This window comes from Nicotiana tomentosiformis, chromosome 2 (genome assembly GCF_000390325.3).
Source record: "Nicotiana tomentosiformis chromosome 2, ASM39032v3, whole genome shotgun sequence".
NCBI lineage: Eukaryota > Viridiplantae > Streptophyta > Magnoliopsida > Solanales > Solanaceae > Nicotiana > Nicotiana tomentosiformis.
Window position 1 is genome coordinate 94480684 of NC_090813.1, and position 72089 is coordinate 94552772.

Sequence of the window (72089 nt, forward strand, 5' to 3'; positions counted from 1 at the left end):
TAAGATGCGGTAAGTGAGGCTGAGATAGTTCGAACATGTGAAAAGGAGATGCCCATGCACCCCTCCCCCGTGAGGAATTGTGAGAGGTTGAATATCGTAAGCCTGAGAAGAGGTAGAGGAAGGCCAACGAAGAATTAGGGAGAGGAGATTAGGTAGGATATTACGCATCAGTCGATTGACTGAGGACATTACCCTTGATACTTGATAGGAGATTGTGAAGGTTGAGGATTAGGGTAGAAGGTTAGTAGTAGTAGTAGTAGAGCATACTACCTTCCATTCCGATAGTTGTAGTATTACTCTTATTTTGTCTTTTTCTTAGATTTTTAGTATTATCTGATGTTGCTAATGCTTCGGTCAGTTAGTATCTTATTGTTGCTACTATTTCTTTTCCTATGATTCTACTATTTTTATATTTTAATTTGTTTTATTGCTCTGACTGTGCTTGTTTGAGTTGAAAGTCTCTTGGAAACATGCTCTCTATCTGCACAAGGTCGGGATAAGGTCTGTATACACACTATTCTCTCAAACCCACACATAAAAATATACTGGGTATGTTATTGTTATTGTTGTTTTATACGTGATTAATGTAAGAAATTTCTACACTACTAGGTCATTCAAAGGATATCTATAGCTAATTCTTCCATACAGATACAAAAAAGTGACATATATAATAAAGTAAGGCATGTTATAATTTTTAACTGGACGGTATATATAACTTAAACTATTTTTTTTTCAGACTTGTGAAGTATATAAATTTTAAAACTCTTTCTTTTTCTTTTTCTTTTTCTTTTTTGGCCAAAGGATTTCACTCAAAAAGGAATAAAGGATGACAAAAAATGGTCTGGACTCGGGAGAAAAAGAAAAAGAGATTTTTTCTTTCCTATACAATATTTAAAACTTATTTATCAAAATTATTCTAATTTTATATACTATCTGCCCCAAACAAGGATTACTTAAAAATTATATACATTTCACCTTAAAAGACTTCAAATCCACTATTAGTGCCTTCAATCAAGGGATATAGTTATACCCCTTTCCTTTTTTCTCTCCTCTCTCGATCCCGCAATTGCATTTGAGGCAACATTTCACTTAATCCAACGATTTTAATTATACCCAATTGTTATACGGCCAAAATTTCAAATCCTAACTATCGTTTCTGAAATATAAAAGAAATAAATTCTGCAGAAAGAAGAAGTAATCAAATTGATGTAATAGTCGAAAAGTTCGCTCTGCTCTGAATCATAACCGACAATCAAATGTAACCGTTAGTTCTGCATAGTCTATTTTCCTCTTGGGTCTTGGTTTTATGTTTTGGCGTTTTTTTTAAAATCAAACTGTCTCCTTCTAAAAAAATTGGGCATAGAGTAAAGTTGAAGGGTTAAAGCCCCTAGTTACATTTTGAGAGATTATCAAAGTAATCTCTATCTTCTCTACTTTTCTTTCTTTAATAAATCAACTGAGAAAAAGAACAATAAATGGTACATTAACATACAAATTAAAAATAAATTTTGTACAAATTTAATGCAAAGTTGAATATCTACAACAACATATATAATAAAAATAAATTTCATACAACTAATTATATATTATACAAATTATTTATAACTTATCTACAACATTCATACATTATTTCTAACCAGTTAAATACAACTATAATATCATACAACTTAAATACAATTTTCATATAAATTTTATACAATATGTCTTTTGTATATTTTGTATCTGATTTATACCTTGTAAAAATAAATTTATACAACTAATTATATATTATACAACTTATTTACAACTTATCTACAATTTTCATATATTATTTCTACCAGTTAAATATAACTACAACATCATACAACTTAAATACAAATTTTATATAATATGTCTTTTGTATATTTTGTATCTGGTTTGTATATATATTTTGTATGTGGTGTGTGCTTCTTCCTCTCTAAAATTCCAATAAAAACTTACTCTATTAATACAATTTTGATACATATCAACAACTTTATGTAAAAGGATAGTATTGATAAATTAAATACAAATTTTATGCAACGATTCATACGCTATACAACTATTTTTCAACTTTCATACAACATTCAAATATATATATATATAACCACAACACAATATAATTTACATACAATTATAATACGACTTTACTATAATTTTGTAAGTATATTGTATGTCATGTGTTCTTCTTCTTCTTCTTCTTCTTCTTCTTCTTCTTCTTCTTCTTCTTCTTCTTCTTCTTCTTCGAGTTTTGATGATAGGCTATAATTACGTATTTTAGTCGCTTATTACACTCTAATTTACTGCACTTTAATTGAGTTTGAGCTTTAATCGCTAGTATTTTGCACTAATTGTGTGTTTTATGCTTTGTAGGAGTGATTCCGAACTATGTAGATGTTAGGGAATGAATTCAAGTGATTTGGAGCTTTGAAGTCTAAGTAAAAACCTAAGGAATTAAGCCGGGATTGTGTTCGGGGATCAAATTTGATAGTTAAGAAAGAACGAAGAATCGAGTAGGCATATTGCGTACTGTCTAGTACAATGCACATAACTTTTCTCTCAAAACATAACTTGAGCTCCACAATATATGGTTGGAAATCTAATTCAAAGGGATACAACTTTCATGTTTTACGTTTTTCCAAATTCCAAACCGAACAGGGTAAAACATGCGCGACAAGTGCGCGGCTGCGCACTGGCCGTGGATGTGAGGCAGAAATTGGCCAAAATCCGTGGCCAAATCCGCGGCCGCGGATGTCCTGACCAGGAAAAGTATCCTTTTTCGTGTAGGAGAAGGTATAATTATTTGGGCCCGACCCTACTTGGTATATATACATGGAAAAATAGTATTTTGAGTACTTTTGACATATTTTTGACACAATTTAGACCTAAGGAGGCTAAGGAGACTGGGGTTTCGACCTAAGGAGGCAAGAACACACTAGGAGCAAGGCGGAGAATTCTTCTACAAGTTTCTCACTTCCTTCTTCCTATTTCTATTATTGGTTATGAATTCTAGTATTGTAGTTATGCATACTATTATGAATAGCTAATTTGTTATCTAGGGTTTTGATGGAACCTTTTTTAGGATGAATTCTTGTTATGTTTTAATATAATTTAGCCTTTGAATTTATCTATTTGTTCAACTACGTATTTATTTCAGTTGATTGAATGGCCATCGATTGACTGTGCCTATTTGTTATGTGTTGCTTGAGAAAGGATACATATTTAGGTGGTTGTTGAACAACGTCACTCCTAACGTATGTGAGAAATCAATACAGTGGGTTTAAAGGTAGGTTTAGAAATAACAAAGCCTTGACGTGGTCATAGTGAGCAGTTCGATGAAGCCAACCAGCGTAGTTCGAGAGAATGTGTCTAGTAAATTGTTGTAGTTGCTCGAGAGAGAATTACAACACCTAAAGTGCTCACGATCAGTAGAGAATACATCGGCGAAATTGTTTGGAACATAGCTGGAAGGATTCCGGCAATTAGGAAAATCATAACTCTAGACCTCCTTAATTTAGTCTCCAACCCTTTATCTCGTTAGTTGATAATTTTACCGCTTTCTAGTATTTGCTAGTTAATTCGTTAGAAATATAAATCTCAATCTTTATAATTTAGAAAATTGTTCAAACTTATCTTCTTAGTGATATTAAAAAGCTATAGCTAAGCCTTAGTTCTCAGTTGGATTCGACTCCGGACTTTTAGACCGGATTATATTTGCAGCGACAACTTATCCTTTTTAAGATTAGAGTTGGGCGTGATCAAATTTTGGCACCGTTGCCTGGGAATTAACGGTGTAGCTGTAGGTATACATATTTCTAGGTTGCAAGTTTGAACTTTTATTTTTATTTTCTTGTATCTGATTTTTTTTTTAAAATTTTATTTTTGACTTGAGAGACATGGTATCTTGGAATTATGAGAGTTTTGATGTCGGTAATTATACTTTTGATCTTCCTTATGCGTATTATAGAGGAAGCCACCCATTGCAAAATTATCAAAATATTCCCAAGAGCGAGTTATGTGCACCAACTCAATGTTATGTGTGGAATGTGTGTGATATGTGTGGTGGTCAAGATAGTCACTTTTATGGTTGTGCTTATACTTCTTATCTTCCCCCAACCCCTTACTATGATGGTTTTTCTTTTTCTTGTGAAGTTAATAGGAACAAAGAACCCAGGGATGATGACCTGAAAGAGATCAATGATATTCTAAAGTGCCTTGTGGAGCAAAATAATGAGAAACAACTTCACATAAAAAGGCAAGATGCAGTTATTCGCAACCTGGAGGCACAAGTGCGTCAATTAGTTGAAGCATTTAATGCTTAACCAGCTGATATTGTGGATAGTAGCCAAAAAGAACTTGTATTAGATGCAAAAATTGAGGTGCTAAGGGAGGAGGACAGGGTAGAACACCAACAATCAAGTGAACTAGATTTTGAGGATATCGATGTTGTAGAAGAGATACTAGAGTCAACCAAGGAAGTTGAGGATATAAATTTAGTTGACTCTAGCGTGATTGGTGTTGAGGATGTCAAAAATCTTGTAGTTCATGTATTTGAGCGCGTTGGACCTTATTCCAAACACTTCTCTACATTATATTCAGACGGTGAAATGGTAATGAATCTTTACGAGCATAAAAAGCAGTCCAGGGAAGAGGTAAATGAGCCTTATATTTTGAAATTCTCTAGGCCGTCTAGGCAAGGTGACACTCCTCAGTAGAGAGCCAAAAAGTGGATGAGAATTCATTTAATTTTTGGCTCGCAACAATTTGTATTTCCCCAAGAGCATGATCATAGAGCATAATCAAAACTTGGGGTCCAATTCATAAGTTCAAGGAGGAGACAAAAAGTAGTTTTCGTCGTGCCATGACGTTAAATCAAGCACTTGTTGGGAGGCAACCCAGCTTTATTTTATTTTATTTTTTTTTATTTTTTTTATTTTTATTTTTTTTATTATAGTATTATTTTTGTAGTGTCGATTTTTAATTTTTTAGGAGCATGGAATGCAAAGCCATTGGAAGAATACAACAACAAACCAGATGGTTTGAACTAAGTGTGAGGTACCCGCACGAAAGACCAGGCCTGGGAGAAGTTTGAGTACCCCATGAGATGCTAATGTGTCGGCCTTTGGCCTTCCAGGGAGTTTCTTTTACCCTCTTGTATGTATGGGTGTGCATTGGGGACAATGCACAATTTTAAGTGTGGGGTGAGGAGATTGTTTAGGTGACTTTCCATGCTATTTTAGTTGTGTTAGTTTAATTGAATATTTTTTTTTATTTTTACAAAAATAAAAAAAATTGGACTTTTTTCGACGATGGATCTATTAGATATTTTTCTTGAGGGATTTAAGTCGAAAGGAAAAAGACAAAAAGATTTTTTTGGTAGGTAGTATAGTAATTCCCCCTTGGTTTTTCTTTATGCCGCGGTTCTTTTCCAAGGGTTTTGTTAGAACCGGGTGTAGCTAGTTTTATTTTTTTTAGGAATAAGAGCTATTGTGTTGTGCTTTGAATTGAAGCAATATCTCTTGCCTTTGTTATGCCTTGAGAATAGTGAGTACTTTGGTTGTAACGCTTAGGTTCAAATCTTGACTCTTGTATAAGTGCCTTAAATTATATGATTTTAAATTTGCTTAACTGCTTTGACTAGAGTGTCTTGATGAATCCAATCCTGAGTGAGTTATGTGCCATGTGTGTGTGAGATTTGGGTGTTATTCTGTGTATTACATTTGATACCTAGAACTTGCCCCGGGTGTTTGCAAAGCAAAGTAGTAGTTTTGTTCAGTCTTGGAAGTGATACAGGCGTTTCTTTGTTGAGCTATATATATATTTTACCCGCCTAATTGTTATATATCGCAGTTAACCCATTTGAGTCTGCAATCCTATTTCTTTGGCAACCACATTACAAGCCTTACCTATTTGTTTGAATTAACCATCTATTTGAACCTTTTAACCTCTCATGAGCACTTGAATTATTATGAACTGTGTAAAAGTTAAAGTGTTGGGTGGATGGTTTGGCTTTTGAGTGGAACTAATGAAACAAAAAGAAAGGTGCACTGTTTTGAAAAAGTAAGAGCCACTTGAATTGAAAAAGAAAGAAAAGGAAAAAAAATAGTTGTATTGCTGTGAAAAAAAAAATTATTCCTTTATAAGTGGTGACTCTTGATGTAATTGTGCTTAAAGAAGTATGGGGTAATATACATTGATGTGAATGTGGAGTTTGGTTTGACATAAGTATGGGGTTTGAATGTTAAAGTATATGTATTAAAGTGCTTAGGGAGGTATAGTTACTCTTATATCTAAATATATTCTACCCGTCCCGCAGCCTACATTACAACCAAATAAAGTCCTACTTGATCCTAGACTGAATGAGCTCGATTAGTAGAGTAGTACACTATGGGCAAGCCTATGGTGCATCTTTTGTGGCATATGAATGTTATTTCTGAGAGTGAGTGAATTCTTTCTATCTTGAGTTCCTAAGTGTTCTTAAATTTTATTGTGTGGAATTACTCTCTTTTGTTGCGTGAGGGCACTTAATTCATGAAGGAAAGGTAATGTCAATGACCTCTATGTTAGAGTAAGTGGTGAGTTGTGAATAATGCGTGGTACTTGTAAGTCAAATCTTGAGGTGAAGATGTTACGCTTTTGTGCTTTGTCTATTTTAAGTATTCTTAGTGTGATGAGTTAGAAGAATTATTTAAAAAGGTCGTGTCTATATAAAGTGTAGTTTGATTGCTCGAGAACGAACAATGGTTTAAGTGTGGAGTATTGATGATAGGCTATAATTACGTATTTTAGTCGCTTATTATACTCTAATTTACTGCACTTTAATTGAGTTTGAGCTTTAATCGCTAGTGTTTTTCACTAATTGTGTGTTTTATGCCTTGTAGGAGTGATTCCGAGCTATGCAGATGTTAGGGAATGAATTCAAGTGATTTGGAGCTTTGAAGTCTGAGTAAAAACCCAAGGAATTAAGTCGGGATCGTGTTCGGGGATCAAATTTGATAGTTAGGAACGAACGAAGAATCGAGTAGGCATATTGCGCACTATCTAGTAAAATGCACATAACTTTTCTCTCACAACTTCACTTAAGCTCCACAATATATGGTTAAAAAGCTAATTCAAAGGGCAACAATTTTCACGTTTTACGTTTTTTCAAATTCCAAATAGAACAGGGTGATATATGCGCGACAAGTGTGCAGTCGCGCACTGGCCGCAGATGTGAGGCAGAAACTGGCCAAAATCCGCGGTTGAATCCGCGGCCGCGGACGTCTTGACCTGAAAAAGTATCCTTTTTCGTGTAGGAGAAGGTATAATTATTTGGGCCCGACCCTACTTGGTATATATACATGGAAAAATGGTATTTTGAGTACTTTTGACATATTTTTGACACAATTTAGACCTAAGGAGGCTAAGGAGACTCGGGTTTCGACCTAAGGAGGCAAGAACACACTAGGAGCAAAGCGGAGAATTCTTCTACAAGTTTCTCACTTCCTTCTTCCTATTTCTATTATTGGTTATGAATTCTAGTATTGTAGTTTGCATACTATTATGAATAGCTAATTTGTTATCTAGGGTTTTGATGGAACCTTTTGTAGGATGAATTCTTGTTATGTTTTAATATAATTTAGCCTTTGAATTTATCTATTTATTCAACTACGTATTTATTTCAGTTGATTGAATGGCCATCGATTGACTGTGCCTATTTGTTATGTGTTGCTTGAGAAAGGATACATATTTAGATGGTTGTTGAACAACGTCACTCTTAACGTATGTGAGAAATCAATACAGTGGGTTTAAAGGTAGGTTTAGAAATAACAAAGCCTTGACGTGGTCATAGTGAGCAGTTCGATGAAGCCAACCAGCGTAGTTCGAGAGAATGTGTCTAGTAAATTATTGTAGTTGCTCGAGAGAGAATTACAACACCTAAAGTGCTCACGATCAGTAGAGAATACATCGGCGAAATTGTTGGGAACATAGCTGGAAGGATTCCGGAAATTAGGGAAATCATAACTCTAGACCTCCTTAATTTAGTCTCCAACCCTTTGTCTCGTTAGTTGATAATTTTACCGCTTTCTAGTATTTGCTAGTTAATTCGTTAGAAATATAAATCTCAATCTTTATAATTTAGAAAATTGTTCAAATTTGTCTTCTTAGTGATATTAAAAAGCTATAGCTAAGCCTTAGTTCTCAGTTGGATTCGACTCCGGACTTTTAGACCGGATTATATTTGCAGCGATCACTTATCCTTTTTAGGACTAGAGTTGGGCATGATCAAGTTTCAATCTGAAATCACGTCTAATCTTCACCAAAACACCCTCAAAACTGAGATATAAACTCCAAATAATTTTCCCAATTGTTTGCAACAACACCCAATCCAAACAAATAATGGTTTTTGAAAACCCAAATTCGATTTCAAAGCTTCAAAGCTTTTTAATGGCTATCAATGGTGGAGAGTCAAATACCTTCAAAATTTATTGATTGACAATTTCAATTTGAACACCAATTGTGCAACATGAAAGGAAATTGCTAAGTTAAAACGATTCAAATTCATTGATGAATTCTATTAAAACTATATACAACAAGAAGCATAAAAAAATAGAGAACATCAAATGAAAAAAAAATTGGGAGAAAAAACAGAGAAGGAGAGTAGAGAGACGAAAAGAGAGAGGGAGAGAGAGAGAGTGGGCAAGCATAAATGAATAAGAAAATAACTGATATTCCTTATTCAATTCCTAAGATAAAGGGATACTCATTTAAAACGTATTTGTATATAACTGGTAAATCGTATATGACCATGTAATTAAATTGAAACTTGAGTAGGGAGGGTAATAAGGTTTCAAATAGTGTGTAAAGGGATTTTTACCTTCATATATACTATTTGAAACTTTATTACCCTCCCTACTCACGTTTCAATTTAATTACATATGCATATACAATTTACCAATTATATACATTTTAGGAATTAAATAAGTATCCATTTATATTAGGAATTGAATAAGGAATCAATTATTTCCCATCCTTATTCTCTCTCTCTCTCTCTCTCTCTCTCTCTCTCTCTCTCTCTCTCTCTCTCTCTCTCTCTCCGTCTCTCTATCTCTATCTCTCAATCTCTCATTCTTTGTTCTTTCCCCAAATTTTCTTCCTCTGATGTTCTCTATTTTTTATCCTTTCATGTTGTATATATTTTTAATGAAATTCATCAATGGATTTCAATCGTTTTACTATAGAGTTTTAACTTAGTAATTTTCTTTCATGTTGCACAATTGGTGTTCAAATTGAAGTTGTCAATCAATAAATTTCGAAGGTGTTTGACTCTCCACCATGGACAGCCATTAAAAAACTTTGAATTCAAATTTGGGTTTTCAAAAACTATTATTTGTTTGGATTGAGTGTTGTTGCAAACAATTGGGAATATTATTTGGAGTTTATATCTCAATTTTGAGGGTGTTTGGTGAAGATTAGACTTGATTTTGGCTGAATTTCAGATTGAAACTCGAAGAAGACGAAGAAGAAGAAGAAGAACACATGATATACCATATACTTACGAAATTGTAGTAAAGTTGTAGTATAATTGTATGTCAATTATATTATGTTGTAGTTATATATTTTTTATTATTTGAATATTGTATGAAAATTTAAAAATAGTTGTATAATGTATGAATCGTTGTATAAAATTTATATTTAAGTTATCAATACTATCTTTTTTTACATAAAGTTGTTGATATGTATCAAAATTGTATTAAGAGAGAGTTTTAATTGGAATTTTAGAGAGGAAGAAGCACACACCACATACAAAATATATACAAATCAAATATAAAATATATACCAAATATACAAAAGACATATTGTATAAAATTTGTATGAAATTTGTATTTAAGTTGTATGATGTTGTAGTTGTATTTAACTGGGTAAGACGGATGTATAAAAGTTGTAGATAAATTATAAATAAGTTGTATATTGTATAATTAGTTGTATGAAATATATTTTTATTATGTATGTTGTTGTAGATATATCAAATTTTGTATTAAATTTCTATGAAATTTATTTTTAATTTGTATGATGTTGTACAATGCATTATTCTTTTCTTGAAATAGGATGTGTTGATTAGAGGCATTGATTTTTGTAAACTGGGGCTTGTGTTGTCATGAAAGAAGCCCCCACTTAATAGGTTGTGTTTTAGTTTTCTTTTATTTCTTTTTCTTATTAACCTTGTGCCCACTTTTGCCATAGCTTATAGAAGTCAGTTGATTTCTTTTGTTGGTAAATTAAGAGGGTCCTCCTTTTCTGTCCTGTTTGCCATCAAATATTTTCTTATGAGAAGCATAATATGATATATGTATTTTATTTATGGATAAGTGACAGAAGATATCAAACTATATTCTAATGAGATGGGATTTTCGTCAAAATTATTAGAGAAATTATTTAAATATTTTCAGCTTCACTTATCTACATCTTAACATTGCTACACGATCATTGCACTAGCTGAAGCAGTTTTCTTTCTTCTTTTGTTTCCAAAATTCAGACAATATGCTTGTCTATAAAAAAGATTTTAAAGAAAGAACAATTAAGGTGATATTTGCTTAGAAGTATTGCTTATTTTGTACTCTCCCGTCTGTTTGCTTTCTTTTCTTTTCTTTTTAAAAAAATATAGTTGATGAGGGAAGGGAAAGGTGGTTAACACCATTGTTCCCTTCAGTTATGCCTTTTTCCAAGCAATGAATTTTTTAATTTAAGATACTAATAATGGATTGTGAGTCTTTTAAGGTGGAATGTATATAATTTATAAGTAATCATTGTTTAGGGCGAGTAATACACAAAATTAGGATAATTTTGATAAATAAGTTTCAAATATTATATGGGAAGGAAAAAAAATTCCTAAAAGAAAAGAATCCAAATTGGGCCTGGGCCATACCGTACTCGCACTAGTAAGCCCATTTCAGTATGTACCAATCTCCTCTCTAATTTCCCGCGTTCTTCCATGGATATACAAACTTCCGAACTCCTCGGTTTTCCCCACAGAAATTTCAATGGCGGTGAATGAAGCTTTAATCAAGCACCTTCGCGCTTCACTCCTGAAGAAACACTCCTCATTTGGTTTTCCTTTTCTCTTGATTCGTTTCCTTCATTTTCTAGCCCTAATTGTATTCACCATTCACATTATCACTATATACACAATCATCACTCAGAGGTGGATCCATAATTTAAAATTAATAGGTGCACGCACATCTTGATATGCATCCATTTGTTAATTCTATTTCCCTAAGTTTGTTTAATTTGTTTTTTTCCCCCTCTTTTACAGAGATATTAATTTTTGTGGATTATCTTCCGGAATCCGATAATGATATCGGACTCCGCCATGGAAGATGACTAGAATATTCGAAACGCCGGCGTCTCACCTCCGCCATTTCAAGCAATCGCTGAAGACCAAATCGTTAATCTCCTCTTCAACCGACGAACCTCAATTGATCAACCGCTTATGGCGCCACTGTATTCTCGATCCAAACAGCGACATTGTCAATCGCTGGAACTACGTGTTCCTCATCACGTGTTTAATCTCTCTTTTCATCGATCCTCTTTACTTTTACATCCCTTACGTCAGCGAAAACGCTTGTATGGCCACTGATGACGAAGCGGCCACACAAATTACCATCTATCGTACTCTTACGGATGTTTTTTACTTCCTACATATTATTATGAAGTTTCGAACGGCTTTTGTGGCTCCCAGCTCGAGGGTTTTTGGCCGGGGTGAGCTTGTTATGGATGCCAAAGAAATTGCGATTCGGTACCTCAAGACTGATTTAATTGTTGATTTTACTGCCGCGCTTCCCCTGCCTCAAGTAAGTGTTTATACTTTATTTGACTTGACACAAAATTTAATGCTATAATTTGACTTTATTAAAATAGTGATTGTGGAAGAAAATAGTGAATTAATGTTTAAAATGTCAATTGTATGGGAAAACATCACGTCATGATTAAATCTGAATAAGTTACTCCCTTCGTCCTAATTTTTGCTTATTGTTTAACAAGCACGAAGATTAAGAAAGAAATACTTCTGAAACTTGTCATTTAATACAAGTGATAAGACATTTGTGTCGCGATAGCATGCCACATAAATTGGGATAGAGGAAGTACCAAATTTGAATTTTTGAAAGTTGTAATCAGAATGTCTTTCATAAATTATAAACGCAGCAATGTTTCAGATTTCTTGAGGAGCCATCACAATCTTATCTTTTGAGGCATGGACACAATTATTTGTTTTTTAATTGGAATAATCACCATGAACATTCAATTTTAGTACTGCTATTATTCTTCTTTTCATTTTTTTCTCTTTACCTCTTGCAGATTGTCATTAAATATGTAATACCCGCAGCTAAAAGAAATGGATCTGGTCACTCCAAAAGTACTCTTGCTCTTATCGTTCTCATCCAATACGTGCCAAGGTTGTTCGTTATTTTTCCGTTAAATCAGCAGATTATCAAAACTACAGGTTTTATTGCTAAAACAGCTTGGGCAGGAGCAGCTTACAATCTCCTTCTTTTCATGTTAGCCAGTCATGTAAACATTCATGCCCCTCTCTTTCATTTTGGAATTTGGTATCAGAAGACACAAACTAGAAATCACCTGACTTGCGAGTTGTGTGCGTTTTCTTCTGCTTTCTGAGCAGGTGGCAGGAGCTTCGTGGTATGTGGCATCTATAGGAAGACAGTACTCTTGCTGGTCGAATGAATGTAAGAAGGAACGTGATGCAGTTCCACCGTGCGTGCCTGATTTCTTAGATTGTACAAGTGATACGGATACATATGTACGCGATTATTGGCGAAACAGCACGCAAGTGCTTGTAAAATGTGATGCTATAAATGATGAAGATTCTGGTTTTAAGTTTGGAATTTTCGCTGACGCCTTTACTAATGAAGTGGCTTCATCAACATTCATGGAGAAATATTTATACTGTCTTTGGTGGGGTCTAAGAAATTTGAGGTTTGGTTTCTTAAACTGCAAACTTACTTTTCTTCTTCGCTCCCTTTATGTCTCTTTTGTCTTTTCCTCCTTAGTTTTGCAATTCAATGGTGTTGCTGACTATAATTGAAGGTTGGCTTAGTTTTGCATATTCAATGGTGTTGATGATTATAACTGAAGGTTAGCTTAGTTTTGCATATTCAATGGTCTTGCTGATTATAATTGAAGGTTGGCTTAGTTTTGCATATTCAATGGTGTCGGTGATTATAATTGAAAGCTGGCTTAGTTTTGCATATTCAGTGGTAGTGGTGATTATACTTGAAGTTTGGCTTAGTTTTGCATATTCAATGGTGTTGGTGCTTATAATTGATGGCTAGCTTAGTTTTGCATATTCAGTGGTAGTGGTGATTATACTTGGAGGTTGGCTTCTCAAAGTTGTTCCCCCTTTTTGGCTTGGGTGTAACTTAAGATACATAGTCTTATTCTGATATAGTCCTTCCATTTCATTTATGTGACAGTATTTGACTAGTCAAGAAGTAATTTAAGAAAGAAAGAAAAACTATTTACACATGCTAAATATATGTACAACAACAACAACATACCCAATATTATCCCACACCAAAAATACTGGTATGTAACATACCAAAAATATTTTTATATTTTATGGTCTTAGTGCCTTGTCATTAATTCCTATAATGGTATGGTAATATGGGAGCATTAGAATTAAAGACTTCCATATATCGAAAGGTGTCAATCTTCTTGGAATGGACTAAATTGGAAAGAATGTCATATAAAATGGAACTCGAGGGAGTATATTTTTTCTGTTTAGCTGCTATGTAGTACAGTTTATACAAACTGATTGTATTTATAAACATTAGCCTGACTTTTAAAGGACCCTTTGGGTTTAGGTCTGCATCCTGAATATGCAAGTCACTCTATCTGTTTGGTACCCAGTCTCTTCTGTTTGGCTAGTTCGTCAGGCAGCTCAGAGTTGAACTATGATTTCACAAATATTCACCATTGTCTATCTCGGCTACTTAATTTTGGCAAAAACTTCCAGTGCTATTAATCATTGTAAATTATAAAGTATGTTCCCTGCTACTCCATAGAGATCCTCTAGAGGCTCTGTCTTGGATCTTGTTGACTACTCCGTATTTTGTCAATCACAATGAAGGATTCTATTCATTTTTCATAACTGATTTCATGAAAATGAATTTCTTGTCTCCTTTGTTGCTTAGGATACCATCAAATCTTTTCAGATCTTTTTTCAGGTTAGAGAATCTTATTTTTGTCTTTACAAATGCTGTCTTGCAGTTCATATGGGCAGAATTTGAATACTAGCACTTATATTGGCGAAACATTATTCAGCATTTCCTTATGCATCATTGGCTTAGTTCTCTTTGCACAGCTTATTGGAAACATGCAGGTAAAATTTTGATGATAATATGTCAGAATAGATCATTATTATCACCTTGTGCAGTTAGCTGAAGCCATTTCATCATGGTTTATGTACATCGTTGATTTCGAATACATGTTATGTCAGTCACCTTAACGTTGTTCTGATGATTCACCTCTAGAACAATGTTAAGCATGATAGGACTGTTGAATAAGACATTGTTAATTTGTGATAGTTGATTTATATAATTTCGTGTTAATTATCAGCAACATGAAATATTCACAGAGTTGGAAATTTAGTTCTTTCAAGAGTAACAATGTCTCATTCGACAGTCCTATCATGCTTAATATTGCTCTAGAGGTGATTTATCACAACGTAAAGGTGACTGACATAACTCCAATTTTTCTAGTTCAAGTTAATATGTCTGCTATGTGCCATTACTCAAGATCTGTTTCCTAAAATTCTCATATAATAAGCAGCTTAGGTTCATCGGCATTAGTAGTATAACCAGTAATCAACATTAATTCTGAGTTGAATTGGGTACAGTGATATCTATTCTTAAATTATGCTTAGATTTGTAGGTGATTGGTAAGACTTGCTTAAAATTTGAGCTATCATTTTTCATTTGTTTCATCTAGTATAGTACATGCTTCTTTGTCCTTGATACACTTACGAGTTTCTTCCCTTTCAGACTTATCTGCAATCTATGACCGTAAAAATTGAGGAATGGAGAATTAGAAAAAGAGATATAGAAGAATGGATGAGGCACCGACAGTTGCCTGAAGACTTGCAAGAACGTGTTCGCCGTTTTGATCAATGTAAATGGCTTGCTACAAGAGGAGTTAATGAAGAAGACATCTTGCAATCTTTGCCTTTGGATCTTCGTCGTCAAATCCAAAGACACCTATGCCTTAAACTTGTTCGACGAGTATGTCTTTCTTGCACTATCATAGATCATTGTTTTGCTAGACTCGTGCATTATATTGGAGTATCATGACAAGTTGGCCATGCCATTACGATCTTTATATATATGTTATGACCTGATCATCCGATATATGGTGTTTGCGCTATTTAACTTCTCTTGGCATTGAAACACTTTCAGGAGGCAAACATAAAGGAAAAGAGCTGTAGACAGAAAACATTTGGCCACAAGTTAAACAAATATAAACGAATTGAGCAAAAGAAATGCATTTGTACTAATGAATGTTACCTATAAAAAACATTACTAGTATTAGTGAATGAATAACGAAAATAATTTTATCTCTATAATCATCAACTAAACTTTGACTTGTGATGTGCCTTACATTTTGTATTGCATTCAGTCACTTACTTGTACTTGTGTTCCTACTCTGTAAATACCTAAGCTAGCCACTTCTGTTTGCTAAGCTTTAGAGATCCCAAAATCTCCTGTCTATGCAGGTTCCATTTTTTGCACAAATGGACGACCAGCTGCTTGATGCAATTTGTGAACGTTTAGTGTCATCCCTAAGCATAAAGGGTACTTATATTGTTCGAGAAGGTGATCCAGTAAATGAGATGCTCTTTATCATCAGGGGACAACTAGAGAGCTCCACGACAAATGGGGGAAGATCTGGATTCTTCAATTCTATCACTCTTAGACCTGGTGATTTCTGTGGTGAAGAATTGCTGACATGGGCCTTAGTTCCTAATTCAACGCAATTGCCTTCTTCAACTCGAACTGCGAGAACACTTTCTGAAGTTGAAGCATTTGCACTTCGAGCTGAAGACCTGAAGTTTTTCGCGGTTCAGTTTAAACGTCTTCACAGTAAGAAGCTACAACATGCATTCAGGTATTATTCTCAACAGTGGAGAACATGGGGTGCTTGCTTAATACAGGCTGCATGGAGAAGGTATAGGAAGAAAAAGATGGAAACTGAATTGGCTTTACAAGAGAGCTATTACTATAATCAAGATCCTAACAACGAGGGTAACTTCAACTATGATCAAAATTATGAGGCTTTTGAAGATGTTGGTCTTGAGCAACCATTAGTAGGCAGTGCTCATAGTTCCCAACAACTTGGAGCTACAATTTTGGCTAAAAGATTTGCTACTAATACGAGAAGAGGAATAGAACAGAAGATTCAGATGACTGATTCTTCTTCCAGCTTAAAGATGCCCAAGTTGTTTAAGCCAGATGAGCCTGATTTTTCTGCAGAATGAAGACATTAATTAATTAGTTAGAACACCCAGCTTTACTGAAAGCTAGTACACTTTTTGTTTTTGTAAATTTCAGGAGCCATAGGCCTTTGTCAATTTTGACTACAATATTCCTTTTACAATCATGTGAAATACAACCTTCTTTTGTACTTGCTTGTGCCTAAATTTGTGACAGATGATAAAGCTACAGATTAGGTGGTCAAACTAGATTAGTTTATGGAATTATTTTAACAGAACAACTCCACTTCACCCAAAAAATAGTTTCTTTTTTTCTTTTCAAATGAAAAATAATTTCTCTTGTTTGTTTGGTGCAGAAAAAAATGTACCGCCAAAAAGTTGGTCTCTTTCTCTGCCAGGAAGGAGAAAGAAAAAGTTCAACCATTTTCCTCTTCATTATTTTAAAAAAGAGCATAAACTGAAAGAATATGAAAGACAAATAAAAAGGAGAAAATAATGTATGTTAAAAAAGTAAAACGGAACAGAAAGAACAATCATATGTAAGAATATTAACCACCAATCAGCTACCCTTAATTAGCATTTGAGCTGGAACAAAAAAATTCTGATGTAAAGCACTTATGTTGTGATAAATTTTACGCGGCACAAAATTTAAATTAATCCGTCAAAAAAACAGATAAGAGCATCTGTGCAATTGGATTACGTTTAACTACTAACTAGTTTGCCACAGAGACACTGCCTTACACTTTCAATTGCCACATCGCTCCTTTGCATGCGCGCGCAACGCATTTTTCTCAGCGAATTTTGTCTATGCCCCAATTTCTTAAACTGTGCTTATCCCCTTCTACTTGTGAATTCATCAGCAAATTTTAAGTGATCTCTTGCTGCCAGTTGCATGATATGGCTACTCAACGGTTCTCTTCTCTGTTGGCTTCATCCTTTCTTCCTTCTTTTCGCACTTCAGGTAATATACCTCTTACCTTTGTTTCTGCACAAAGTAATTTTGACGGATCTTGATTAGTATTGCCTCCATTTGATTTCAGTATCTAACTTATCTACACTTTTATGTGTAACGTAACCTATTTTAGCAATTAGCAAGTTGTCTGTCTTAGTATTTTTAAGTAGCTAACTTTATTTATTAATTACGAATAATTACGTGTAGTTATCTTTTAAATGATATGATAGTATAAAAATCATGTTATACTCTTAATGTCTAGAAGTTAGACTCTTGATCTTATATGTGTCTTTGACCAATAAGCTAAATGTATAGTAGTATATACTCCTATAATATACCAAAAGTACATGTGGTCATGCCGTGTCAATTCCTATTAGATTACTTTCCTATAGCGATAAAACAGAAATCTTAAGATTAAAGAGTTTCTAGATATCCAAAGGAATCAATTTTTTGACTGAAAATGGAACAAAGGAGTAGTCCATTTCTGACCAAAAGAGTTACTTTCACCTTGGTTTTTAGAATCGTGATGATTAAACAAGCTAATCGTGACTTAAATTCATCCGCTTGATTTGTTTGAGACACTAATGTTTTCATTTACTCTTTTATCCCTTCCTGATTTGTAAGTTTGCGATTTCAATCTAAAGGTAGATACTTTGAGTACTCGAAAAATGGTATCAGAAGTTTTAGTAGCGCCGTGGTGCATGAAGAGCCAATCACTCCACCTGTTGAGGTTAAATATAAGCAGCTTCTAATTAATGGACAGTTTGTAGATGCAGCCTCAGGTTGACCTTTCATCCCTTAATTCTTTCTTTTTTACTGTTCTTCTAAAGTTGCTTCTGCTCCATTCGATAAACATGTCATGAACTTCAAGAGTAACATGGAGAATACTATGTCTTCAGGAAAGATGTTTCCTACATATGACCCCAGGACAGGGGATGTCATTACTATGGTTGCGGAGGCTGACACTGAAGATGTCAACCGTGCAGTCTCTGCTGCTCGTAAAGCATTTGATGAAGGACCATGGCCTAAAATGTCTGCTTATGTACACATACAGTAACTGAGCCTTCTTATCTTTCTCGATCCTCTTCCTTGCTCCCAACAGACAAAGGCGGATTCAGTATTTAAATTTGATGTGTTCAACACTATTTGGCGCATTGAGCTTCTGAAATTTTGGGCAAAATTTTATATTTGCTAACATTTTAGTAAATTTTCAAATATCTATCCATGTTCTGTATCGAACATGACGGGTTCAGTTATACCAATTAAATCTATTGTCCATCCACCTTTGCCGACAGTTGCTGCTTGTTTAAACGCCTTCTCTTACTTAAGCATAATAATTTGTTTAATGAATCATTTTTTTTCCAGGAAAGATCATGTATAATGTTGCGTTTTGCTGATTTGCTTGAGAAGCACAGTGATGAACTTGCAGAGCTTGAGACTTATGACAACGGAAAACCTTACGAACAAGCTGCAAATGAAGAAATACCAATGCTTTTACGTCTTTTCAGATACTATGCTGGTTAAGAAAATTTAAATGGCGTTATATTTTTCCTGTTGATTGTAAAATTCTAATGTTTGCTGAAATCACCCGAATACTTTTCCAAGTTTTTCATGTACATTCTTTTTCAGGTTGGGCTGATAAAATTCATGGTCTTACAGCTCCTGCTGACAGTTTGCACCATGTTCAGATCTTGCATGAGCCGATTGGTGTTGCGGGGCAGATAATACCGTGGAATTTTTCTCTATTAATGTTTGCTTGGAAAGTTGGCCCTGCACTCGCTTGTGGTAATACTGTTGTACTAAAACCTGCAGAACAGACCCCACTCTCTGCCCTCTACGTGTCAAAGTTATTCCACGAGGTATGTACCTACGATAACTGTACATTTGGTCTGCACTTGGTCTTGTTGTCACAGAACCTTTTAAGTTATAATTCTAAAGAATATGCAGTCGTACTGTCATTGAGTTCATTTTGATCTATTTGTTTACAAATTCAGTAGTTTCACATCTATAAGTGAAAACTTTCCCACTGTTGGTGCAGCTCTACGTGAAGATATTCTCCATCTATAAAAGATGATAGCATTGTTTTTGTGCTTCAAACCATTTGACAGGTTGGACTTCCCCCTGGAGTCTTGAATGTCATACCTGGCTTTGGTAGTGCAGGTGCAGCTCTTGCCAGTCATATGGATGTCGATAAGGTATTTTTAAGTTGTTGGCTTTGTTCCTGAAATTGCATATAATATACTAATGAAGGGAAACAGAACCTTGATTATAGCTTCGCGCTAGACAGTTCAATCCACATGTAGGGTAAATGAAGAAAATTATATCTTTTGCTTCTAACTCAACAAGAAGAGGTTATGCATCCTGATGTCCTTTCAGCTTTTGTATTTCATGCTCACTTTTGTTGATATTGTTGTGATGTGTAAAGTTATTTTAATGAATATTCGGGAATAGGTGAGGGAGAATGAAGGAGAACTGACATCTTCTGTTTTCTTCACTTTAAACAGCTTCTGAAATTTGCATATTATGTTGTCGTTTTTTCAGAATTTTTTATATTTATCTGTGATGCCCAAAATGCAATGTATCTCTACATCACTCATTTTTGTGTCTACAGCTTGCTTTTACAGGGTCCACAGAAACTGGTCAAGCTGTACTAAGTGCAGCTGCAAAGAGCAACCTAAAGCCAGTGACTTTGGAACTCGGAGGAAAATCTCCTTTCATCATTTGTGAAGATGCGGACATTGATAAAGCTGTTGAGTTGGCTCATTCTGCGGTTTTCTTTAATCAGGTATCAGTATTCCACCCTCCGAAAATTGCGACCCCTGGTGCTTGCACCGGAAAACATAGTTTTCAAATATTTGCAGGGACAATGTTGCTGCGCTGGATCTCGGACATTTGTGCATGAAAGAGTTTATGATGAATTTGTAGAGAAAGCCAAGGCCCGTGCTTTAAAACGTGTAGTTGGCGACCCTTTCAAGAAGGGAATTGAACAAGGTCCTCAGGTACTATTCTTCCTGTAATAAAAAATGAGAATGATTTAATAAATGCTTTACCCTCTTAAGGAAAGGAATAATATATCTTTACCAATGTGAAGTAGCCAACTTTTCAGGGAAAGAGTGTGTCATTGGTACCTTTGTTATTTCCTTTTCATCATCTTACATATAAACCTAAATCACGAAGTTCTAGCATAGGATAATAGTAATTGTGATCTTTTATTTGCATTTCTGAAGTAGCTGTAACGTGGCCTTTTCTTGTATGAATAGATTGATACCGAGCAGTATGAGAAGATACTTAAGTACATAAAGTCTGGTATTGAAAGCGGGGCTACTCTCGAGTCTGGAGGGGATAAATTGGGTTCCAAGGGATTCTATGTCCAACCTACTGTCTTCTCAAATGTCCAGGTACAACTGCCATTGCCCATAAGATATATACATACATAAATTAAAAAGACGAATATGATAGTGATGGCATCTAATGGTTTAGTTTAAAATTATTTTTCAACTATTTAGGACAACATGCTGATTGCCAAAGATGAGATATTTGGACCAGTACAGTCCCTCTTGAAATTCAAGTGAGATTACATTTCCATCTTTACGTTCTCTAGCTGTGCCTGTATTTCATTTATCAATTCTGAACCTGACTTTGAAACATTCAGGGATCTTGAAGAGGTCATTCGAAGGGCAAACTCGACACATTATGGTTTGGCGGCTGGTGTATTCACCCGGAACATTGACGTAGCCAATACAATAACTCGAGCACTTAGAGTTGGGACGGTGTGGGTTAACTGCTTTAACATATTTGATGCTGCCATTCCCTTTGGCGGGTATAGGATGAGTGGACATGGAAGAGAAAAGGGAGTCTACAGCCTCAATAACTACTTGCAAGTCAAAGCTGTTGTTACCTCTCTGAAGAATCCAGCATGGATGTAGTTTTCTTTTGAAGAATTAACCTAAACAGCCGCCCACCCAACCGCTTAAATTAAAAATTGCTGGCGGATGTTGTAATATATGTATAATCCATGTATAATATGTGAATAACCATGTATAATTAGTGTATAATATATGTATATCAGCTAGAAAAGTAAACAGTAAATTTAATCGACGATTTGTGTAAAGTTCCTTTTTCTTTTCTTTTCTGTTTTGTGGTGGCACTTTTGTAGATATTTTGCAACATACAATCTTTTTTAAGGTCGCTTGTATACTTATTTGGATAAGATGCAACATGCAATATTTGTTTTTGTATTTCTTTTGTATACTTTGGCTGGCCTAATACAACATGCAATCCTGTTTTCATGAGATCTTTTTTTTATACTTCGTAGATAAGATGTGAAATACAGTTTTTTGTGAGATCGTTTGCCTTTGTACGACTCATGAATTTTCAAATTTTTCTAACCATCTAACATGTTTGCTTGCTGTTATAGCTAGTGCATCTTCCAGCTTGTCAACAACTTTCTCAATGGAGGGTCTATTTTGCTTTGGTTCAATGCATGAAATAGCTAACTCCAATGTGAGCTGGAAAGCCTCTGTTGAGTAATCTCCATAAAGTTTTGGATCAACAAATTCCATTGCCCGTCTTTCCCTCATTAGCAATCTCGCCTGAAATGACAGGTGTTTATCAACATCCGGTTATTTTTTTACGATTAATTAATGACACATTCATGAAAAGGGATAGTTGTTTACAATTTTGTCCAATGTTGTTGGATGCTCCATGTTCATATTGATAACTTTCCTCCCAGAGAGGATCTGCAGAAGTACTATTCCCAAACTGTATACATCACCTGCTGAATTTGCACAATGATTCGTTTCATATTCAGGATCGACATAACCAAAAGTGCCTCTCACTTCTGAGATCATGTAGGATTCATCAATGTCTATCACCTTGGACAATCCGAAATCAGACAGCTTAGCTTCAAAATTCTGTCCAAGGAGTATATTTGTAGGCTGTGGAATTAAGGTAAGTAAGCGATTTAGTTATCTATTCAAGAATGTCCAAAGTTCAGACCTTTGAAGTATATTGGTGACCATTTTTTACCTTTATATCACGGTGGATTATACTTCCTTCATGGTAGGTGTGAAGAAACATGAGTCCCTTAGTACTATCTATCTATTGCAATCTCAAGCCTTTGTGTCCAGGAATAGTACTCTATCATTTGCTGTTTCCACAAAGCTAATCTCATTTATCGCCATTACACAATAGAGGGAAGGCATAAAAAAGTGAGAAGGATCTAAGTTATTTATCTGGTGAGGAACATTACCAAATTTCTTATCAGATGCATCTACTTGTCAAATTCTTGTACTTGTAAGTGTTACCAAAACTGCAAACCTACATATATCTGATTGAACCTTCATGTACTTGTCATTTTCTGAGTTCATTTCCTTTATATTTTTCCAGCTATTTATACAGGACTGACACGACTGACCCCCTTGGTAAAATTGACAGTTATTAGTCAAACTTCTGAGTTTGTCTGCTAACTTCATGTTAGCATCATTAACAGAGAAATCTGAGCAGCTGCCACCACCTCTTGTTAGTATCTCAATCCCACAACTAAATACAACTATCCCATTTCCTTCTTCATTAATCTTAGTCAAGCAGTTTGTCTGCTGAGTCGAATTCAGGTCTAACTGCCCTGTTTCATTTGCTCTCATTCCCATTGCATAAATGTAGTCTCGGAACGGTTCTTCACAAACTTCATCATTCAAGAAACCACCCCAGTTTCCACCTCCATCACCTGATTTATACAGTGCTGAAGAGTGAAGACTTCCTCAGTTGAAAAATGCATTCAGCAACAGAATGCTGTGAAAATGCAAGGCTAGCAATGTTGACTAAGTTGAAAATGCAGATAGCAGTAATGACATTAAGATGTTTGGTCCTGTTCCTTGTGTAAATCCCCATTAAAGATTGTCCACACTTTCAAAACGGAGAGAAAACAGTAAGTGGCCGAGTCAGGAATTCTAATAAAGGTTAGAAAATGCAAGAATCCAGATTTGAACCTGTTAACCTAAAGCAATTTTAATTTGAACCACTTTTAGCGTTACACTAAAATCCTACCTTATAGTAAGGGATAATTTTTTATGTATACAGAAATGATTGTTTTTGCTCTACTTGCATAGCTGCGTTATGTCAGCAAGAAAAGATAAAAAAGCAGTGCTAAATATGGAGGTAAAATTTAAGTCTCAGTTTTTTAAGAGAAAAAAGTTTTGTTGTTAAATGAGGTCAGTATTTGACATTGCTACTTTCTTATAAAGAAAAAAAATATTCTTGGTTTAAACTTCACATAGCGATAGTGACGGAAAGATTTTGATGAATTGTCCGAAGGAAAAGTAGTTGAGAAACCAGAAACAAAAAATGTTTATTCTCATCACCTTAACTAAAATAAGGGAAAACTAGCACTTCTCGCCTGCCTGCAAATGAGCTAATACGTATTATGGAAATGTAGGAAGGTTTCTAGCAGCTTATAGCCTTATACTACGTTCCTTTGATTTTTGCTCTTTTAGTTTTGTCTTTTATCCATTTGTATTCGATAAAAAAACCAATGACTAGAGTCCAGAGAGGTCAAAAATATATAATCCTAGTATATGCCTATGCATTCACGATGTGAAAAATACTAAAACAATTGGTTTAATGAGGTAATGAGTTTAACTTTTATACATTAATTTAATTATACATAATTGTCTTTGATAATACTACTAAGTTACCAAAAAGATAACTATAGAGTAATGTTTAATAATAAGTGAGATTAATATTCTCGAAAACAAGGCAGGTTACTTGCTATAATAAATTAAAGATCATTAATTATTTCATAAATTTTTACGAGTATCAGCGTACTTAAATTAAATCTTTCACAAAACAACATTCATCTTTATGTATAAAATGATATAGAGTTTCCTTTAAATGCAAAATTTACTAAAATATCCTTTAGTATTGGCCAATTCTTTTACTTTAATTGAATAGTAGTGAATATAATTGATAAGATACCAAGGCCCAGGACTGTCGATAGATATTTAAAAACTGACTAAACTGACTGATCCGTACCGTACCGAACCGATTTTTAGGTTTCTTTTAATAAAACCATAGGTTTTTATATATTTCTATAACCGTACCGATAATTATGATAGGTTTTTTATTTTATAAAAATAAACCGAAAAAATACCGAACCGTACCGAATAAATTTATATATAAAAAATATATTTATATATAAGTTTAAAAATAATAAAGCATTAAATTTTTCCGTGGGACTTGTAATTATGAACACAGTTACAAGTCAAGAAGTAATTAAACTCAAAATTCTAATTCTCAACTTATTATGCTACTCATATTAAAACTAAACTATTTTCAGCATATTCACTAGCAAGACACAAGGTATTCTAGCAATTATGAGTAGCAAAGTACAATGTATTGAATACGTTTTATTTCGTATGATTTAGATTTATCTTTTTGAATATTTAATCTTCTCTAGACTTTATTTTTGAGTCTCAGCTTGGTTAATATCTTTCCACTCGTGTGATTTATATTTTCTTTGTCTTTGCTTAGTGTCTTTTATGCTATTGTAGAATAGTTAATGGATCTATATTCTGACCATCTTTCATGTTCTTAATCCATCGCCCTTTAAATAGTAAAAATGTATAGAGAGTTTTGCTAAGTCCTATAAAAGTACGTATGTTATTGCATTCTACTTCTACTACTTTTACATGACATTTTAAAAAATACCGAAAATTAATCGAACCGTACCGATGTCGAAGAGAAACCGACATGATTAAGACAGTTTTAAAAAGTCTAATTTTGATTATACATTATAGAATAACCGAAAAATTAGTATGGTATTAATTTTATAAAATAATCGGCATAACCGAACCATTTACACCCTGCCAAGGCCCAAAAAAATATTGGAAGGTAGTTTGGTGTTCCCCGGCGTGGGGGTGTCAACCCTCTCCTTGGATCTTTTCTTGTTTGTTCTTTAGTATTGAGTAATTTATGACGAAACTGCTGACAATATTACGAAAACACATTTGCATCACCCGAATGCATCATTATTCATTTTGCTACTCTTTTTCATAAAGCTCACAACGCAGTACAATATAATTGTGTAAACCAATTATAACATGAGAACCAATATTGGTTAAACCAAAATAGGAGCGGGTCTAATTTTGATATTGTGCGAAGAAAATGGACCATGAACCTAACTCAACTTTGAAATTCAATTGCTTATCAGAAGGTGAGGTAATCCAAGATACCAAGATCATACAACCAGACAACAACTCGTTCCTTCGATCAATATGAGCCACTTAACATGGACGCTTTTTATAGGTCGATACTAATTAAAATTATCAACTTATTGGCTTTCTCTCAACTCAATTCTTGTCTCAGTCATGTTGGCGTTGTGTTCTCTGGTTTGTCCACTTTCACTGTATCCGGTGCTTTCTCCTGCGGATATGGAACAACCCCTCAGAATATCAGCGCTAGCCCTACATATTGGACAAAAGGAGGATTTCAAGAGCCACAAATCTATGCATTCAGCATGAAAATAGTGGTCGCATTGAGGCAAAATTCTGCACTTATCACCCACCTTGAGACTATCCAAACAAATTGCACAGTCCACTGTGCTACTAATTCCCTTCTCTTTGGCTTGAAAATCAAAGCAAGGGAGCTTTTCTATATCCTCTTGGGACATGCTGGCACCTCTTTCCATCATATTAACGTTGTCAATTCTTCTTCTAAATGCCCTCAATACTACACAGACATGAATCAGGACAAGAACTCCGACAAAAACAAGTAGCAATATCACTGATATCACCAGTGCCATGATTATAACCCGAGTAACCCGCGAGGCAATGCCCAGTTCATGGTTCTTCATTATAAGTTAAAATCCTTTACAAAAACTCATGTTCTGAGGATGAAATGAAGATTCACAGTGAGAGTTTACTTACATATTGGCTCCTTAGTTCCAAGAGAAATGGATTTGGAGCAAAAGATGCTTAGGTTTTGCAACAATTGACTGGTGGAAGATATGATTCTATTGGAATGCAGAAATATTCGTCTACTCTTTTTTTTTTTTTTTGGATTCTGCTTCATCTCATGCATTCTTTCTGTGTTATTATAATTTAGGATTAAGATATGTTCTTACATAAGAATAAGTTTTAGTCTTATTCACCTAAAAGAATTTCGGACGGTATAGGTAGCTGACGGTAACGTTGTCTGTTTTGAATTTGTAATAATTTAAAAAAAAAAAATTGTAATAGTTTAATGTTCTGTGGGGCTTGGGTTGTTTTAATCTGTGAAGTTGGTGTAACACAAACAAATGCAGGGATTTGGCTCGTAATTGCTGTAGTTACTGAAAAGTATTTATGAAGTTTCTGAAGATACAAAGTACAAGCTTTAAGTCGTCCTATCATTTCTTAAAATTAAGTGGGTGGTTCGGGTGAATGACCGAGAAGCCTATGTTACAAATTTTCTGTAATGAAGTGATGCACTTGGCCAATTCGAGTTCCGCAGGAAAGCATTCTTTTCTGCATTGTTTCCTGTTTTAACCCAATAATAGTCGTTGACAGTCACACAGTAAAAGTGCTAACCAGCCATCACGTTTGTTCTTACCCGGTTTCCAGGGCTCCCCTTTAATAGGAGATAAAGTAAGTTAACAAGTATAGCTATATACATCAGTCACATGTAAATAATCTGATGAACGTGGACAAAGAAAATCTTTTGATCCAACACAAGATGATGATAGAGAAGAAATAAACATAATCATTGGAAGGAAGAGGCTGATGAAATGTCACAATTCCCAAAACAATATATTTAACCAGGAAAACGAACAGATTATGACAAACAATCTCGGTTTCGCCATGATGAACAACTTTCCTTGACTTCACAGTAACGCATTTCGCTTTTCAACCATTAAAATAGTAAGACAAACAATGAACGAGCACAATTACAAGTAATACTGCAAAGCAAGCATTCATGAATGATTTTAAGCACAATACGACGTAATCTAAACCATATATTCAAGATACTATAGGAACTATAGCTCTAGATATGGTTCAACTGCCTCGCAAACACCTCAAACTTTTAATGGTATATACAGGTATAAGAAAACCAAACCAAAAAATGAGGAAGGACAAAAGTGAACTATAGCTCATCACACAAATGCTATGAACCTAAAACAATACCCTCCCTAGTGAGATTGGTTACACGCAGAACTGCTTGAGCACTCAAAGGCGAAAGCTTTGATTGACAAAAATGCTCCCAGGAAATTGTTTCTGCCTCTTCACTCACTTCTGTTGGGGTAACATTGAGTGCTTTTTCATAGATAGTTTGCAGTTCTAACAACAGCGTACGAGCAGCCTCCCTTGACTCAGGAAGCTGGTCACTGAGCTGGGATACAGCTATTTGGATCAAGTTTTCAATTCCATATGCTCTGATTCCCTCTACTCCCTGCAAAGCATGCTACTCTGTTAGTAAAGACCACATCTAGTAGTAACAAGGAAATTAGCAAAACACCTAGAAAACAAAAGGCCAGAACCAGGACAAAGAGTTTATTCCTCTTTCATATTTCAGCAACATGTTGAAAAGCCACAAATGTCTGATTAACGTTTTCAGTGGCTGCTAACAGTTCACTAAGAAGCAATCTTTATTGTTTTCATTCAACAAGAACCACCAAACAAAAACATAAGTAATAAACGACCACGAGGGGGTAACTAATGAGATTATGAGAGCAGCTACTATAGCATTATGAACAAAATGCAAAAATTCCTTGGCTTTATTTAACTATGACTATTAAGAAATATAATCAAGAGACTGACAAATTGTTACCTAGTCATTCCTTAAACGGTAAATGGTTATTAGAATACTTTTTTTTTATCAGGTAAATAGTTATTAGAATACTTCAAAGAACTTGAGCTTACTTTCTTATCTGTATATTGTCAACAAAACATAGCCAAGGGAAAGATCTTAGTCAGCAGATAAACAAACAAAATGGTTAAATAATGAATAGCAGGACTAAATTGTACGAATGAAACAACTAAAGTTCATATGCCAGAGTATATGTCACATAAAAAGAGATATTTTGGCAATTAGAACTCTCACCAGACGTGGTACACTTCGAGAAAAGCACATTGAAGCTTTTGCTCGAATTCGAGGATTTCTGTGTTTCAGATTAGGTTGCAGCTTCGGTAATAATAGTGATGGAGAAACCCATGTCGTCATAGCTATTAGAGCTTTCTCAGCTGCGTCGCATACAAATCGCTTGTCTTGTGAAGATTTCAGAAGAAGTTGTACAAGCTAAGCAAGGACACAGTCACGTCATGAGCACAAGGACAAGGCCATATTCACTTAAGGAAGGAGATGGACCAGAAACTATAATGCAAATGCAATCATAAGTCACAACAAATGAGAATTAAAATTAAAGTTACCAGTGGATCCATCAAGTCAACTATGCTGTCACAGTATGCTTTGAAAATGTCAGCTGATGCCATAATAGCTGTTTTACAAACAGCACTTCTTGGATTTTTCAAAGATTTCACAATAAGAGAGATCACATTTCCCCTGCTCATTTAAGTAGCAAACATAAGTAGGAAAGCATAAAACAAAAGGAAATTATACAAAGATATCTATCTAAACCAGCTAGAACAGCATGATCAAATATCTTTCAAGTTATATCCTCAGTTACAAATGTGACTTACAACATATCAACCATTGCTTCTTTGTGAAATATGGACAGACGCCGAACATCATTAAGTGCCTCACACACTAAAACCCAGTCCTTGGAGTCTAGTCCAGTCAATAGAGTCTAGAACATGAAAAAAGGAGATGCAACGACATTGAAAAGAGACTTGTGTAATCAACATAAGGTAAACAGATATACAAATTACAAGAAGCCAATATCAAAACTATATCAGGAATCTTTACCTTCAGACTTGTGTCGACATCTTCTAAATCATTCAAATTCTCAGATTCTATGTATTCTACTTCTGAATTTCCAATCTCTGCCCCAGTATTCACCTTATTGTCTCCATTAAGATCAAGCTCAACCAGTAAGACAGGCTTTTCTCTTTCCTTCTCTTTATGATTTTTATCAACGCTCTCAAGCACTGTAACGGGAACACTCCCATTACTGGAATTTTCATTATTCTTCTCAGCTTCAGGTAGTGCAGTGAGATCTTGAGCCGCTTCCTCAGACATCTTATAGAGAATAGCTTCTGAAACACCAGCAGTGGACAGGGTTGTTAAGAGCCAAGTCAGCAATACACTTAAGCAAACATTATTCATAGCATAAAGAGGAAAAAGTAACAAAATAAACAGATATCTAAACTCCAGGGTAGAACTAACATTTCAACCCAACAACTTTCCGATCAAAATGTCATAATACACATGACCACATTCTACAAGATGGAGTTCTGGCCTCAATAGGATGATAGCCCAAGAACCAGTGACCAAAACTAAGAGTACAGACTCATAAATGAAGTTTATTTGCTATGATCCCAGAAAGATAGAAGGCATTGCTTTCAAAGTGTGGAACAACTTTATGTTGAAGAACTAAAGCACGCTTAGTCAAGGACTTAGCTGCAAACCTCCAATGAAATTTGTAATTCATACATTAGAACGAATAAGTGAAATCATTAGCATTGCTCACTCAATTTCCTTGATGGCTTGATCAAGGTTAAGAAAGCTAACATACATACGAAAACATAACACTTTGGTTTCTCAACTGTTGGGTGTTTAGCGCTTTTGGACCTCAACTATGCTTTCTCATACTGTTGTTAATTTCACTTCACTAACTTGTTCCTTTTTTTTTCCACCGTCCCTTGACTAATTGGAATGTCAAGATTCCTTTTGTTGAAGTTTTTGTTTACACTGGATAGAAGATATTTTCAAAACATCTTCAATGAGAATTGAAAATTTCATAAGAGTATAACAGTACCATCAACATTTCCCAAATAAACTAGAGCATCACATTATAAAGTAAATGATGTAGCAATAGCTGGAGAAATGGAGAGAGAACATAGTGATCTAAAAGAAAAAGGACATTGTGATCTAACGTTTCTCAATGAAGTATCCAATTTTTTATCTGATGAACTTTAACATTGAAAGTTGGACGACATTACTTCACTCCAAATTGGCAGCATTAGATGTGAAAATCACTCCGCCAGTAAATTAAGTAGAGTAGATATCGTGAATGTAGATCGTCACTATTTACTCAAATCATGCTGCAAAAATATTTTAATGAAAAGAAAAGAACAGCTAGCAAGCGTGAAACCCTAAGTTAAGTCCAAATGATATCATTAGCTTATCTTTGTCCGTCGAAGTTAGCAACACATCACCTTGAATCACTATTCAAACAATGATTAGAAACATCAAACTCCAGTATTATTTTTCAATAATCATTACTAACAAATTCCTAGTATAACATTTTAAACAGGAAATAATCGGTGCAAGGATCTTCACTACTGGATCAGAAGAATCAACTAGAACAAGCAATACGTACTAGACAAAAACATTCCAAAAGAGGAACGGAACACATTTTAGAGTAGAATCGCAAGGATCTCAGCAAGAAAAAAAATTCATAGATCGAGTAAGCAACTTCAGAGCACAATCAACAAACATATATACTATTAAATTCCTCCAGCAGAGATTCACAAAAATGCAATGCTCAGCAACATCTGTAATTCGAAATTTCGAATGTGGATTACTATTTTCCAAAGTTTCACAAACATATAAAACAGTAAATAAACAGTAAGCGAAGATTAACGATACCAGAAAAAATGTGGCAAATCGAAATGATTTGAACTCTCCTCTTCAAAAACAAAAGCAGATTTTAACCTACTAAACAAAAGAGAATTTGATGTGTATACTGAGTGAAGCGTAGAGAGTAGAAGGAGAAAGAAAGAGATATTTGTAACCGGCGAAAACAGTAGCAGTATGGGACGGCGCTATTTGACACCAGACTTGGGCCGGCAGCACGGGAAATGTACATGTGACCGCGTAGCAGAGAGAGTCCAAAGACATAAATTCGCGATTTTCGTGTTTACAAATATACCCCTATATTTTGTCATAATTACTGCCACTTACTATAATTAAAATATTAAATCCCCGCTTATGAAAGTTGAGACTTCAATTTGAACTGACCTTTCAACAGAAGGAAAGCAATTGTTTGAATTTGATGACCACATCATTTGACGAGGACTGTTTCTCCGCCAATTAAGTTGCTTATTTTCTATTTAAGAAATTACCAAAAATAATATTACTAAGAAAGACTTAATTAGACCATAATGCTCGCATATCATTAAGAAGATTCGAATTTGAAATCTGTATATGGTAAAAATATGCTATGCTGGGTAATTGCATACGAGAGTAACACGTGGAGTCGAAAACAGAGGACAGCTAAAACCGAAGACAACTATTCCATTTGTTACCGGAAAGAATGACGTTCATAAAGATGCAATAAATAGCTGTCACCCACTAGCATTTAATGAAAAATATTTTACAGTATTTAGTACACTGTCCGTTATAAAGAATTTGTCATTTATATTTACCGTTACACATTCTTCAATGGCCCTCATAATTGACATCACAAAAGGGCATGATCCTAAGACCTTGTTCCCTAGGTGCAGCTATAAATAGTGAGCTTTGTTATCATTGTAAAGAACACGAATTTTCTAGCAAACTGACGCTATAAGCTATTAAAAGCTTTATACAATTTTACCTTCTTACTTTTTGATTTCATTGTTGTTGTGCCCGGAAGCCTTGCTCCCGGAATTACTGTTTCTGCTATTTCATCTCGACCTCAAGGTTAAGTATTGCATATTTTCTCAATTCTTTTATAATTTCAGGATCGAATTAATCCACATGTCTAGAAACCACGTATAAATTCAAGTGTACCGTTTTACGGGTAAACAGTTTGGCGCCCACCGTGGGGCCTAGACAGTCGTGTAATTAAGTTGATCTTTGCCTCTTTTACTAACGTGTTTTGATTATTTCTTCCTAATAAAAAAATCACAAAAAATGGCAAACAATGGTGTTAACAACATACACAATCTTGAGGACCAAGGAAACCAGCCTCAGCACGAGGATTCAATCAATAACACCCGCAATGAGAAAAGCGATGCTACGCCGATCCACGACAGGCAGTACCCGCGACATGTTCGAGAGGAAACTCCCAATGATGCTGAAGAGGACCATGTTGTTGAAGCGGCAAGGGTCCTGCAAGAGCAACAAGAGGTCATTCTAGGCCATCTCACTCGGCAGGATAAGCCGATAAGGTTATGACAGAAATAAAGCAGGCGTTGTCAGGTGCTTCCAATAATGCAAATGGACGAGGTCCAGTCCCCCGCCCGCAAATCAGACAATGCAGAGGGTCGATAACAATACCCCAAGGGGCGAGGTCGGCTCTGATGGGGCCGGAGGGAGTTGTTCCAGTCATAACAATGAGAGCGATCCCTTCAAAAGCGAGCTCCTGTAGTTTATGAGGGAAGTGAACGCCTGCATGGACCAAATCCCTGGTGCACCACCAGTGCTGAAAGAGCCGGACTCGAAGAAGTATACTCAGTTGCCGTATAAACTAAGCACAATACCAGAATTGATCCCGAAGCGGTTTAAAATGCTCGACCTGCCGAAATATGATGGGACTTCGGACCCTCAAGAGCATATTACCACCTATACAACGGCGATGAAGGGGAAAGATTTAGCTCCCCATGAGATTGAATCTGTTTTCCTGAAGAAATTCGGTGAGACTCTCACGAAGGGAGCCTTGACGTTGTATTCGTTGTTACCCGAGCATTCCATAGGTTCCTTTGAGATGCTCGTGGATTCTTTTATTAAGGCCCATACCGGGGCCAGAAAGGTGCGGGCCCGAAAGGCCGACATATTCAGAATTGCACAAGGTGAGTCTAAGTTGCTGCGGGAATTCGTCACCCGGTTCCAAAAGGAGAGGATGTTGCTCCCAGCTATACATGACGAATGGGAGGCTGAGGCATTTACCAAGGGTCTGAATCCGAGAAGTTATGATGCTTCCCGAAAATTGAAGGAAAGCTTACTTGAGTTCCAAGCGACGACTTGGGCGGATGTTCACAACCGGTATGAATCTAAGATAAGTTTCGAAGATGATCAGATTGGCTTTCCGGCATCGGCAAAAGGACAGGAGAAGAATAAAGAAAAATCAAAAGACAATTTTGACACAGATAGACGGTCTTCGAGGGGTCAATTTTTTCCCTACGAACAGGTCGAAGGACGTGGCAGAGGTTTTCGGTCGGCAGACAGGTTCGTTACCGATATCAGAACCGATCGCGGTCAAAATAACAGATCGTTGCAGGACAAAGAAACATCAGGTACAAGGGATCCTTCTTACCCCAGGCTATCAAAATAAAACTTCGACGCCACTGTAGTTGAATTTGTATCAGGTATGAGGAACATTAAAGAAGCACGGTTCCCGAAGTCGATGAGGTCCGATCCCAGCTAGAGGGATCCCAATTTGTAGTGCAAGTACCACGGGACGAATGGCCGCCGGACTGGGGATTGCCGGCATCTGCGTGAAGAGGTGGCGACACTATTGAAAAATAGACGTCTCAGGGAATTCTTAAGTGTCCGGGTCAAGAATAATTATGGTAGCAACCGTGATAACGCGGAGAACTACAAAAACAGGAGAAGACCCCTCGCGCCAGACAATCAATATGATCTTCGTGGGGAACGAGATCAACAGGGTTACCTTCTTGGCAGCAAAGAAGATGAAGGTGTCAATAACCATAGCAAGAGACTCTGGGAAGTCGCTGAAGACGACATTCACTTTCACGAAGGAGGACGCAAACGGACTGTTGCTACCGCACAATGATGCATTGGTAATTTCTTTAAATGTACTAGATTTTAAAATCTAACGTGTTTTGGTGGATCCAGGATATTCGGCCAATATCATACAATGAGGGGTATTGGGGCAAGCCAAACTTACCGGAAGTATTATTCTGGCCACAAAACTCCTTGGCGGATTCAACCTCGCAAACCGTGGTTGTACGAGATGAAAGCCGTACCATTAATATATCATCAATTGCTGAAATTCCCAACTCCCGAAGGGATTAAATATATAAAAGCCGATCAACCGGCAGCAAGGGAGATGAATGCGATTTAGCAATTACAGGAACCGGTGCCTGCTCTCGAATCAAGTGAAGTTAACCAGGGGGGAAGAAGCGTGGGAATCTTATCAGGTGCCAAGATACTCCCAGGTACAGAAGAGACGGATGCAACAAAGTCCATATCGGAAGAGCTCGAGCAACTTGCATTGTTTGAAAAGTTCTTGGATAGGAAATTCCACTTGGGGACAGGACTTTACCCCGAGCTCAGGTCTGACTTTACTGAATTTCTTTAATACAATGCTGATTGTTTTGCGTGATCGCATGCGGATATGACAGGTATCCCAACGGAAGTGGCCGTACACAAGCTAAGATTGGATCCCAACATCCCTCCGGTAAGACAAAATAAATGCCATATTGCGGAGGCCAGGAATAAATTCGTCAAAGAAAAGGTAACTTGCCTACTTGATATCGGTTCAATCTGAGAGGTAAAGTATCCAGACTGGCTAGCTAATGTGGTAGTAGTTCCTAAGAAAAATAAAATTTTGCATGTGTGTAGATTATAAGGACTTGAATAAGGCGTGCCCAAAAGACTTGTTCCCAATGCCAAACATCGATCAAATGATTGGTGCAACGGCCGTGCACGAGTTAATGAGTTTCCTCAATGCTTATTTTGAGTACAACCAAATTAAGATGAACCTGGAGGATCAGAAAAAGACTTTGTTCATAACGAATTTCGGCACATATTGCTATAATGTGATGCCCTTCGGGCTAAAGAACATCGAAGCCACTTATCAACGGCTCGTAAACAAGATGTTTGAAAAACATATAAGGAAAACCATGGAAGTTTATATAGACGATATACTTGTTAAGTCTTTGAACGCAGGTGATCATCTTAAGCATTTGCAAGAAACTTTTGACATCCTAAAGAAGAATAACATGAAGCTTAACCCTGAGAAATGCGCGTTCGGGGTCAGCTCCGACAAGTTCATAAGATTTCTAGTATCACAAAGGGGGATTGAGGTAAACCCCGATAAGATCAAAGCCATCGAAGATATCCCGGACCAGCTATCAAGCGTGAAATAAGATCAAAGGCTCACATGGAGATTGACCGCTTTGAGCAGGTTTATTTCCCGGTCATTAGAGAAATGCCACCATTTCTTCGCGCTGCTAGAAAAAAAACATTTTAGAATGGACCCCAGAATGCCAACAGGCTTTGAGATATTTGAAAAGGTACTTGTCAAGCTCTCCGTTACTAGAAAAACCGAAGGAAGGTGAAACATTGTTAGTTCGTGTAACGACCCGGCCGGTCATTTTAAGAGTAATGGTCCCGATCCCATGTTTACTGCTTCCCCCATATCTTTTTCTGCCTATGTGACTTGTCGGAAGGTTTGTTCGTGGTTTCGAAGTATTTTGGGACACTTAGTCCCTAAAACGGAAGCTTAAGTATTAGGATTTTGACCGTAGTTTGAACTATGTGAGGACGACTCCGGAATGGAGTTTCGTCGGTTCCGTTAGCTCTGTTGGGTGATTTTGGATTTAGGAGCGTGTCCGGATGGTGTTTTGGAGGCATGTAGATAAATTAGGCTTGAAATGGCGAAAGTTGAATTTTTGGGAAGTTTGATTGAAAGTAGACTTTTTGATATCGGGGCCGTATTCCGATTCCGAAAGTTTGAGTAGGTACCAAATGTTGAATATGACTTGTGTGAAAAATTTGGGGTCAGTCGGACGTGATTTGATAGGTTTCGGCATCGGTTATAGAAATTTGAAGTTTCAAGTTCATTAAGTTTGAATCGGAGGGTGATTCATATTTTAAGTGTTGTTTGATGTGATTCGAGGGCTCAACTAAGTTCATATGGTATTTTTGGACTGGTTAATATGTTTGGTTGAGGTCACGGGGGCCTCAGGTGTGTTTCAGATGCTTAACAGATTGATTTTTGGACTTAGGCTAGTTGTTGAAGATTTTTTGGTTCTGGTGTAATCGCACCTGTGCAAGTCTGACCTGCAGGTGCGGGCAATATGGAGCAGAAGAAGAGTTGGGAGGTTTGGTCAGGGGCCGCAGGTGCGTGAAAAATACCGCATCTGCGATGTCCGCAGATGCGCTAGAGGAATCGCAGGTGCGAAATCACACAAGCGGTCCCAGTCACCTTAAGCCATTTCCGCACCTGCGATTGAATTTCCGCAGGTGCAACTAGAGGTCCGCATGTGCGAAATCCCTGTGCAGAAAAAGCCAAGTTCAAGGGTTTTATCCCATTTTCAATTTTGGGTCTTTGAGAGCTCGGATTGAGGCGATAATTCAAGGATTTTTCAGAGAGAACTTTGGGGTAATGATTCTTAACTCATTTATGGTTATATTCGACTAATCTATAGTTGTTTTCATCATTTAATTAAGGAATTTGGTTGAGAAATTTGGGAAAAAAAGGTTGGAAGTTCTTCAACTAAGTTTTGAGTTTTGATTCGGATTTGGATAATTTTGGTACGAGTGAACTCGTGGTTGATTGGGTATTCGTATTTTGTGACTTTTACCTGATTCCGAGACGTGGGCCCGGGTCGACTTTTTAGGACGAATTTCAGATTTTTTGTTAGAGTCTTGATTTCATTAATTAGATTAGTCTATTATAGTTGTATTTATGATATGTAATTATTTTTTGCTAGATTTGGGCCATTCGGAGTCGGATAATCGAGGAAAGGGCATTCTTACTGATTGATTGATCTTGGTTTGAGGTAAGTGGCTTGCCTAACCTTGTATGGGGGAAATTCCCTTAGGATTTGGTACTATTATGATATGTGAGCGCCGTGTACGCGAGGTGACGAGTACGTACACAGGCTATTTGTTGTAAAACCTGATTTTACTGAGTATCAACCTGTTTTCCTTTAATTTGGGTTATACCATTTTTCGGAGTAGTAATTTGTTTTTCATTCTTAATTGTGTTATACTAACTTATGTAGTTATCCTGTTTAGTCTAATATCGCATGTCTACATGCTTTAACTGCTTATTTGAACTCTGTGAAGCATGCTGTCACGCCCCAAAACCAAAGAGCGCGACCGGTGCTCAACCGAGTGAACCCGGCCGAGCAAGCCTATTAGATTTCCTTCTACCCAAACTCATTCATGAATAAAGAGAATATATATGTTTTCGTTAATCAACCAATAAAGTGATCATGTTGCAATACCAATTTCTTACCATCAGTTAATTTATTTTAAAGTTTCAATTCCAAACACATTTTTCATAATCTGAAGTGGAAATAGTAATTCAAGCACAACACACGAGTTTGACTTCTCCAACACTATTATACAACCCACACTATATCCACGGAGCCTCTATAGATAAAGATAAGTGCAATGATAATGCCGGCAATAAGGTTCCGGCTATACCTCAAACATAATACACAAAGAATAAAAGATACATGACCCCGGGATGAAGTGGAGCTCACCAAGTCAGCTGGGAAGAAGGTGTGCTGCTATCACTGATCAATATCTCCTGTTGTGGAACCACTTGTATCCATTTAAAAGATGCAGCGCCCCCGGCAAAAGGGACGTTAGTACCGTCGAATAGTACTAGTATGAAAACTAAACACTAATTTAAGAATTCAGAAATACAAGATGAATTTGATGAACCAGTGCAGCAATAGAATAATATAGATAACCGTTTTAACCATAGCAAGCTTATTAAAAGCTATAAATAACATTTATAGGATTTAAGATGAGATCCTCTGTAATCATCTTCATACAAAGCGGCCCCACCGCATCACCCGATGTATGCAGGTGGAAGTGTATGTACAATACCACAACTCTAATCAAGCAGCCCTGCCGCCTCACACCAATGTATGCGGGTGGATGTATAACCACAGTACCAAAAACCTACACAAAGAGGCTATGCCGCCTCACCCAAATGTATGTGGGTGGTGGTGCCACACCAATACCAAAACTATACACAAATCGGTCGTACCGCCTCACCCCAATATAAGCGGGTGGAGGTGCATTCCCACAATACCATAATCCCTACACAAAACGGTCATGCCGCCTCACCCCAATATATATATGCGGGTAGAGGTGTATCACAATTACAATCTCTATACCATAATTCCCACACAAAGTGGTCATTCCGCCTCACCCTAATGTATGCGGGTGGAGGTATATCACAATCACAATCTCTACACAACTTGGCATAATAACTTTCACATAAATCACGACTAGAAATTTTAACATGTGGATACATAATCTATAGTTTGGGACACATCCTCAATTTATAATGCAATATGATAAGAGCATTTGAAACATGAATTGAACATATATCTTCATTATAAAACTTATCGGAATACTCCATTTATAATCAACATCTCGGAACTTACAAGGATATTGGGAATTCCAATTCTTAAAGAAGAGTTTAGCCAACATACCTCACTTGAGCTTCCTTACACTCTAAATATTCCGGAATTCTTAGCAACTTCAATCTATTTTAGAAATATAACAAATTGAACCAAAATTAGGAAGATGATCATGGTTCTATCTCATTTGAGCATTTTATCATACACAAGGTGTGCATAAGGTTTCAAGGCCCTTTTATGGAGAATTCCATCATCCCGCAATCTAATATTTATCATGCCTAGTTCAACAATCTTCCTACACCCCTTGATATCACATGCATGTAAATAAACAACCCTCATGTCCAGAAATTGTCTTCCTAATTATCCAATTTTATACAAAATTCGAAAGTGAGGGTTAGGGTGTAGAATCTTACCTCTAGGATGAAGACCTAGTGAGTTTCCCTTAACTTGGGCAAGAATTGAAGAACAATTATTGAAGAACACCTTCTCACTCTAGGGCACTCTCTCTCACTCTAAAATATAAGATTATAGTTCAAAAATGTCCCAAAGAGTATATTTAATGAAATAAGGTCGGGTTTTAAAAACCCAAAAAGTAGCTCCGGAACGGTTCTGCGGTCGCATATGAGATCGCATATCGGTCGCATAATTGCTGACAAAAATGATCAAAAATCTGTCTGTGTATGCGGTCACTATGCGGTCCGCATAACTGTTATGCGGTCGCATAATGCACCGCATAATAGTTATGTGATCGCATAGTAGACCGCATAGCTGCTTCCAGAATGGCCCTCTCCTACTCACTTTTGCGGCCATTATGCGGCCCACAGAGTGATTATGCAGTCGCATAATGGACCGCATAAACGCGCTTTTTCGCCAAAAATTTTCCTTTACTTTTCGGTGCATTGTTCAACCCAAAAAGTCTGAGCACCATGAAACATTATTTTCTTTGCAAATTTTACCGGGCTTTACACTTAAGTACTTCAAAATTTTTCGGGGTGTTACATATGCCTAGTTGATTTCCTATTTTTCCTTATTCTTTATCAGTATTAACTGTGGAAATCTTGATGTTAATTGTTATATTTATCGGTTTGAGCTGTGTGTTTACTTTTGAGACTACGAGGCGGTTCCTCGGGAGTTCTCCCTATATATTTACTTTTGAGACTACGAGGAGGTTCCTCGGGAGTTTTCCCTGCATATTTACTTTAGAGACTACGAGGCGGTACTTCGGGAGTTCTCCCTGTATATTTACTTTTGAGACTACGAGACGGTACCTCGGGAGTTCTCCCTGCATATTTATTTTGGGAGCACGAGACGGCATCTCGGGAGATCCCCTGATGTTTACCCCTGTGTGTTGTACTGTTGCTTTGTTGTGTTTCCTTTTGCTAAATTCTAGTCTCTTATTATACTGTATATTCTCCTGCCTTATTTATTATTTACCAGTGGGCCTGACCTGACCTCGTCACTACTCGACCGAGGTTAGGCTTGGCACTTACTGGGTACCGTTGTGGTGTACTCATGCTACTCTTCCGCACATATTTTGTGTGCAGATCCAGGTACTTCTTATCAGCCCCGCTATTAGCTGAGAGTGCTTGTTGCTGTACGGAGTCTTCAAGGTACATCTGCCGCGTCCGCAGACCTCGGAGTCCCCTTCCATTCTCTCCTGTGTCATTTAACTTCCGTACTTCTTTTATTAGACTCTGGTGTATAGAGATACTAGTTTCCTTCTGTAGCTTGTGACTTATGATGTTCCGAATTTTGGGAATACTGTGTATTACTAGAGTGTTGGTTATTTTAAATGCCGAGCGGCATTGTTACCAGTTATTTAGTTATCTGTTGCAGTTAGTTGTTAAGTTTTGTCTCCATTTTTGTTATTTCCGCTTTTGTTAGGCTTACCTAGTCGTAGAGACTAGGTGCCGTCACGACGTCTTACGGAGGGAGAATTGGGTCGTGACAGTTTGTGAGAACGAAGGTACGCAATCTCCCATTTATTATGTTAGTAGAATTTTAACAGGAGCAGAAACTCACTACCTGCATTTCGAGAAGCTCTCCTTAACTCTCGTAGTCGCCGCTCGGAAGCTGAGGCCTTACTACCAAAGTCACCTGATAGCTGTAGTGACCACCTTTCCCCTGCGTAATATCCTTCACAAACCCAAACTCTCGGGCAGATTGGCCAAATGGGCCGTCGAAATGAGTGAATTCGACATAGAGTATAAACCTAGGACTGTGATTAAGTCATAAGTTTTGGCCAATTTAGTGGCCGATTTCAGTCCAGGGATTGCTACCTCTAGCAACCAAAGAAGCAGTGATGGTGTCAGAATCGACATCGAGGGTTTCGACCTTATTTACGGACGAAGCTTCCAACGTAAAGGGGTCCGGATTTTCCATATTATTAACCACGCCTTCGGGAGAAACCTTAAGGAAGGCCATAAGAAAGGTCCCTTTAACTAACAACGAAGCGGAGTATGAAGCTTTGATTGCAGGACTCGAACTGGCTCAGGGACTAGATTCTGAGGTCATAGAAATCAAATGCGACTGCCAGTTGGTAGTAAATCATGTCTATGGGATCTTCGAAACCAAAGAGGAGCGCATGCAAAAATACGTAGTGAAGGTCCAGGCTTTGCTAGCTCGATTCCGGGAGTGGTCAATCACTCATATCCCGAGGGAAGAAAATGTAGAAGCATATGCATTAGCTAACCTCGGCTCATCAACGAAAATAAAGAGATCAGACTCCGGGACGGTAGTACAGCTCATGCACTCGGTTTTGGACGCATATAACTACTATGAGGTAAATACGACTAATTTGGTATGGGACTGGAGGAATGAGATCATCGATTATTTTGAGCATGGAAAGTTGCCCGAAGACTCCAAGGCGTCCCGGGCACTGCGCGCCAAAGCAGCACGATATAGCTTCAAAGGAAGTCAACTGTACAGGAAATCTTTTCAGGGCCTGATGCTTGGGGGCGTCTGAAGCTAATTATGTAGCATTTAATGGAAAATATTCTACAACATTTAGTACACTGTCTGTTACAAAGAATTTGTCATTTATGCTTACCGTTACAGATTTTTCAATGACCCTCATAATTGACATTAAAGAAGGGCATGATCCTAGGACCTTATTCCCTAGGTGCAGTTATAAATAGTGAGCTCTGTTATCATTGTCAAGGAAACGAATTTTCTGGCAAACTAACGCTATAATCTATTAAAAGCTTTATATAATTTTACCTTCTTACTTTTTGATTTCATTGTTATTGTGCCTAGAAGCTTTGCTCCCGAAATTACTGTTTCTGCTATTTCATTTCGATCTCAAGGCTAAGTATTGCATATTTTCTCAATTCTTTTATTATTTCAGGATCGAATTAATTCAATTATCTAGAAATCACGTATAAATTCAAATGTATAGTTTTAGAGTTAAACAAAATCGACCATTTGAATTGTGATAAAACTAATTACTCAATAGATCTTGTTTACACTAGCAAAATGATTACATTATAAATATGACTGCCGTTAAAAAAGGCAAGGTATCAAAAATTGGTCGGAACTCAAAATTATATAGTATTTTTTGGGTTTGTGGACTTCAACGGCATAATCTTGATTGTTGAGATCCACAAATGATAATTTTATACTTTTTCTTTTTGTCTGATGTTATATATATACACATTGTTAATGATAAATATATACTTGTTTCTGATCATAATGATAATGATATACTAGCAAAATGATTTTATATACGACTACGCGTTAAAAGAAAGCACGGAATCAAAATTTGGCCGCAATGCCAAAATTATCTTATTTCTGCTCTTGATAGTTGAGATCCACGAATGAATAATATAAGGTGTATTTTTTTTCTTCTTTTAGTGATGTTGAATGAGATTGAGTAAATTTCTATTGTTTGTTTTAAAAAGCCCGTTATTTGCAAACTAATACATTAACAATATCATCATTGGTTTAATATAATGATTCGACCAATTTGGTGTTGTCGACTTGATGATCTCCTTGTGTTGGACTTCATAAGTTGGCAATTTTATAATTTGACATTAGATTATAATTGCTCTAGTTAATCGGCAACTCTTATCGTAAATACTTTCTACGTAAACAAACAAAAAATAGGATAAAGTTACAAATTAGTAGAACTTCAGCTATGATTTCATAGCTTAATAATAGTAACTAGTATATGTACCCGCGTGATGCACGGATCGATTCAAAAGAAAAAAGAGCGAAGAGAAATAATAGAAACATATGTATTTAACGGTCGAATTCAAAAGAATTAAAACAAAAAATAAAGATGAATTTTATTGGGGCCAATATTAGGACCCAAGCATAATTCAAGACCACATGACCGTACTATTCTAAGAAATTTTCCCAATGTGAAGCTAGCTTAGATCTGCCGTACAAACTCTTGCAACTGTTGTGAAAAGGTAAGAGATAAAAAATTGATGCTCGATTCTGTCAGGATAGATATCATAGGCTGGTTTTTGATCCTTAAAAGTTACAAAAATTATGTTTTCCATCATGGTAAAATTCTCATTGTCCTGGATTCCAAGAGAAAAATTTGACATATATTTAAGAAAGGGTTATCCCTTGTCAATTTAAAGAAGAAAATGTTTCATCTTTGATATTTGCAATAAAGTTTAGGTAAGTTTTCTTACAATCTCTGCAGGCCACTGCCAATTTAGTTCCTCTTAATGAGCGCAGAGTTGTTGTAACATTTAGCTCTTCCAAGATAGCTGGTCTTGTAAGTGAAACCTTAATTTTGTCTTGAAAATTTAAGTAGCCTGCATTTTATTGTATTCATTACGGCACATGATTGCGACATCAACATATTTCCATTTCTACTTACCTATCTATCTGTTACTGTTTGCTTCATGCCGAATTGGGTAGAAACACTAATTCGAATGTATAAAGTTTTACTTGTTAATTTTTCAAATAAAAATCAACTGGTTGTAAGTGAAAAATAAAGAACTAAATTATGCTTTAATTTATCACAATTTATAACCACCAAATTGAATATCAGAAAAGCCTATTCTACTTTAAGAAACTCATAATGGTGAATAAAGTTCCTGAAATGTATTCCTCTAAGTGTTTATTCCAAACAATCAAATATGTTTCATGGAGGATAAATTGTGACTGAGAAACAGTGATGGAAAAAAGTTCCTCGAGGCTTGGTGAAATTTTTATATTTTTGACTTCCTCTGAATTAGCATTAAAGTAAATGGAGAAGTATTCACAATTTATTGAGAAACATAATTCATCTTAGAGGTGAGACGTCTTTTTCCTACTTACAAATGACTGGCGTTACAAAACAAAATACATCAAGCTCAATCATTTTCTGCATCAAATTATAAAATAGATTGAGAATGTGAGGATTTCCTACTCTCTTGAATCAATGCTCTCATATTCATATATAGGAACGAGTTTTATATATGTGAAGTGTAACGACCCGACTGGCTATTTTGAGCTCTAGCACGTTATTCGGCGGTTTGAGATCTTGAGTAGTTTCACTCCATATTTTATGATTTGTACGCGTAGTCGGAATTTAATTTCGGGAAATTCGGAATTGATTTGAAAAGAAAATTTTAATTTTGAAAGTTTTAAGTTGAAAAAATTGACTAAGGTTTGACTTTCGAATAAAACGACCTAAAAGCAAAAGAATGTAACCGATTCATCTAGAAAAAGGACTAGGAAGAAATAAAAAAGAGGGGGAGGACGTGAAAGTAAGGAAAAACAGAAAAAAAGAAACGATAAGGAGGGGATGGTTTCTTTGGGGAAAGGGACACGAAAAATGCACCTAAAAAAAAAAAGAAGAAGAAGGAAACAAAAAATGAAAGATACGAAAATAACAAAAGAAAGAGAGCTTGAAATCTCATAATCACTCATCTTCCTCATATTCCTTTTGAACATAAATAGTGGCTATATTCTATCCAAATTCCGCTGGGTTAAAATTAATCTATCAAAGCAACGTAATGGAGATCGATTTCGTCAGTTGAGTTGATGTCGAGTGGTTGAGGCTGAGATCTGGTCCGTAGTAACCTGTGCTTTGTTCGAATTCGAGGTGCAATCACATTTAAGGCAAAATTATATAATACAAAGGTCTTTTCCTTTTTCTACCTTGCTTCAATTTTTACTTCATATATCATAAATTAGTGATTTATTTGTTATGTTTCATCACGTTTTGATAATTTTATTTATTTGTTTTGCTTAATTTGTGCTTGTTGTGTGGAATATAAATAATAACGATTTTTGACTTTTTTTTTTGGGTTTCGTAAGAGTGATATGTGCTGAAATTCTTTCTCCTCTATATAATGTTCAGTTCATTCTCTTGTCTACTGTATCAATGCCTTCCTGCTTAGCTGCTTTGGTATTTTATACTAATTCTCTTATTATCATGAGTTTGATTAGTTTAAAAAGATCATAAATTGGACGATAGTTTTGGTTATTAAAAAGGTGAAGATGAAACTATTTGGGGGGTTCTTCTCTTCGTCTTTGATTTCTCATTATCAGTATGTATGTACTTTATTGGATTTTGTTTAGTTATTTTTTTTGAGCTGACCTTTATTGATTCCACATAGTCTTATGTTGAGTTTAGTTTTCAATTATTTTCCGTAGTCCTCCGTCTTGGTTTTATTACAAGTGTAATACATGGTTTATATATGGATTTAAATATAGAAATTAGTAGAAATTTGGAATTTTGGAAGAAAATATAGAATTTGGTATTTTTGGATTTTGATCACGAAATTGGACATGGAATTAAGAATAAATTATATATTTGAGTTCGTGGTATTATGGGTAAAGTTTATCTTCGAAAATTTTCGAAATCCGGGCGCATGGGCCCGAGGATTGACTTTGTTGGATTTTGAGCGAAGCTGATAATCATTATAAATTATACGTAGTGGAGGATATTTTGATTGGTTTGTACGATGTTTGACTAGTTTTGAAGAGACGGGCATCGGGTTGAGGTGTTTGAGTGGTGTTGGAGCCGGTTATGGAATTTCGGAGCGAGGTAAGTCTCTTGTCTAATCTTGTGAGGGAGAATTTACCCCATAGGTAATTAAAGTAATAATTATTGCTAATTGTAGTGGCTACGTACGCACGAGGTGACGAGAGTCCATGCGTAGCTACTATTAATGCTAAAGTTCGGGTAGTTTAGGACACAAAGCATGAATTACTTGTGCAAATTGTATTCTTTATTTAATATATATATATATATATATATATATATATATATATATATATATATATATATATGGTAAAAATATTAAAAGATGGAAGTCTCATATGCTCAATTTTCTGTTTAAATTAATTAATTGTTAAAAGGAATTATTCATCCCCTCGAATTGATCCTATAATAAATATACTCTCCTTCCGGAGGTACATAAAAAAATTTCCTCCTTTCTTGTGGAGCGGGCCGAACGCCTCGGTAGGATAGATGCATCTATGGATCGCGCCGCACGTCCCTCGGCAGTGTACACGACACTCTGGCTCGGGCCGTACGACCTCGGCAAAAATCATACCTAATAATAATAATTACACGATACTTTGCTATTTTTAATTGCAGCTTGTGAATTTAATTAATAGATTGAGAATTGTTGCATTTGAAGGAATTTGATTGATAAGTTGGAAATTATTGGAAATTGAAAGAATTAATTATCTCTGCTTGTTAAGGAAATTATGATTATTCCTGTAAATGAGGCTAACTGATAAATTAGAAATTTATTGGAATTAAAGGAATTTAATTATTTCTGCTGGTTCAATAAAATTATTGTTAACTCTGTGAATCATGTTGATAAAAATATTTCTATTTTTATGTTACTTATTATTATTGACCCTTAGTGAGTGTCAAAGTCGACCATCTCGTCTTTACCTCTTCGAGATTAGGCTTGATATTTACTGGGTATACATTATTTTCGTACTCATGCTGCACTTGCTGTATATTTTATTGTGCAGGTACATATATGTCTAGCTGCCTTGTGGGCGCAAATGTGTGGTTAATAATTGTGGGGACATAGGTGGGCTGAATTCTGTATTACAATCCGCAGCCAATAGAGTCTCCTTCAGAGTTATTATATTTTCCTGTCTAATTTGTATTCTGGACAGATGATGTATTTTATTTTTAATTCTATAGTAAATGTTCATGCACTTGCGACACCGGGTTTTGGGAATAGTTGTGAATTGTTTAGAAATTTAGTTGCTAAAAATATTTATCATTTACTCTATGAGTTCTATCTTTATTGTTTCATTGAAGAAATTTTGATTTCAAAAATACTAAAATGGGTAATTAAGTTAATTAATTATGGTTGGCTTGCCTGACAGTGGTGTCTGGCACTATCACCGCCTTAATGGATTTTGGGTCGTGACAAACATGGTATCAGAGCACTAGGTTCACTTAGGTCTCACAAGTCATGAGCAAGTCTAGTAGAGTCTTGCAGATCGGTACAGAGACGTCTGTGATTATCTTCGAGAGACTACAGGGCTATTAGGAATACTTCCCTTTTTGATTCCTCATCGTGCGATTTGATTCCTTTGAGGCTTATGCCTTCATTTCCTTCCTATTCAATCTTATGCGATATGAAGCGCTTGTTATAAATTAGGGATCGAGAAAATTTTTAATGGTGCTACAGATGTAGTGCATGATGCTTCTCCCTGTGTAATTAATTAGGTTATTATCGTCGCCTTGCGGAAGGCCGCTCTGTCATTTCAAATTAAGTATCAGTACTACCTAAGGTTTTGAGATTTGACATTGATTGTTATGACGATTCGTGCGCTGTTATCGTACAGAATTTATGAAATGGTAAAATGCCTGTCTGTGTGTCACAACAGTAAACGAATTGAAAGAAGATTTTTCTCAGTACATGATTCAGATGTTCCATGTTTTATTTCCAGCGGAGAAAAGGCAATCGGACTATGAATGTTCAGGTTCGGGGGTTGATGGAGTAACGAAACTTGATATTTTCGAGTGTGGTAGAGTTCTCAATTGTGACGTGATGTCATCGCCTTGTTAAATGCGTTAAGGTTCACCGGTGTTATGGTCTTCTTCAACTCGCCTTCACAGCGGGTGTTAGGAATTGGTGTAGGAGGAGAAGCTGTTAGAGATCGCGGTGTGCAGTGGTTCAGGATAGAAGCGGTGTTCCTAGTATTGATAGCTCGAGAAGGATGATCCTCGAAAAGGTTTAAAGTTGGTAACGATCAATTGGTTCAAGTGCTACTTTTTGAGTTAAGGCAATAACTGGGCAGCGAAGAATGAGGAAGGACATGTTGAAGGTGTCTTGTGGTGGTTAGGTTCCGAGAAGGACAAGTGTAAGAAAACAGAAGTCGAGTAGTTGCTTAAAGGAGAGGGTTTGACCAAAGTGGGAGAGTGGCAAGGTAGCATATGGATTGCGTGGTAGGATAATTACATGTCTTGAGGAAAGTTTGGAGTGATTTGGGATTTAGGATGGACAGCGACTAGGACTACGGACTTAAGTTGTAATATTAGCTGCTATATTGAGGAAGATTATATACAACTGGAGGGAGTTGCTTAATATGAAGAGGGATGCAACATAACTTTGGGTTAGAATGTATCATCGCACCTTTAGTTAAGGTCAACAGGAAGTGAACGGACTGGTACAGCTGGTGAACGAGCACGGGCTCAGGTTGGTTTATTGGTTTTGTGGTAATAATACTCGGTGCAGCATTGTTAGAGGATGTCAGCATGGATTTTTCACAAGTGGGATATCTCCTGTGAGCAGGTTAGAAGTTGCGTGGTGTTGATGGAGCTTCTACAAAGAATTTTACTTGTTACCCGGTAAGAAGTCAAATAGGTGATTGTGGCTAATAGTTCAGAATGTTCGGGGAAAGCTTAACAAAAGGAATTTTGAGAATTTGGCGGTTAACAGCGCGAGATCATGGTAAATGAGGAGGAGGAATAGTTGTAGGCTCGATATTATGTGGTGGTATCTTAAAGCTAAGTGGGAGATCGAGCCCCACCGTCTACAATTGGATTGCATGGTTATCTATTTGTGAGGTTTCTGGTTATCGGTGTATTGGTGGGTCATTTCAACTAAGGAATGAAAATATCAGTGGTAATTTGAGCAAAGGATTTGGGAAATGTGTGCCATATTTGGCCTTATCTATTCATGTTCAGGCTTTGGGAAGACTTAGAGTCTATGCTTCGTGTTGATGTGATGTACGAGGAAGGTGATTCGGCTGGGTGCTTCTTCGAGAGAGTGTTCAACTGCTAGCAGAGCCTTGGAGTTGATTTTATTCGGGACCAGGTCGGAATGGGTGACTCTCAATAATGGTCCTAGTGGATTCAAAACGTTACAGTGTGGTGCCTAATGATTTCGAGCCTGTAGTATGGTTAAGTATCGAGCTTTTGCAACAGTTTTTGAAAAGGGTTTGGGGTGTTCTATGTTATCTTCGGTCTGCGGTGTAGCATTGGAGGAAACGGAAGGAAATAACTTCGGATTCATAAAAGAAGTATCAGAATGGGTGTACCAGTTGAAGATGTAAAAGTGCGCACAAGGAGGGATATGAGATGATTAGTGAGTTTTGAAACAGCATGGTCTCATGAAATAAGGTCACTCGGGATGAGTGCGAATTTGAGTTCGTGATGTAATGAATGGGACTATTATTATTTCTAAGGCAAGTTGAGAATAAATTGAGAAAAGACGGGTCGGCTAACAATGGTTGAATTGGCATGATGGTGGCAATGATCAGTTCCTTCAGAGAATTGAGTTATGGATGTGATTTGTGGCGGTACGTGCGAGGCTTGACGACCGCCGTAATTGATTTTATTTGGAGGAATTCAAGTATTATGGCATGTTATGTGTAGAGGGATTCCAGAAGAGTTATGGTGGTTTAGACCACTACTTGAGGCCGGTATTTTCTGCGGATAGGGGAATTCGGTCACTTGTTGTAATGGTTCTCTTGAAATGAGTTAAGTAGAAGGTTTCTATATGATGAAGTGTTTACCCTATTAGTGGTTCAGGAGTTATGATGGAATTTTTGTACTACTGCACATTTGCGTGATTAAGTACACTAAGTAGCATGGGATTCGAAAGTTGAGGATTCAAGATTTCGGTTCGGTGTTGACAATGATGTCCTGAGCTAGGATGAACAGGAAAAGGATTTAGATATTTAAAGTAAGATGGTATTGTTTTCGGCGTCACCTAAGGTCGATGTCAGGTGTAAGAGACCTTGTGTATTGATTTATGGATCCTTGAAAGGTTATTAGTCTAGTACGGTGTGATCAGAATCGGCTTGAGGTATGTGGATGGATTTAAAAATGAATATGGGCTTTATATCAGGCCGGATGTGTTCATTTCAGCATAGCGCTCCTTATGAAGGAGTATTCGGACGTTGGAAGTCGTTTCATCGTCGGCTATTTCATGTAATACTATATTGTGCCGTGTGAGTTGTGAAACTGCTTGATAAATTTTTTATGTATTGAGGTTCCGTGTAGCGATGGTGCTATGTGAGCAGGATGGCTCTCGAGATTCAGATCATATATCGCACCTTAGTTGTGCTTGAGTTTTGTAGCATATGGCGATGTCGGTCCTCTCATGTATGGTATCATGCACTTAGTGTGCTTGTATCCGATATTTGGATATTTTATAGTAATGACCATTCTAGCTCGGTAAGTATTTCCTTATAGATTCTTTTTTTGTGCGGATCGGGTGACACGCCGCAACAGGTATGCTGTTTGGATCGGGTTGCACACCGCAACAACGGGATGCTGAATACAGTTACATATATTTGTTTCTTTGTATTTTGTTTCTCATTCACTGAAGACAGTTCATAGAGTCTGTTCGACTGTTTTATTTGTTACGTGGGTTAGGTAGTTCTTTTTTAGAGTTCGTTTTTCTTTATATATCATATTCGAGTTATGGCTTGTCGGCACATTGATGGTGTCATATGAGATTTTGGTCAGTGGTTGAGATGGCTTATTGCCAGAACAACTTGTACTGGGTGAGATGAGGTTATTAGCTAATGGTTCCTGTTAAAGAACAAATATCGTGATTCAGTTCAAAATAAGGTAATGGTTCCTGTCAGGAGGAGACTCCAGGATTTGTTGATTCGGCAGGTGGTTATGAGTTTCTACACATCTCGTTCTTCGTGGCAGCATTGGAGCTTTGGAACCGGGCTCATAGGTGTTATGAGGTGTGCTTCGGCCGCCGGGTCAGTGAAGTTTCAACTGTTGTGCTTGGAAGAGGTTGCCTTGGGCAAACAATTTATGCGATGCATTTTGTGATGTTAGCCTGAGTGCATGATTGTGTGTGGAATCAGCATGTGTAGATTCGCACTGTGTTCGTGCTTTAGAATAACGTCTTGTAAAGAAATTTAGAAGTTGGAATTTAGTTCTAAAGCTGGTTAGCTAAGGTTATATGTAGGATTTTCAGTCTGGCTCGAGCTAATGTATGCAACTGGATTGTAGTAGCACGGGGAGGTACACGAGGTATTTAATAGTGATTTTGGACATTTTCGGAGTAGTTCTTAGCAAGTTCAAGGACGAACGTATGTTTAAGTGGGAGAGAATGTAATGACCCGACTGGCTGTTTTGAGCTCTAGCGCGTCGTTCGGCGGTTTGAGTAGCTTTATTCCATATTTTATGACTTGTACGCGTAGTCGGAATTTAATTTCGAAAAGTTCGGAATTGATTTGAAAAGAAAATTCTAATTTCGAAAGTTTTAAGTTGGAAAAATTTACTAAGGTTTGACTTTTGAATAAAACGACCTAAAAGCGAAAGAATATGGCCGATTCATCTAGAAAAAGGACTAGGAGGAAATAAAAAAGAGGGGGAGGACGTGAAAGTAAGGAAAAACAGAAAAAAGAAACGATAAGGAGGGGCTGGTTTCTTTGGGGAAGGGACACGAAAAAGGCACCTAAAAAGAAGAAGAAGAAGGAAACAAAAAATGAAAGATACGAAAACAACAAAAGAAAGAGAGCTTGAAATCTCACAATCACTCATCTTCCTCATATTCTTTTTGAATATAAACAGTGGCTATATTCTATCCAAATGAAATTAATCTATCAAAGCAACGTAGAGTTGATGTCGAGTGGTTGAGGCTGAGATCTGGTCCGTAGTAACTTGTGCTTTGTTCGAATTCGAGGTGCAATCACATTCAAGGCAAAATTATATAATACAAAGGTCTTTTCCTTTTTCTACCTTGCTTCAATTTTTACTTCATATATCATAAATTAGTGGTTTATTTGTTATGTTTCATCACGTTTTGATAATTTTATTTATTGTTTATTTGTTTTGCTTAATTTGTGCTTGTTGTGTGGAATATAAATAATAATGATTTTTGACTTTTTTTTTTAGGTTTCGTAAGAGTGATATGTGCTGAAATTCTTATATGTGCTGAAATTCTTTCTCCTCTATATAATGTCCAATTCATTCTCTTGTCTAATGTATCAATGCCTTACTGCTTAGCTGCTTTGGTATTTTATACTAATTCTTTTATCAGCATGAGTTTTGATTAGTTTAATAATATCATAAATTGGACGATAGTTTTGGTTATTAAAAAGGTGAAGATGAAACTATTTCGGAGTTCTTCTCTTCGTCTTTGATTTCTCATTATTAGTGTGTATCTACTTTATTGGATTTTGTTTAGTTATGAAATTTTGGAGCGAGGTAAGTCTCTTGTCTAATCTTATGAGGGGGAATTTACCCCATAGGTAATTAAAGTAATAATTGTTGCTAATTATGGAGGCTACGTACGCACGAGGTGACGAGAGTCCATGCGTAGCTACTATTAATGCTAAAGTCCGGGTAGTTTAGGACACAAACCATGAATTACTTGTATAAATTATATATATATATATATATATATATATATATATATATATATATATATATATATATATATATATATATATATGTAGATAATTGTTAGGTAAAAATATTAAAAGATGAAAGTCTCATATGCTCAATTTTCTGTTTAAATTAATTAATTGTTAAAAGGAATTGATCATCCTCTCGAATTGATCCTATAATAAATATACTCTCCTTCCGGAGGTACATAAGAAAATGTCCTCCTTTCTTGTGGAGCGGGCCGAACGCCTCTGTAGGATAGATGCATCTATGGATCGCGCCGCACGTCCCTCGGCAGTGTACACGATACTCTGGTTCGGGCCGTACGACCTCGGCAGAAATCGTGCCTAATAATAATAATTACACGATACTTTGCTATTTTTAATTGCATCTTGTGGATTTAATTAATAGATTGAGAATTGTTGCATTTGAAGGAATTTGATTGATAAGTTAGAAACTATTGTAAATAGAAAGAATTAATTATCTCTGCTTGTTAAGAAAATTATGATTATTCCTGTAAATGAGGCTAATTGATAAACTAAAAATTTATTGGAATTAAAGAAATTTAATTATTTCTGCTGGTTCAATAAAATTATTGTTAACTCTGTGAATCATGTTGATAAAAATATTTCTATTTTTATGTTACTTATTATTGTTGACCCTTAGTGAGTGTCAAAGTCGACCATTTCGTCTCTACCTCTTCGAGATTAGGCTTGATACTTACAGGGTACACGTTGTTTTCGTACTCATGCTGCACTTGCTGCACATTTTATTGTGCAGGTACATATATGTCTAGCTGCCTTGTGGGCTCAGAGGTGTAGTTAATAATTGTGGGGACATAGGTGAGCTGAATTCTGTATTACGATTCGCAGCCAATAGAGTCTACTTCAGAGTTATTATATTTTCCTGTCTAATTTGTATTCTGGACAGATGCTGTATTTTATTTTTAATTCCCTAGTAAATGCTCATGCACTTGTGACACCGGATTTTGGGAATGGTTGTGAATTGTTTAAAAATTTAGTTGCTAAAAATATTTATCATTTACTCTATGAGTTCTATCTTTATTGTTTCATTGAAGAAATTTTGATTTCAAAAATACTAAAATGGGTAATTAAGTTAATTGATTATGGTTGGCTTGCCTGACAGTGGTGTCTGGCGCCATCACGGCCTTAATGGATTTTGGGTCGTGACGTGAAGCATACCAAACAAATACAAAAATAATAAGTCAATAAAAAATGTTTGTGATTTGAACAACTGTTATTGATAATACTACCATAACTTCTATAAAAAATTCTTAAAATTAAGGCCAATTGATGAAGTAGGAGAATTGGTCTTTGATAACCAAATTTAAGCATCAGTTAAAGTTGATATCTTCCATGAAGTTTCAGCTTTTGAAGTGCATAACACACTATATGTTGAGCCCAGTAAGAGAAAAAACATCAAATTCTTTCATTTTCTATGCATCGCTATATGCATAGCTATATATAGTCACAACTCACAACACTTCTTGTAATGACCGAATCGGTCATTTTGACTTTTAGAATCTCATTCCCTAAAATAAAACTTTTCGTATGTGCTTTTAATGATTTATGACTTGCGGGGATGGTTGGTTCGGGATTTGGAAGTGTTTGGGTTGAAATCGGAATACTTGGTTCCTTAAGTTGGCTTTAAAAGACCTAGTTTGACTTCGATCAGCATTTTAAGAAAACGACTCCGGAATAGAATTTTGACGATTCCAACAGCTCCGTATGGCGATTTTGGACCTAGGAGCGTGTTCGAAATTTTATTTGGAAGTCCATAGTTAAATTAGGCTTGAAATGACTAAAACAAGAATTTAAGTTTGGAAGTTTGACCAGGGAGTTGACTTTTTGATATCGGAGTCAAAATCCAGTTCTGAAAATTTTTATAGCTCCGTTATATCATTTATGACTTGTGTGCAAAATTTGAGGTCAATCGGACTTGATTTGATAGGTTTCGACATCGAATGAAGAAGTTGGAAATTTTAAGTTTTATTAAACTTGAATTGGAGCATGATTCGTGGTTTTAGCGTCGTTTTATGTGATTTGAGATTTCAAATAAGTTCGTATGATATTTTAGGACTTGTTAGTATATTTGGTTGAGGTCTCGAGGGTCTCGGGTGAGTTTCGGATGGTTAACAGATCAAAAATATTGGACTTAAAAAGTTGCTGCAATTTTTCCTTCTGCTGGATATTCTAGGCTATGATCGAGCCAAAGATCGAGCCCAGATATCGAGCCCAGGGTCGACGGCCAGGGTCGAAGCCAGGGACGAGGCTCAGGATCGAAGCCATGATCGAAGGCCCAGCTCGAGGGCCATGATCGAAGGCAAGGCTCGAGGGCCAGGGTCGAGACCCAAGATCTAGGGTCACAATCGAAGGCCCAGCCTCGATGCCATGATCGAGGCCATGACCGAGGCCCAGGCTCAATGCCATAACCGAGGCCCATCTCGAGGGCCATGATCGAGGCAACGATCGAGGCCCAGGCTCGAGGGCCATGATCGAAGCCACGATCGAGGCTCAGTTCCGAAGGCTGCCTGGGCAGATTTATAAAAGAGGGCATTCGTCCCATTTGCCATTTTTGACGAACTTGAGCTTGAGCAGAGACGACTTTTGACAGTATTTCAAGGAAAGACATTGGGATAAGTGATTCCAACTCGGATTTGGTCTATATACACAAATATATCATTATGTTCACCATTTAATTAGTGTTTTGAGATTGAAATTTGAAATTTTTTTAGAAATCTCATAGAAACGAATTTTTGAGATTTCGGTATTGATTCAGAGTGGGATTTGAGTAAAACTGGTATGGTTGAACTCGTAATTGAATGGGTTATTGGATTTCGTAACTTTCACCGGATTCCGAGATGTGAGCCCTACAGACGAATTTTTAATTAAATTCGGGATTTTCATTGAAAATGTAGTACTTTCTTATAGAATTGATTCCTATAAATTTTAGTGATTGTATCGAATTATCTTTGATTAGATTCGAGCCAATCAAAGTTGGATAATTGAGGAAAAGGCCTATTAGTGGATTAAATTGGAGTAAGACGAGGTAAGTCTCTTGTCTAATCTTGTGAGGGGAAAATTACCCATAAGTAATTAAAGTAATAATTATTGCTAATTGTGGGGACTACGTACGCACGAGGTGACGAGAGTCCGTGCGTAGCTACTATTAATGCTAAAGTCCGTGTAGTTTAGAACTCAAAGCATGAATTACTTGCGTAAATTATATTTTTTGTTTATATATATATATATATATATATATATATATATATATATATATATATATATATATGAATTATTGCGAAAATTATATTTTTTGTTTAATATATATATATATATATATATATATATATATATATATTTATTATATTGTGAATTGTTAGATAAAAATATTAAAGGATGAAAATCTCATATACTTGATTTTCTATTTAAATTAATTAATTGTTAAGAGAAATTATTTTTCCTCCTGAATTTATCTTATAATAAATATACTCTCATTCCGGAGGTACATAAGAAATGTCCTCCTTTCTTGTGGAGCGGGCCGAACGCCTCGGCAGGATAGATGCATCTATGGATCGTGCCGCACGTCCCTCAGCTGTGTACACGGCACTCTGGATCGGGCTGAACGACCTCAGTAGAAATCGTGCTTAATAATAATAATAATTACACGATACTCTGATAGTTTATTATAGCTTGTGAAGCTAACTGATAAATTAAAAATCTCTGGAATTTAAAGAATTATGTTCTCTGCTTGTTAAGAAATTATTGTTATTCCTGTAAATGAGGCTAATTGATAAATTAAAAATTTTATTGGAATTGAAGGAATTTAATTAATATATTGAGAATTGTTGCATTTGAGGGAATTTAATTATTTCTGCTGATTAAATAAAATTATTGTTGACTTTGTGAATCATACTGAGTTAAATAAATTCTGTTATATTCTATTTAATATTGTTGACCCTTAGTGAGTGTCAAAGTCGACCATCTCGTCTCTCCCACTTCGAGATTAGGCTTGATACTTACTAGGTACACGTTATTTACGTACTCATACTACACTTGCCGCACTTTTTGTGCAGGACCTGAGGCAAGTACTAGTGGGGGACCTATCGTCTTACACCCACGTTATCCAGGGGCATAGTGGTGAGCTGCCTTTCTGAGCCGTTCTGCAGCTACCAGTGTCTCTCCTTGTATTTTTCATTCTGTCTATTTTTATTTCAGACAGTATTTGAGGTTTTATATAATCTACTAGATGCTCATACACTTGTGACACCAGGTCTTGGCACACACATTGGTTGAATTAAGAGTTGCTTATTTTCTTGGTTATTTTAAATTACTGGTTGGCTTGCCTAGCTGTAGTGTTGGGCGCCATCACGACCTATAGGTGAAATTGGGTCGTGACAACATGGTATCAGAGCACTAGGTTCACTTAGATCTCACAAATTATGAGCAGACCTAATAGAGTTTTGCGGATCGGTACAGAGACGTATGTACTTATCTTCGAGAGGCTATAGGGTGTTAGGAAACTATCTTTCTTCATATTCCATCGTGCAATTAGTGTAGTACTAAATATCCTTCTCTTATTCTCTCACAGATGGTGAGAACGCGCTCTAATGAGGTTCCAGACCAGGGAAGAGCTACTCCCCCAGTTGCTAGAGGCCGAGGGAGGGCTCCAGCCCGTGGTAGAGGGAAAGGACGTCCCAGGACTGTTCCAGTTATGCCGCCAGTGTATCCAGCAGAGAATTCCATTATTGAAGAACAAGGTGAGGTGCCTGTGGCAGAGCTAGCTTCGGTGGATTTCACATCTGCACCGGGATTCCAGGATGCTATGGGTCGTAATGCTGCGGTTCATGGACAATATAACTCAGGCCGGTTTATTTCTGGCAGAACCACCCATATCTCAATCGGGCGGGAGAGCACAGACCCCTACCGTACAGGCTCATGGACAGGCAGTTGTTGTATATCAGACCCAGGGTGCACTACCTGTGGGTAGAGCCCAGCCTGTGGCAGCAGCTACACCTGAGCCCAGGCCAGCTGCAGCCGCTGATTCGCAGAAACTATTGGACAGATGGACTAGACTACATCCTCCTATCTTTGGGGGTGAGAGACATGAGGATCCCCAGGATTTCATTGATCGGTGCAAGGATAGACTATACAACATGAGGATATTGGAGTCTCATGGGGTAGACTTTGCTACTTTTCAGCTAGAGGGCAGAGCCCGTAGATAGTGGTAGTCTTATGTTCTTGGTAGACAAGTAGATTCTCCTTCCATGACTTGGGACAGGTTCACCCGTATTTTCCTGGACAGGTATATTCCATCCTCCAAGAGGGAAGAGTTGCGGTTTCAGTTTGAGCAGCTCCAACATGGTCAGATGTCAGTGATCGATTATGAGGCGAGATTTTCTGAGTTATCTCGCCATGTACTTATGATACTCCCTACTGAGGCGGAGAGAGTGCGGAGGTTTGTTGCGGGTTTACATACTGGCATTCTGGCCACTATGGCTAGAGAGGTTGAGATGGGTACTTCTTATGAGCTAGTCGTGGAGATAGCCTGTAGGATTGAGGGTGTACGTCAGCGTAGCCGAGAGCAGGTTACTAGAGATAAGCGATTCAGGTATTCTGGAGAGTTCAGAGGTGCTCCATCTAGGGGCAGAGGTCAGTTCGTGAGAGGGAAATCCAGCAGGCCCCCATATCCAACACCACCTCCTCCTCGAGGTGCTCCAGTGCGACCCTATCTCAGTGCTATACCAGAGAGTTCTTATCGCCCACCAGCTATTCAGGGTCCTCCCAGTGGGTATTCAGTTCCCCAGGGCCAGACTCTTAGTCAACAGCCCATTAAACCGAAAAGTTGTTACGAGTGCAGGGACCCCAGTCACATACAGAGATTTTGTCCCAGGCTTCGGGATAAGCTAGTATAATAGGGTCTGCAGCCTATGATTACCGGACCAGTTGCTCCACCAGTTGTCCGATTACCAAGAGGTAGAGGACAGGTGGGTAGGGGTCATCCTAGAGGTGGAGGTCAGCCAGTTGGTGCTCCAGCTCAGTTCTATGTTTTCCGGCCAGACCAGATGCAGAGGCCTCAGATGCCGTGATTACAAGTATTATTTCTGTTTGCGGCAAAGATGCCTGAGTATTATTTGATCCAGGATCTACGTATTCATATGTGTCATCTCTATTTGCTCCATTCCTGGGTGTTTCTCGTGAGTCCTTTAGTACTCTTGTTTATGTGTCCATTCCTATGGGCGATTCTATTATTGTGAACCAGATCTACCGGTCCTGTATTATTACATTCTGTGGTTATGAAACTAGAGCTGATCTTCTACTGCTTGAGATGACTGATTTTGAAATTATTTTGGGCATGGACTGTTATCTCCATATCATGCTATTCTAGATTGTCATGCCAAGACTATTACCTTGGCTATTCTAGCACTGCCTAAGCTGGAGTGGAAGGGTTCGTCTGTTAGTTCATTGAATCGAGTTCTTTCTTTTATAAAAGCTCAACACATGGTTGAGAAGGGTTGTTTGGCTTATCTAGCCTATGTTCGGGATACTACTGCAGAGACTCCGGCTATTAATTCAGTGCATGTAGTTCGGGAGTTCTCTGATGTATTTCCTTTAGATCTTCCAGGTATGCCACTTGATCGTGATATTGATTTCTGTATTGACTTGGCTCCAGATACCCAGCCTATATCTATTCCACCGTATCGCATGGTTCCGAAAGAATTGAAAGAATAACTTGAGGAGTTACTAGCCAAAGGATTCGTCAGACCGAGTATATCGCCTTGGGCTTGTCACGCCCCAAACCTGGGGAGGCATGACTGGCACCCAGTGTCGTCTGGCCCGAGCAAACCACTCTGTAACTCTTTTTTTTCTTCTGCAACTATCATGAGCCAATATAGCCATAACTCGTAATGTATAACTATAAGTGGGCAACACTGTATCAATAAACTATCGTTCTTAAAATATGAATACATATGGGCCGTCAAGGTATCTAACATACTGTACAAAATGAACCTCTATCTACAAAACCTCTAGGATTATTTGACATCAAATGGGACAGGGTACCGGCCTACCCATAAGTCTGTAGAAAACTTCTGACACGATGACTCATAGACTCGGTTGCACTTCGAATGAGGTTGAGTCTTACCGATCCTTCGCTGAAGCCAATCTCGTCTACTATGAGGGCTCGTCAAACTATTTATCTATACCTGTAGGCATGAATGCAACGTCCTCAACAAAAGGACGTCAGTACGAATAATGTACCGAGTATGTAAGGCAGAATTGAAACATAACAGTAAGTCAACATTAATTAAAGACATATAAGAATCAACCCGAATCTCTAAAGTGCCACCGTATATGCATACTTATTATACTTACATATATGCAATGCTTCTTTTTCAGACTATTATCCATATCGTATGATACATGACTGCCCAACTGATTAGTGGTAACTGCCCGACCGGCCGTAGCTTGATAGTAAATGTGTAACTGCCCAACCGGTCGTAGCTCGGTGGTAAATGAATATGCATGTCTGCCCAATCAGCGGTAAATAATGATACATAACTGCCCAACCGGTGGTAATTGCCCGACCGGCCGTAGCACAGTGGTAAATGCATAAAGATGCATGTACATGTATTACTATATTATAAACATTAACATCTTTATCATATACCTCAATAGGGAACTAGATACATACTTAGACATGCTTGAATATCATTTTACAGGAATGAATAACGTAGACCTCCTTAACTGCTAAGAGTGGAACTATTTTTGAAATAACATTACGTTTATGTATCGTTACTTGGATCATGCCAAAATGAAGGATTAGCCTTAACATACCTGAGTCGATTCTCTTGAGAAAGATTATACCTTACTCCTTTAGAATCGCAAAATTCCGTTGCTATTACGCAATATAATTTCATATGAAATTTTTGACGAGCAAAATCACGTCAATCTATCTCACTTTACAGAAGAGTCATATGAAACAAGATATATGAAGCAAGAGTCACTTTGTAAAATCATGTTTGAGAATTTAGTGAAACATCAGAACAATTTAAAATAGGATCAAAAGGTGGGTTTTCGAATATGAAACCATTCCTAAAAGACCGTACATACTTCTATAAGAACTTTGATTCAGAAAATGTCACGCTGGTGTAAAGCCTTGGCCGATACAACAAGTGACATGGGTTAAGTAGATCCTCTCTCCCTTTGTAGACTCAATTTTGTTGGATAACCATATTAGTTTTGGTTACTGAATCCCATGTTTTGTCCACACCACCATGTTATTAAAGAGAGAGAGAGATGATATTGACACAGTGAAAAAATGATCTTCTAAGACATGTTAAAGAGATTAGTCCACCTCTCATAGACAATGAAGATACAGACATAAATAATCTAAGTTTGAAGTGCAAAACACAATGAAAGAATAAAAAAGAATTAGCATGACTTATACTTTCAAATATCACATCTCTAAGCTTGCCACTTACGTAATGACTTTAAGAGTCACTCCTAGGATTAGAGGGTGCTGCCACGTGGGGAGGGGATTCTTAATCTTATCTTATAATTCATCAATTAATTAGGTAATGCTCCGTTACCCGATAATTAACTAATTACTCATATAATTAAGAATTATCTCAAACTATTTAAAATACCACTTACTTTTAACATACTTTATATAACTTACTATAATGGCCATGTGGTACCATATAAAATAAATACATATACTATTATTTCATTAAAACATCCATGTAAAAATACATATATTTTCTCATCTTCTAATTTTCCTAATCTCATGTAAAGAGTTAATTCTAAAAATGGTAAAAAAATAACCTCCTTTTCTTGTGAAAAAATAATTTCCATCTTTACAATAAAGAAAATCTCATAAACTTTCTTATGTAGTGTGTATAATTTACCATATTCGAAAATAATAATAATGGTAATTATCCAAAATTATACTTCTAAAACTTTTAGTAAAATACTCCACTTAAAAGAAAATATCACATTAACATAATATCTAACGGTATCAATGTTGTTAAACTTACAGAGTCTTACAATAACATAGTCGCAAATCCTCTATAATCTCATGAATGGTCTTAATCCCTTCTAGCTCATATGGATTACTACGACTAATTCTAATATTAAATTACGGGATGTAACATGGGTGCACCGGTATTATTTGTGAAAAAGAAGGATGGAACAATACAGATGTGTATTGATTATCGCCAATTGAATAAAGTCACTATCAAGAACAAGTACCCATTGCCGCGTATTGATGATCTATTTGACCAGTTGCAGGGTGCTAGGTATTCTCTAAGATCGACTTGAGGTCGGGGTATCATCAGTTGAAGATTCGGGATTCGCATATTCTGAAGACTGCTTTCCGGACTAGAATGATCATTATGAGTTTTTGGTGATGTCCTTTGGTTTAACTAACGCCCCGGCAGCATTTATGGATCTGATGAACATGGTATTCATGCCCTATATTGATTCGTTTGTCATTGTCTTCAATGATAATATTTTGATCTACTCGCGCAGTAAGGAGGAGCATGAACAACATATGAGAGTAGTGCTTCAGACATTGTGGGAATAAAAGCTATATGCTAAGTTCTCCAAATGTGAGTTCTGGCTAGAGTCTGTAGCATTTTTGGGGCATATTGTATCGGGCAAAGGTATTAAGGTTGATCCCAAAAAGATTACGGCAGTTCAGAATTGGCGTCTTCCCATTTCGGCGACTGAAATCAGGAATTTTCTAGGTTTAGTAGGTTATTATCGTCGATTCGTGGAAGGTTTTTCATCTATTACAGCACCTTTGACCAAATTAACCCAGAAGGGTGCTCCGTTCCGATGGTCCGAGTATTGTGAGGTGAGCTTTCAAAAGCTCAAGACAGCATTGACTACAGCACCAATGTTAGTGTTGCCTTCTGGTTCAGGGATGTATACAGTGTATTGTGACGCTTCACGCATTGGTTTGGGTTGTGTATTGATGCAGGAAGGGCGAGTTATTGCATATGCTTCACGTCAGCTGAAGCCCTACGAGAAGAATTATCCAGTGCATGATTTGGAGTTAGCTGCGATTGTACACGCTCTTAAGATTTGGAGGCATTATCTTTATGGGGTGTCTTGTGAAGTTTACACTGATCATCGCAGTTTGCAGCATTTGTTCAAGCAGAGGGACCTAAATTTGAGGCAGCGCAGATGGCTGTAATTACTGAAAGATTATGATATTACTATCCTATATCATCCGGGCAAAGCAAATGTGGTTGCAGACGCCTTGAGTAGAAAGGCAGAGAGTATGGGTAGTTTGGCTTTCATTTCAGTAGAGGAAAGGCCATTAGCTTTGGATATTCAGTCCTTGGCTAACAGACTTGTGAAGTTGGATATTTCAGAGCCCAGCCGAGTTCTTGCATGTGTTGTAGCTCAGTATTCACTATTTGAACAGATCAAGGTTCGCCAGTATGATGATCCACACTTAATGGTTCTTCAAGAAACGGTACTATGGGGTGGTTCCAAGAAAGTTACTATTGGAGCGGATGGCGTTCTACGACTCCAGGATCGTCTATGTGTTCCTAATGTAGATGGACTGAGGAAAAATATCATAGAGGAAGCACACAGTGTTTGGTATTCTTTTCATCCAGGTGCTATAGAGATGTATCGTTACCTGAGGTAGCATTATTAGTGACGACGAATGAAAAAGGACATAGTTGAGTATGTAGCTAGGTGTCTAAATTGCCAGCAAGTTAAATATGATCACCAGAGGCCAGGTGGCCTACTTCAGCAGATGACTATACCAGAGTGGAAATGGAAACGCATTACTATGGACTTTGTAGTTGGGTTGCCGCGGACCTTGCGGAAGTTTGATGCAGTTTGGGGCATTGTTGACAGGTTGACCAAGTCGGCACACTTCATTCCAGTTGTGACTACGTATACTTCAGAGAGGTTGGCCCAGATTTATATTCAGGAGATAGTTCAGTTGCACGGTGTGTCAATTTCTATCATATAAGATAGAGGCCCTCAATTTACTTCACATTTCTGGAGAGCAGTACAGAGTGAATAGGGGACCCGTGTAAAGCTCAGCACAGCCTTTCATCCGCAGACCGATGGTCAGTCAGAGCGGATAATTCAGATTTTAGAGGATATGCTCAGGGCATGTGCAATTGACTTTGGAGGTCAGTGGGATCGTTTCTTGCCTTTGGTCAAGTTTGCTTATAATAACAGTTACCAATCTAGTATCCAGATGGGTCCATTCGAGGCTTTATATGGTACGCGATATCGTTCGCCCATCGGGTGATTTGAGCCCGGTGAGGCTAGGTTATATGGTACTGATTTGGTGAAGTATGCCTTGGAAAAGGTAAAGTTGATTCAGGAGCGACTTCGTATAGCGCAGTCCAGACAGAAGAGTTACGCAGACCAGAAAGCGCGTGATTTATCATTTATGGTAGGTGAAAAAGTTCTTTTGAAGGTTTCGCTGATGAAGGGAATCATGAGATTTGGGAAAAAGGGCAAGTTGAGCCCAAGGTTTATAGGCATGTTTGAGGTGTTGAGATGAGTTGGGGAGGTTTATTATGAGCTTGCATTGCCTCCCAATCTATCCGGAGTTCATCCGGTTTTCCATATATCTATGCTCCTGAAGTATCATGCCGACCTATCACATATGCTAGATTTCAGCACAGTTCAACTGGATAATAGTTTGGGCTATGAAGAAGAACTAGTTGCCATTGTTGATAAACAAGTTTGTCAGTTGAGGTACAAGAAGATTTCTGCAGTGAAAGTCCAGTGGAGGGGCCAACAAGTCGAAGAAGCGACTTGGGAGGCCGAAGGAAACATGTGGAGCAGATATCCATACTTGTTCAGCACTTCAGGTATAATTCTAAACCCGTTCGAGGATGAACGTTTGTTTAAGAGGTGGAGAATGTAATGACCCAACCGGTCATTTTGACTTTTAGAACCCCGTTCCCTAAAATAAAACTTTTCGTATGTGCTTTTAATGATTTATGACTTGCGGGGATAGTTTGTTCGGGATTTGGAAGTGTTTGGGTTGAAATCGGAACACTTGGTTCCTTAAGTTGGCTTTAAAAGATAAAGTTTGACTTCGGTTAACATTTTGAGAAAACGACCCCAGAATATAATTTTGACGATTCCAACAGCTTCGTATGGTGATTTTGGACTTAGGAGCGTATTCGAAATTTAATTTGGAAGTCCGTAGTTAAATTAGGCTTGAAATGGCTAAAACAAGAATTTAAGTTTGAAAGTTTGACCTGGGAGCTGACTTTTTAATATCGGAGTCGAAATCTAGTTCTGAAAATATTCATAGCTTCGTTATCTCATTTATGACTTGTGTGTAAAGTTTGAGGTCAATCGGACTTGATTTGATAGGTTTCGACATCGAATGTAGAAGTTGGAAATTTTAAGTTTTATTAAGCTTGAATTGGAGCATGATTCGTGGTTTTAGCGTCGTTTTATGTGATTTGAGGTTTCAAATAGGTTCGTATAATGTTTTAAGACTTGTTGGTGTATTTGGTTGAGGTTCCGAGGGCCTCGGGTGAGTTTCGAATGGTTAATGGATCAAAAAAATTGGACATAAAAAGCTGCTGTAATTTTTCCTTCTGCTGAATATTCTAGGCTGTGATTGAGCCCAAGATCGAGCCCAAATATCGAGACCAGGGAGGACGTCCAGGGTCGAAGCCAGGGACGAGGCTCAGGATTGAAGCCATGATCGAAGACCCAGCTCGAGGGCCATGATCGAAGGCAATGCTCGAGGGCCAGGGTCGAGACCCAAGATCGAGGGTCACAATCGAAGGCCCAGCCTCGATGCCATGATCGAGGCCATGACTGAGGCCCAGGATCGATGCCATAATCGAGGCCCAGCTTGAGGGCCATGATCAAGGCTACGATCGAGGCCCAGGCTCGAGGGCCATGATCTAAGCCACGATCGAGGCCCAGTTCCGAAGGCTGCCTGGGCAGATTTATAAAAGAGGGCATTCGTCCCATTTGCCATTTTTGACGAACTTCAGCTTGAGCAGAGGCGACTTTTGACAGATTTTCAAGGAAAGATATTGGGGTAAGTGATCGCAACTCGGATTTGGTCTATATACACAAATATATCATTATTTTTACTATTTAATTCGTGTTTTGAGATTGAAATTTGGGAAATTTTTAGAAATCTCATAGAAATGAATTTTTGAGATTTCGGTATTGATTCGAAGTAGGATTTGAGTGAAACTGGTATGGTTGGACTCGTAATTGAATAGGTTGTTGAATTTCATAACTTTTTTCAGATTCCGAGATAAAAATAAGGGCCCCACGGATGAACTTTTAATTAATTTTGAGATTTTCATTGAAAATGTAGTATTTTCTTATAGAATTGATTCCTACAAATTTTAGTGATTGTATCGAATTATTATTGGTTAGATTCGAGCAAATCAAAGTTGGATAATCGAGGAAAAGGCCTACTAGTAGATTAAATTGGAGCAAGACGAGGTAAGTCTCTTGTCTAATCATGTGAGGGGAAAATTACCCCATAGGTAATTAAAGTAATAATTGTTGCTAATTGTGGGGGCTACGTACGCACGAGGTGACGAGAGTCCGTGCGTAGCTACTATTAATGCTAAAGTCCGGGTAGTTTTAGACTCAAAGCATGAATTACTTGTGTAAATTGTATTCTTTGTTTAGATACAAATATTAAATGATGGAAATATTATATACTTGATTTTCTGTTTAAATTAATTAATAGTTAAGAGAAATTATTTTTCCTCCTGAATTTATCTTATAATAAATATACTCTCATTCCGAAGGTACATAAGAAATGTCCTCCTTTATTGTGGAGCGTGCCGAACGCCTCGGCAGGATAGATGCATCTATGGATTGTGCCGCACGTTCCTCGACAGTGTACATGGAACTCTGAATCGGGCCGAACGATCTCGGCAGAAATCATGCTTAATAATAATAATTACATGATACTTTGATAGTTTATTGTAGCTTGTGAAGCTAACTGATAAATTGGAAATCTCTGAAATTTAAAGAATCATGTTCTCTGCTTGTTAGGAAATTATTGTTATTCGTGTAAATGAGGCTAATTGATAAATTAAAAATTTTATTAGAATTGAAGGAATTTAATTAATATATTGAGAATTGTTGCATTTGAGCAATTTAATTATTTCTGCTGATTAAATAAAATTATTGTTGACTTTGTAAATCATGTTGTGTTAAATAAATTCTGTTTTATTCTATTTAATATTGTTGACCCTTAGTGAGTGTCAAAGTCGACTATCTCGTCTCTTTCACTTCGAGATTAGGCTTGATACTTACTGGGTACACGTTGTTTACGTACTCATACTATACTTGCTGTATTTTTTGTGCAGGACCTGAGGCAAGTACTAGTGGGGGACCTATCGTCTTACACCCACATTATCCAGGGGCATAGTGGTGAGCTGCCTTTCTGAGCCGTTCTACAGCTACCAGTATCTCTCATTGTATTTTTCATTCTGTCTATTTTTATTTCAGACAATATTTGAGGCTTTGTATAATCTAATAGATGCTCATACACTTGTGACACCAGGTCTTGGCACAAACATTGGTTGAATTAAGAGTTGCTTATTTTCTTGATTATTTTAAATTACTGATTGGCTTGCCTAGATGTAGTGTTGGGCGCCATCACGACCTATAGGTAAAATTGAGTCGTGACACTTCTATGCCTCTATCATATGTCAGAGTTCGATAAACATATGCATTATGTTGTTTCACATCAATTATTTCCTAGATTGTCGTTTTCATTTTGAGTAGTTGTTGAATTGTTGCCGATAATATATTGAATGGGTGAAGAGAAATCAATAACCACGTGGATCTAATGAAAATGCAATGAACTGTACCTTGAAGATATTTATTGAGAATAAATAAATATTATCATTGACAAACTTAAATAGAGTCTAATTCCAGTGATAATCAGTATAAAGAGAACCGTCAACTATTCTTGACTTGTATAAAATTAAAAGTGCTATAATGTTTTTTCAAAAATAACAAGAGAAATTCACTCATTTTTTGTGTGTGGTTCTATTGCCTAATTGAAAACAAAAAAAACTCCCAAGGTCTCTTCGAGACATCCGATTTAAAGAAGGAAAAACTCATAAGAACATGAAAGATTGATTTTCATCAATAGCCATGAGATAAAGAAAAAAGAAAGAGAGAGCTTATACAACAAAGATTTTTCAATTTATATCAAGTAAGCAAGCTAGCTCAATTGCGGGGACTCAAGGGTCTTCTCCATCGACTTTAATTCTACATCTTGGAACACCTCATAGGGATTGATTCTCATGCTCAGATGATCTGCTATGCCCCTTCTTTTGCACTAGAAATTAAGTGCAAAATGGTGAATAAACCACCAAATTGAATATCAAAAAATTTATATTCTACATCTAAGAAACTCATAATGGTGAATAAAGTTCCTGAAACGTATTCCTCTAAGTGTTTATCTCAAACTATCAAATATGTTTCATGGAGGATAAATTATGACTGAGAAACAGTGATAGAAAAAGGTTCATCAAGGCTTGGTGAAAGTTTTATATATTTACATTCTCTGAATTAGAATCAAAGTAAATGGAGATGTATTCACCAATCCTATAAATTGCACCATTCGAAACAGTTTTCTGTCATAACCTATAAAAAGGGATACAGAGGAACAACAATAGAATCTCCAGGACACATTCCCTGTTAAACAGTCCAACCAAAGAGAATCCAACTTTCAATGGCAATAAAATTGCAGCAACAGAGAAGGGGGTCAATTCATTATTTGGTCCTTTACAAAATGGCATTTTGCTTTGAGGATATTTTAAATTGTCATTTTGGTTTATGATCCTTGTGGGACCTACAGTCCATCCAAGTCAGCATTTGTGATTGTGTTAGAAAATTGGTGCAAATTGAAGGGCCTCATTTCAATTAAAATATTATTAAACCATATGCCTAGGAAAAAGAAGCCAACGATGAAAAAGAAGCCGGCGAATTTCCTCCATCAGTGATCAGTCCAAGCTTCCCAACACTTATATTGCGTGAAAAAATATATGCATTGAGTTCATAGATATCTGGGTAAGTAATACATTACTTCAACTTTTGTTTTTTTTGATTATTTTATGAAATTTTTTGAGAAGGAGGACTCAAGGAAGAAGATGAACCAGAAAAGAGATTTGATTGTTGAAGCAAGATATTTGTATATTAACACTTAGGAGATAATAGTACAAATTACAAGAGATTTAATATGTCAGCGATCCAAGATAACATGTAATCAGAAAAATATTACTATGAGTTACAAGCCAATGGTTTTGGATAAAACTTGGTAAGAGACTCCGTATGCTCCAATAGAGGATGATTTTGATTTAAAGTCCTATTTGACAATTGTTGATGAACGAGGTGCTAGGCCAACATTGAATATTTGTTTACATGAGGATGCAGATGAAATTGAAAAAACAAGATAATATGACCAGGTGGTACATTGAGCGTATAGGCAAAGCTCAAAGTAACATTCATTGCTTTACCCCAAAAGCTGAAGGATTAGTTCAGGAACGTTATGTTACCTCTTGTTTGCTAGCTCCTACTCGTTTAAACGAACATGAGTTTCATGTTCGTGGTGGTGATATAGATTGTTTGGTTAATTTGGAGTGCAAGTCACGTACTTGTAGGGTCTTTCAGGTGGATAAACTCCCATGTGAGCACACGATAGCAGTTTTGAAACTAACTCCAGGCCAAGACATATGTGAGGAGATATATAAACTGTGTGATCCTAAATACAAGAATGAGAGATGGAAGAAAGCTTGGTATAGAACAATTTATCTTGTTCCTCATCCAAAAACATGGACGACGCCATCAGAAGAAAAGAGAACGGTTCATCATCCTTTAGTTAAATTGAAAAAAGGTCCCAAGAAAGTGAATCGTATACCTTCGGTTGGTGAGAATCCAAAGAGGAAGAAGCAAAAAAGAAGTTGTTCCATATGCAAGGAAACAGATCACAACAAAGGGAAGTGTCCCAAAAGAGTAGTTGATTAATTTGCATCAATTTCCTAGATATTTATAAGGATTCATAAATCCTAAGTCTTATTTAATCAACTGTTTCAGGGATTTCATCTTCTATTCTATAGAGTTGAACCCCTGTAGTTTACTAAATTTATCACTTATGTTATAAGGATTCGATCTCCTATGTTATAAGTCTTTTATCTCTTACAGCAGACATAAATCTCTTATGACCATGAGTAGATCTCTCATATTATATTTAGTGATCACCATTTATTATGTTTATTGTTTTTTTTTAATTAAAACACAATTTATCTTAATGAAACGTCAAAATTTAGTTGATAGTAAGTGCGATCATGCTTGTTAAGAAATTATTCATAATAACTCCAAGTTACAATGAAAGAAAGATAATGTGTATATTATGGTCTTAATCTCTTATGAATAACTAATGATCTCTTACGACCGTAATATAGATCTCTTACGACCATGAGTAGATCTCTCAAGTTATATTTAGTGCTCACCATTTATTATGTTTATTGTTTTTTAATTAAAACGCAATTTATTTTTATGAAACGTCTAAATTTAGCTGATAGTAAGTGAGATCCTGCTTATTCAATAATTATTCATAATAACTCCAAGTTACAACGAAAGAAAGATAATGTGTATATTATGGTCTTAACCTCTTATGAATAACTAATGATCTCTTACGACCATGATATAGATCTCTTGCGACCATGAGTAGATCTCTCAAGTTATATTTAGTGGTCACCCTTTATTATGTTTATTACTTTTTTAATTAAAACGCAATTTATCATTATGGAACGTCTAAATTTAGTTGATAGTAAGTGCGATCATGCGTGTTAAGTAATTATTCATATTAATTCCAAATTACAACGAAAGAAAGATAATGCGTATATTATGGTCTTAATCTCTTATGACCAACTAATGATCTTTTACGACCATGATTTAGATCTCTTGTGACCATGAGTAGATCTCTCAAGTTATATTTAGTGGTCACCCTTTATTATGTTTATTATTTTTTAATTAAAACACAATTTATCTTTATAAAATGTCTAAATTTAGTTGATAGTAAATGTCATGACCCAAAATCTCACCCGTCATAATGGCGCCTATCTCGCTACTAGGTAAGCCGACAACATCAATAACCCACAATTCCTTTTAAATATTGAAAACATAATAATTAAGTTTAGGGGTAAATCCCACAAACATTGGAAATAAACATACTCCCAAAATCCGGTGTCACTAAGTACATGGGAACCTAAACATTACAAATCTGGAAAATATGGTCTATAATAATCTGAGACCAAATATAATAAACAAAAGGATAGGGAAGGAGAGACAAGGTCTGCGAAACATGGCAGCTACCTCTGAATCTCCGGAAAATTGACTGTGTGAAAGAATCAACACCCACTATATCCGGGATCATCTGGATCTGCACACAAAGTGCAGGTTGTATTATGAGTACATCCAACTCAGTAAGCAACAATAATAAATAAAGAACTATGTAAAAAACCAATATTGAGTTAAGAATAAACAATAATGTAACACCCGTGAGGACCACGTCTCGGAACCCAACAAAAGTTATAAAATACGAAAGCCCATTCAACCACGAGTCTAACCATACCAATTTTATCAAAATCTGACCTCAACTCGACCCTCAAATCTTCAAACTAAACCAAGAGGGTTTTCTAAATTTTTTCAACTTAATTCACCCATTAAATGTAAAAAACAACCATGAATTCGGGTAAATTAACCAATATTGAGTTAAGAACACTTACCCCATTGTTTTCCTTGAAAATCTCCCAAAACTTGCCTCTTCCCGAGTTCCAATCCGTCAAAAATGGAAAATGGGACGAAGAACTTAAACTTTCTGTCCAAACCTCTCTTCATCGCGAACGCGACAGGTCCTTCGCGAACAACACAAAGTCGTGCAGCCCAACATTGCTCTTCGCGAACGCGAAACACTGCTCGCGAACACAATGCTTTATCGAGCTTTTCTTCGCAAACGCGAGCTCCCCTTCGTGAACGCGAATGCAAAAACACATGCATACTATTTATTTTTCTTCGCGAACGCGATACCCAACCGCAAATGCGATGCACAACCCAGCTCCTCTTCGTGAACGCGAGACCCCCTCACGAACGCGAAAGGAAAATCTTGCCTGCCTCAAATTCCCCTTCGCGGACACGAGGGCCCACCCGCGAACGCGAAGAAGGAAACCAGAAAAACACACCAGTAGTCTTCAGCCAACATGCCAAGTCCAAAAATAATCCGTTAACCTCCCGAAACTCACCCGAGCCCCCCAGGGCCTCAACCAAACATACCATCAAGTCTCAAAACATCATACGGACTTAGTTGGTCCCTCAAATCACCTCAAATAATGCTAAAACCATGAATCATACCCCAATTCAAGCCTAATGAACTTTGAAATTTCAAATCTCTACATACAACGCCTAAACCTATCAAATCACG

General features: G+C 36.8%; 4 protein-coding genes and 1 long non-coding RNA gene across 8 annotated transcripts; 3 read left to right on the plus strand and 2 right to left on the minus strand.

Annotated features, from left to right (window-relative positions):
* The first annotated feature begins 11065 nt into the window (after window positions 1–11065).
* On the plus strand, window positions 11066–16671 carry LOC104095544 (cyclic nucleotide-gated ion channel 18). 2 transcript variants are annotated; one of them, XM_009601691.4, is made up of 7 exons: window positions 11066–11205; window positions 11291–11828; window positions 12334–12546; window positions 12656–12969; window positions 14263–14374; window positions 15036–15272; window positions 15764–16671. In XM_009601691.4, the coding sequence occupies exons 2-7, from the start codon at window positions 11355–11357 to the stop codon at window positions 16523–16525; spliced, it is 2112 nt and encodes a 703-aa protein (XP_009599986.1). In that variant the 5' UTR covers window positions 11066–11205; window positions 11291–11354; the 3' UTR covers window positions 16526–16671. The 2 variants fall into 2 exon arrangements, with proteins under 2 accessions (XP_009599986.1, XP_009599987.1); XM_009601692.4 differs by having other exon boundaries at window positions 11158–11179.
* Window positions 16672–17229: 558 nt separating this feature from the next.
* Window positions 17230–21503, plus strand: LOC104095555 (benzaldehyde dehydrogenase, mitochondrial-like). Its single transcript, XM_070193776.1, has 12 exons — window positions 17230–17441; window positions 17566–17578; window positions 18057–18214; window positions 18332–18474; window positions 18798–18951; window positions 19062–19291; window positions 19541–19627; window positions 20044–20217; window positions 20294–20431; window positions 20693–20830; window positions 20939–21000; window positions 21085–21503. The coding sequence occupies exons 1-12, from the start codon at window positions 17378–17380 to the stop codon at window positions 21356–21358; spliced, it is 1635 nt and encodes a 544-aa protein (XP_070049877.1). The 5' UTR covers window positions 17230–17377; the 3' UTR covers window positions 21359–21503.
* A 4255-nt stretch (window positions 21504–25758) lies between these two features.
* On the minus strand, window positions 25759–26229 carry LOC104095553 (RING-H2 finger protein ATL56-like). The gene has a single exon (XM_009601703.4). It carries the CDS (start codon window positions 26227–26229, stop codon window positions 25759–25761), a length of 471 nt encoding a protein of 156 aa, XP_009599998.2.
* A 1058-nt stretch (window positions 26230–27287) lies between these two features.
* On the minus strand, window positions 27288–31406 carry LOC104095542 (uncharacterized). Its single transcript, XM_009601689.4, has 6 exons — window positions 31173–31406; window positions 29328–29617; window positions 29102–29208; window positions 28832–28964; window positions 28506–28700; window positions 27288–27854 (listed from the first exon to the last, which is right to left on the minus strand). Exons 2-6 carry the CDS (start codon window positions 29598–29600, stop codon window positions 27570–27572), a joined length of 993 nt encoding a protein of 330 aa, XP_009599984.1. The 5' UTR covers window positions 29601–29617; window positions 31173–31406; the 3' UTR covers window positions 27288–27569.
* Window positions 31407–44513: 13107 nt separating this feature from the next.
* LOC117276603 (uncharacterized) lies at window positions 44514–53638 on the plus strand. Of its 3 annotated transcripts, none has more exons than XR_011414105.1 (2): window positions 44514–45797; window positions 53370–53638. It is a non-coding gene; the product is annotated as an uncharacterized lncRNA (long non-coding RNA). The 3 variants fall into 3 exon arrangements; XR_011414104.1 differs by lacking the exon at window positions 53370–53638 and adding an exon at window positions 46742–47010; XR_011414103.1 differs by lacking the exon at window positions 53370–53638 and adding an exon at window positions 46742–47010 and having other exon boundaries at window positions 44514–44887.
* The last annotated feature ends 18451 nt before the right edge of the window (window positions 53639–72089 follow it).

What these genes read in the sequence shown, in the direction of transcription:
- LOC104095542 (XM_009601689.4), bottom strand. Translation starts at nt 29,600, where the DNA reads ATGTCTGAGGAAGCGGCTCAAGATCTCACTGCACTACCTGAAGCTGAG. An exon ending in GAAGCAATGGTTGATATGTT is followed by an intron (nt 28,965 to 29,101) that starts GTAAGTCACATT and finishes TTAAATGAGCAG; the next exon opens with GGGAAATGTGATCTCTCTTA. An exon ending in CTCGAAGTGTACCACGTCTG is followed by an intron (nt 27,855 to 28,505) that starts GTGAGAGTTCTA and finishes CATGCTTTGCAG; the next exon opens with GGAGTAGAGGGAATCAGAGC.
- LOC104095544 (XM_009601691.4), top strand. Translation starts at nt 11,355, where the DNA reads ATGACTAGAATATTCGAAACGCCGGCGTCTCACCTCCGCCATTTCAAG. An exon ending in CCGCGCTTCCCCTGCCTCAA is followed by an intron (nt 11,829 to 12,333) that starts GTAAGTGTTTAT and finishes TACCTCTTGCAG; the next exon opens with ATTGTCATTAAATATGTAAT. An exon ending in TGGGGTCTAAGAAATTTGAG is followed by an intron (nt 12,970 to 14,262) that starts GTTTGGTTTCTT and finishes GCTGTCTTGCAG; the next exon opens with TTCATATGGGCAGAATTTGA.
- LOC104095555 (XM_070193776.1), top strand. Translation starts at nt 17,378, where the DNA reads ATGGCTACTCAACGGTTCTCTTCTCTGTTGGCTTCATCCTTTCTTCCT. An exon ending in CTGCGGTTTTCTTTAATCAG is followed by an intron (nt 20,218 to 20,293) that starts GTATCAGTATTC and finishes AAATATTTGCAG; the next exon opens with GGACAATGTTGCTGCGCTGG. An exon ending in GAATTGAACAAGGTCCTCAG is followed by an intron (nt 20,432 to 20,692) that starts GTACTATTCTTC and finishes TTGTATGAATAG; the next exon opens with ATTGATACCGAGCAGTATGA.
- LOC104095553 (XM_009601703.4), bottom strand. Translation starts at nt 26,229, where the DNA reads ATGGCACTGGTGATATCAGTGATATTGCTACTTGTTTTTGTCGGAGTT.